General features: G+C 34.3%; 4 protein-coding genes and 1 long non-coding RNA gene across 8 annotated transcripts in view; 3 read left to right on the forward strand and 2 right to left on the reverse strand.

Annotated features, from left to right (window-relative positions):
- The window catches only part of LOC127793090 (aluminum-activated malate transporter 9-like), a 5603-nt gene extending 3044 nt beyond the window's left edge, over nucleotides 1-2559 (forward strand). For both annotated transcript variants that reach the window (XM_052323872.1, XM_052323873.1), the window contains exon 6: nucleotides 1184-2559. In XM_052323872.1, coding sequence (XP_052179832.1) covers nucleotides 1184-1858 — 675 coding nt within the window. In that variant the 3' untranslated portion in view covers nucleotides 1859-2559. The remainder of the gene's footprint in view (nucleotides 1-1183) is intronic.
- A 5826-nt stretch (nucleotides 2560-8385) lies between these two features.
- LOC127793183 (uncharacterized) lies at nucleotides 8386-10570 on the reverse strand. Its single transcript, XR_008021276.1, has 3 exons — nucleotides 10252-10570; nucleotides 9502-9565; nucleotides 8386-9182 (listed from the first exon to the last, which is right to left on the reverse strand). It is a non-coding gene; the product is annotated as an uncharacterized LOC127793183 (long non-coding RNA).
- An 805-nt stretch (nucleotides 10571-11375) lies between these two features.
- Nucleotides 11376-26618, forward strand: LOC127793248 (serine/threonine-protein phosphatase 2A 65 kDa regulatory subunit A beta isoform). 2 transcript variants are annotated; one of them, XM_052324081.1, is made up of 13 exons: nucleotides 11376-11507; nucleotides 11731-12129; nucleotides 16080-16326; nucleotides 17072-17184; nucleotides 18269-18348; nucleotides 21230-21371; nucleotides 21499-21579; nucleotides 23190-23294; nucleotides 23810-23992; nucleotides 25268-25360; nucleotides 25749-25888; nucleotides 26041-26107; nucleotides 26327-26618. In XM_052324081.1, exons 2-13 carry the CDS (start codon nucleotides 11737-11739, stop codon nucleotides 26444-26446), a joined length of 1764 nt encoding a protein of 587 aa, XP_052180041.1. In that variant the 5' UTR covers nucleotides 11376-11507; nucleotides 11731-11736; the 3' UTR covers nucleotides 26447-26618. The 2 variants fall into 2 exon arrangements, with proteins under 2 accessions (XP_052180041.1, XP_052180042.1); XM_052324082.1 differs by lacking the exon at nucleotides 11376-11507 and having other exon boundaries at nucleotides 11514-12129.
- A 486-nt stretch (nucleotides 26619-27104) lies between these two features.
- LOC127793246 (aspartyl protease APCB1) lies at nucleotides 27105-44130 on the reverse strand. Of its 2 annotated transcripts, none has more exons than XM_052324080.1 (9): nucleotides 43331-44130; nucleotides 30924-31041; nucleotides 30373-30602; nucleotides 29994-30233; nucleotides 29257-29410; nucleotides 29075-29160; nucleotides 27949-28063; nucleotides 27792-27864; nucleotides 27105-27511 (listed from the first exon to the last, which is right to left on the reverse strand). In XM_052324080.1, the coding sequence occupies exons 1-9, from the start codon at nucleotides 43924-43926 to the stop codon at nucleotides 27384-27386; spliced, it is 1740 nt and encodes a 579-aa protein (XP_052180040.1). In that variant the 5' UTR covers nucleotides 43927-44130; the 3' UTR covers nucleotides 27105-27383. The 2 variants fall into 2 exon arrangements, with proteins under 2 accessions (XP_052180040.1, XP_052180039.1); XM_052324079.1 differs by lacking the exon at nucleotides 43331-44130 and adding an exon at nucleotides 38473-39400.
- Nucleotides 44131-47098: 2968 nt separating this feature from the next.
- LOC127793051 (cytochrome P450 CYP736A12-like) lies at nucleotides 47099-49092 on the forward strand. The gene is made up of 2 exons (XM_052323818.1): nucleotides 47099-47862; nucleotides 48086-49092. Exons 1-2 carry the CDS (start codon nucleotides 47176-47178, stop codon nucleotides 48923-48925), a joined length of 1527 nt encoding a protein of 508 aa, XP_052179778.1. The 5' UTR covers nucleotides 47099-47175; the 3' UTR covers nucleotides 48926-49092.
- The last annotated feature ends 22997 nt before the right edge of the window (nucleotides 49093-72089 follow it).

Here is a 72089-nt window from a genome sequence, read left to right on the forward strand (position 1 = left end):
TAAGGATGCCTTGCATTGTTGGATAGCATTGTTACACTATGAAAAATTGTTCTATGCACATTGCCTAGGAGGTCTCTAAAGTCCCCCCTCGTTATTTGTTTTGGTGTCTTTGTTGTTTGAGAACATGAGATCAAGTTGCTACTGCTTCAGTAGAGCTTTGTTTATTTTGAAATCTGAAAGATCCTGACCTATAAGTTAACATAATTCCAGAGTAAATGCTTTGAGCGCTCAATTTTGTTCTGCTTCAGGAAACGACAAATCAGAAATAATCTCTGTGATAGTGCACTATCTGTATCTTCTCAAATCCCTGGCCTTAATTCTCCTAATATGTTTCCCGTCTTATGCAATTTGTCTCATGTTGTTGGTATTTTGCTAACAGGAGTTTTTTATATCATGAACTGTATAAAACTGATGCACTTTCACGCATCAGTGTGTGCCATGCTCCGCTCTAAGACGTTGGAGTCACATAATAAATATTTGATCTGAACCCTGTTTGTTGAATTCCCACTACCAGTCCCAGATACTATATTTTGCATACATTACGAGTTAAAATGCCTCCGTTATTGAATCAGCTTCCTAGTAACAGGGACCAGAAGCCTTTTGGTGTAAATTTATCTGTGGTCTTATAGGGTCTTGTTGATTCTAAAAAAATTGGGACTAGGTAGCATTTCCACCAGTTGGCTAAGGTGTGTCCCCTGTCCACAAGGTTTCCCTACTTTGTGAGGTAAAGGAAGTGGCATTTTTGTATGCAGTCTTACCCTTGCTTTCTTGCAAGGAGGTAGTTTCTACAATTCGAACCCATGACCTCTCAATTAGGAACAACCTTACCATTGCTGCAGTTGGCCAAGGTAATGAGGCAGATAAAACTAAGTCATCCAACATGTGCTCAAGACACCCGTGCAAAGAATTAACAGTCACATGCAGTCTCAGTGATTGTTTTCTGCCAATCCTTCTTGGTTGGTTTGTGCGTTTGGTACTTTCCCAATTTGTGATGACAAATATTCTGGTAAACATAATAAAAATTATACGTGCTCATAGTTTGTCAATTCCTCTATGCCATGACTGGATTTGATGTCATGTTAATGTGGTACTAGAAAAGATGGCATGTGTCTTCTCTTTCTCGTGATTTCAATACTAAAACCATGATAAAGGTATACAATGGTTTCAGTGCTTGTATATGTAGGCCCCAGCTGACAAAAGACTGGTCTTTAGTAGTGAACTTCGAAGAGTTGGCAATGCTGGTGCTAAAGTGTTACGTGAGCTCGGGAACAAAGTTAAAGGGATGGAGAAATTGGGTTCAATAGACATACTGTGTGAAGTGCATGAGGCAGCAGAAAAATTGCAAAACAAGGTAGATAAAAAGTCGTACCTTCTTGTTCATGCAGAGAGCTGGGAGATCGGAAGCAGGCAAAAGGTGCTGGAGGATCCCCAGGAATTTTTAAGCTTGGATGATGCCAGAGTTGAATTTAACCAATCCAAGTCTTGTAGTGAAGCCAGACATGATCTTGTATCACTTACCTTGTCAAGGAGTTGGGATCTTGGGAACCTGGGTGCTGACTATATCACACGGGAATCAGGGGCAGCAGATCTCTTGATGAAACCCAATGCAGTCCCTGAAGGAGGAGAATCAAAGACGTATGAAAATGCCAGTTCATTGTCTTTGGCAACATTTACGTCACTTTTGATTGAATTTGTCGCGAGGCTTCAAAATCTTGTTGATGCATTCGAAGAACTAAGCGAGAAAGCAAATTTTAAAGAATCTGTAGAGCACTCACAGCCAGCAGAGGAGGGCAGGGTCTGGACCAGGCTGATTGGATACATGAGGTTTAAGAAGAAAGACAAGCCCTTACTGGGATAGACATAAAAACCTTCAATAGGTGAAGTCATGAAACCTTGAAAAAGTTAACATCGACCCCAAGAACCGCACAAGCCAATGTTGATCCCAAGATGAAGCAAGTCTACTTTTGACTCGGATGACTGATCTTTTGCTGACAATTAGAGTAGTTTTGGTGGAATAGCCTGTAAAAGTTTGCATTTTGATGGCTGTCTTGTGCAAATGTCAAGCTCGCCTGGAATGGTTTATGTGGAGGCAGTAGCTCCGAAGATGGAGACCTGCCCATATTTTGTGACATGACATTCTCATTGATTGAAAAGGTGATTTAGGGGAGCAAAAGTTACTGATGAATCTACTCGATGCTAGAAATGGATGCTGAAATACTAAACTCAAACGTACATTTTCTATCATTCTGGTTGCTCACCACCTGTTTGATTAATTGAGGAACTGGGAGGACAGTAATCTTTGATCCTGCTGTTCACCTCAAGGCTTGATGCAACAGAACAGAATGGGAACAGCCCAAAGCACTGGAAAGGCGTGCTGATCATCTGTCCATTTCAAATATATGCTGTGCTTCTGTGCCAATCTTTCTTTGGCTGACATTGAAATTGGTCAAGGAGATGGTTTTGTCCATCAAATTGCACTGTTGAATCCTTTGGAGTTTGATCCAAACTCAACCATTTATGCCCATCATTTTGCAAGAAAGAGCCTTTTAGTGGTTAACACTTGCTTGGTTGTGTGCCTCCTCATTTGTACACATTTCAAGCCTCCACTTGAAAAAAAAAAAAGGTTACTTTTACAAACACGACCCAAATAAGCATATAAAAATTGTAACTTATAAAGTTACTCTATGAAGGTTCGATTTTGTTATCCAATTGAAGGAAATTTATTTTTTTTAAAAATATAGTTAATGCATTTTGTTAGAGCTAATATCGGGCAAAAAGCATTTTTTTATGATGATAAACATATTATTTTTTTTATTTTGGTTTCTCATTAATTTGTTTGAAAAAATTAAAAGTTATCCCAAAATACATAAAAATTTTACTTTTGAATCTATATATTGAGGATAAAGCTATTTTGTACAGAAGAGTGTGTATAGAAAGTTGTACAGAAAACTTTACAGAAAAATAAAATGATCAAATTATCCTTTATTTGTTTAACTCAAAATACTCTCACTCTCGCCTCTTCTCTGTCTTTCTCTCTCTCGCCCTCGTCGTTTGTCGACTGTCACAGCTTGTTGCACCTTGGTTGGGTTGGGTGGTCGCTGGTTGCTGGAGGTTATAGCAGTGAGGAGGCGAGGTGGCAAGGTGCAAAGACGAGGCGAGGTGCAGAGGTGAGGCGGCGAGAGGAGACGAGACGGTGAGGTTGTAGCTGCGATAAGAGGTGAGGCGGCGACAAGATTACAGGCAAAGGTGAGGCAGGGTAGGGAGAGAGGGGAGAGAGAGAAAATAGGGTGAACAAATAGCGATATATCGTGCTATTTTGATGTCAAAATATCGCAAAATATCGTGCATGTAAAAGGGTTATGTACGAATAGTGTGGTCCATATATCAAATATATACATAAAAACAAATATATTTTACATATTATTTGGGAAACATTTTACTTATAAAATATTTCATCTAAAAGCTATTTTATATACGAAGGAAAAATATTTTTTATTTTTATATAAAATAATTTATGAAATAGAGACCAATATGTGGAGACCAGATGATATTTTTTTTAAATTACTTAAGAAAAATATTTTTAGGGTAAATTATTTTTCACAATTCGATGTAAAAATTGTAATTTAAAAATATGTTATTCACTTTTTAGTTATTTGTATTCAAACTTTAAAAATAAATAGAATATTTGACTCAAACGTATTTTTTTTAATAAAAGAATAATTTTCAGCAACACGGCCAGACCACACAATAGATCTATTTAGCGAAATTCTATTTACAACCATCAATTTTGCTCTCCGCAACCTATTTTTAATATTCCTAAAAAATTCTCAGATAAAATCTCATATTTACCCTTAATAAATGCTATATGCTCAACCACTCAGCATTTACTCTTTCAAGCGCGCGTGTACGCAATTTCTCACCCACCATCGGTACAGCCACTTTATTCACTATATTTGAACACTTTTACTCACTCACGCTGCGCAGCCATTGTTATTCAACATACAACCAGCATTACAGAACAACTATTACTCACTCAACACGAAAGATTGCTAAGCATAGTTCTCTCGTGATAGGCAAGTTAAGCATGGAAGATTATCATAAACAAATGTTTACGAAGTTTTACAAAGAAGATGATAACTATTCATGTTCTGGCGAGAAAGAAGATGATGAAATACATGAGGTATTTGAAAATTTGTTGTATTTCTAAATTTATTTATAAGTAAGAGTTGAGAAACTCTGAAGGATATCCCAAATCCTCGAATTCGAGGGAATCAGTGTGCCCGAATCCTTCGATTCGGGGACTCCTTGAGTATCCGAACCGAAGGATTCAGGAACTCGAGGATGCCCCGAATCCTTCGGTTCGGGGGAGTCAAGTAACACGAATCTAATGATTCGGGATATTTCATTACTTTAAATTATTTATGTTTTTTATTTACATAATTTTTATTTTTTGTTCATTTCATCAGTCAACTATTGAACCGTTTACTAACAATCAGGTATCATACATTATTAATCTTTCATTTAGTTATTATGTGAACAATGTTTTTAAATTATTTATGTTTTCTATTTTACTTAATTTTTTTTTATTTGAACAGTCATTTGATGCTATTGAACCATTTACTACCAATGAGGTATCATACATTTTTATTAAACTTTTATTTCATTATTATTTGAATAATATTTGAATTCTATTTTTTTATCAGTTGTTTAGCAGTAAAGAAGAACCTATTGGATGGGTTAGACAAGTTGGAAAAGAAAATGAAATTGTTATCGTCATAAAGGGTTCTGAATGTGGAGGTCCCGGAAGGCCATTTAGAGTTCGTTTTGCTTGCGAAAGAAATGGAAAATATAGATCATCAAAAAAGATAGAAGAATCAGGGGAAGAATTAAAACATAAGTGTACGGGTTCAAAGAAATATGATTGTCCATTTCAATTAGTTGGCTTCAAAGTTTTAGACAAAAAATGGAAGTTGAAGATTACATGTGGATTTCACAATCATGCACCATCAACTCAACTTGAGGGTCATTCATATGTAGGGCGGCTTACAGAAGAAGAGAAAAAAATATTGAATACAATGTCTAATAATCTTGTGAAGCCTAGAAATATTTTGATGGCTATAAAGGCACAAGACGATAGAAACGTAACTACTATCAAAACTATATATAATGCACGTCAAAGATATAGACTTATGGAGAAATGTGATCGATCACAAATGCAACACTTGATGAAGAAATTAGGATAATGTAATTATGTGGAGTGGCATAGATGTGAAAGATCAACAGATTGTATTACAGATTTATCTTGGGCTCATCCAATGGCTATAGAGATATTAAAGGTATTCCCCCATGTTTTAATAATGGATTGTACATACAAAACTAATAGGTACTGATATCCACTGCTTCAAATTGTTGGTGTAACATCTACTGAATTGACTTTTCCTGTTGCATTTGCATTCATGGATCATGAATACGAGGATAACTACACATAGGCAATGGAAAGATTACAAAGTTTGATGGGATCTAATATATTTTCGAGAGTAGTTGTTACGGATAGAGAATTAGCATTGATAAATGCAATACATAAAGTGTTTCCAAATGCCACCACCTTATTGTGCAGGTAGCATATATCAAAAAATGTACTCGCTAATTGTAAAAAGTTCTTCGATAAAAAAGAGACATGGGAGAAGTTTATATTAGGTTAGCAGCTTGTTATGTTTGCCTCAACTGATAATGAATATGAACGTCGGCTTCATGACTTAACAGTTGAGTATCATGTATATGACAATGCCCTTGATTATGTGAGAAATGCATGGTTGAATAATTATAAGGAAAAAATTGTTGCAGCGTGGACAAATAAGATAATGCATTTTGGGAATGTTACTACTAACAGGTACTATTTATAAAACTCAAATCTTATATATATTTACTTATTATTTATATTATAATATACTCAAAAATTACGATATCTAATATATCAATATGATTTTGTTCAAGGGCTGAGAATGCGCATGCGAAGTTGAAAAGACATCTTGGATCATCTCAAGGTGATTTTGAGTCATCATGGACAATCATCAACTCTCTTATTGAGTTACAACATACTAAGATCAAAGGATCGTTTGAGAAAAGCTTAACACTGGTGCAACATAATTTCAAACCATAAATTTTCAGAGAATTACGAGGTATTATCTCTAGAAATGCAATGAATATAGTGTTAAAGGAAACACAGATAGCTCAGAAAATTGGGGTGGATAAGATTTCGTGTGGATGTGTGATAAGAAGTACACATGGTTTGCCTTGTGCACATGAAATTGCAGAGTTCATCATTCAATGACGACCAATTCCCTTATCAGTTGTGCATTCTCATTGGAGAAAGTTACATTTGATGCAGACTACTTGTGATGAAGATATCTCATATCTACTGATGATTGAGCTAGAGATAAAGACCATATATAAGAAGTTTCAGTTAGAATCAGAGGTAGGTAAATTGGTATTGAAACAAAAGTTGAGAGAATTAGTTGATCCTGCTACAACTTCATTGATGGCGGCAAGTGTTAAAGTTAAAACAAAAGGTAAGCCATCCTCAAAGAAAAAATATCATTTTGATAGTTCTACCAGGCGTGATCCATCTTATTTTGAAATAGTACAGTCTTCTCATAATAATACAACCCCAGTAATACAGAGTTCAAGTAAGATAGGGAAGGAATGTAAACTTTCAAAATCTCATGTGAATGTGAAATATAGATTGCAAGGTTATGATGATTCTTTCCCACCAAACGTACAATATTTCATACACAATATTGTGAATGTAGATTCTGATGGATATTGTGGGTTTCGTGCCATTGCGGCATTACTTGGCATGAGTGAACAAAATTGGGGAGATATCCGTCTTAACCTGATTGAAGAGTTACATGTTTTTCGTGTTGAGTATTCACAATTATATGGATCTACTGCGTGTAGATGAGTTAATGCATGCACTATCTTGCTTTGAGTCTGTTGCACCTCCCCAACACTGGATGACATTACCTGACATGAGACATTTGATCGCTTCAAAGTATAATGTGGTCTTGATCCATTTGTCTAGACTTCAATGTCTTACCTATCTTTCCGCTGAGATCAGTACCTCATCCATCACTACAACACAGAATTATTAGTATTGGTTTTGTGAATGATTGTCATTTTGTTCAGGTATTCTTATTTGTTATTATGTTGTGTATTTGGATTATTATATAGTTATTAGATTGTTATTAATAATACATGTTATTATTATTTTTCAGGTGTTTCTTAAACCAAACTCGTCAATACCTCTAGTTGCACTCAAGTGGCATACATATCGAGCTGATAGTGCATGAGAATGAGAAACACCATATATAGCTAGAATTGAAGCATTTTTGTCTATGATTGACAAAAATGTGGCAACTAAAGATATTATTGATTTAAGTGATGGATGAAAAAAATATGAATGTAATGTTATTGATTTAAGTGATGGATAAGAAAATTGTGTAGTAATTTTTTTATCAAGTTTTATTTTTATAAAATTATAATTGTATTAGTTATAGTTGTTATTGTATATTAAATATATGATGTTTTTATAAAATGTGATTTGTATGCAAGCACCATTGATATGTTTTCAGTTGCTTTAATTTAGTTTATTTAATTTTTTTGAAATTACATCGAAATTTATATTCATTTTGTTTTAATTTCTTTTCAATTGCTTTAATTTCAATATAAAATTAAATTAAAACTCTCCTGAACCTCAATATTCGGGGAGTCGATATATCCGAATCCTGTGATTCGGGAACCCCTAGCATTCCCGAACTTAAAGGTTCGGGGTCATCCTCAATCACCGAATCTAGAGATTCGGGAGTATTTGTAAATTCCGAACTCGAGGGTTCGGGAAAATTCTCAATCACTGAATTCATAAATTCGAAAATACTTGAAAATCTTGAAGTTAAGGATTCGGGGCCATCCCCAATCACCGAAGCCAGAGATTCTGGAATTTGAGTGATTCTCGAACTCTGCGCTTCGGTAACTCTCTGCCAGCATTTTTAAGTATATTAAATTTATATTTTTAAAGTTACATTATATTAAATTTATATTTTTTTACTTTTAATTTGTTTAGTTGCTTTAATTTTAGTAATTTTAAAAGTTAAATCAACATTTATATTTATAATTTTTTTGAGTTGTTTTAATTTTAGTTTTCTTAAATTTTTTTAAAAGTTACATCAAAATTCATATTTTCTTTTGTTTTTTGCCTTCAATTGCTTAAAATTTAATTTTTTTTAGTTAAATATAAAAGAGAAAGAAAAATTAAATAAAATTACATTAAATTAAAACTAACAATAAAATATTATTACAAATCACTTAAATAACTTGATCTATTTTAGAAATACAGCCAATAAAAGTACTAATAAAAATAATTAATTGATTCAATGTTCCATTCTGTTCGTGCTTGAATTAGACTTGCTCATCGTGCTTGAATTAGTCTTGCTCATCTTGATTGGGGGGTTGAGAAGTATGAGATGTGGAGGGTCCGGTAGCATCACACGGGGGCGATGGATTGAAGATTGTAGAAGATGATAGAATACGATTTACGTGGATACACGTCTCTCTCCATGCATCTGAGGATACGGGTTCTACACTTGACATGGTAAGATTGAGAGCACGTAATGCAACACAATTACACTGAAAAAAAAATATATCAATTTTTTTGATTTAAATAAACTATATTCAATAATAACTTAAACATAAACTTAAAATCTTACTGCTTCAGCAAGACTGAGTAGATCTTCGCCACCTCTATCGAACCCTGATCTACGTTTAGGATTTTGTATCAATGCATGAGTAATAGATCCATACCACGGTAAGTATTCATATGTAAAGTGCCATGGAAATTCACAAGGTCTACCGCGTCGATGTGGTGGTAATAAATGAATATCCTACCGATTTCAACTATCGTCAATAAATGCATAAATTACTCGATATGATGTCGTACCTGCACCCCGCTTAGCTTCAATAGGTGATAATGGAGGTGGATGAATAGTTTGTACATACCCAAACTGTCGTAATACCCTCTCAGGATGATATGGTTCGATAATACTTCCACATTTCAAACAACCCGAGAAAAATGTAATCTCTGGTAATGGGTGATGTGCACGAGCCCTCCAATACGGCATCCAAATTACCTACAAGTGTTTTTTTAATGTAAACATTAATTTTAGAATATATTAATTAATTTATAAGATCATAACACAAAAATAAAATACATCGTCTGGTGATAAATCATCAATCTGCTCCCTCACAGATTGTAAAGTATCATTATCACGAACAGGTAACCAACGAAGAGCCCGTGGTTGTTCCTCACTATATAACAAATTGTATTTATTTCTATTAAATTGAAAATGTTCATATACCCATGCCTGTAAATTTCATATAAATAATTATTAATATATGTTAAATATATGTATATACATAACAATAGAGTTATGAAATTAAAATAATTACCTCAAGTAACGTAAGATATCCACTGATGCTCTTCACCTCTCATCTACTCGCAATGCCAAGCTGTCTATATAAATATGTTAGGCATGCAACTCCCCATGCATAACTACCAATCATACTCAAATCATCCAACAATGTCAAATAGGCCACTGGAATTAATGTACCGCTCTTATCTACAAATAAGCTACAACCTAATAAAAATAACATATATGCTTTACTGACATATTGGATTTTTTCGTTGGAAACTGAATCTGGTACATGCATTAATGTTTTTCTCAACCAATCTAACTTTACAAATGGTTTTCTATTTTCTGCTATCTGTTGGGCTGCTATATCTATTGAAATCCCAAGTAAACTAGATAATAAATCACGAGTTTTATTACCATTCAAATGATAAGTGATAGATACAGGCCTTCCAGTGACTGGAATCTTCAAAATAGACGACACATCATATAATGTTATACTCAGCTCTCCAAATGGTAAATGAAATGTATTCGTCTCTGGCTGGCATCTTTCTGTAAATGCTGACACAACCGTAGGATTTATAAAACGATACGTGCAATCTATCAAATGTGATAAACTAGAGGCCATAACGATATCACGAACACGTTGATTATTTAATGGCCATTCGAGAATTTTTAATCCATGACTTCTACATTTTAATACACCTCTTTCCTGTTAAAATAATAAAATACTTAATTATTTCAATTATAATAATAACATTGGTGTAACAAAAAAATAAATATAACTTACCTCTCTTGACCATATTGCAAACACAACGTGATTTTTAAAGCTTTTCAGAATGGATGGATCCTTAGAGCCTCCAGGTAATGGTCCAACAGAAATATCATCGTGATCGGATGGTTACTCTTGCTGACTAGCCTCAGTAGCATCAGCAGCAATGACAACAGATGGTGAGGCATATGGCTCTGAAAGAGATGGATCTACTGCCTCTGATACATCTAGTGGCTCACTAGTACCCTCCACTCTTCTCCTTCTCCTTGATGCAATGGGACGCTGTTGAGAGGAAGAAGGAAGAGCTCGTTCTGCTTCATTTCTTTTGCCGCGTACCATATCTATACAATATAACACAAAAATTATTAATATTTTCTAAAACACAAGATTAATTAAAAATTAACATTAATTAAAAAATTAATTAGGCAGGTGTCGGGAGTTGGGGTTCCCCAAACAACGATTTTTAGGGAACCCCAGACCCCCGAACCTTGAGATTTGGGGGAACCCGCACCCTCCGAATCTCAATGTTCGGGGGAAGACCACTCCCCGAACAACGAGTTTCGGGGGAAAATTTTCCCCTCGAACGACCGAGTTCGGGGGGAAATCCAGCCCCCCAAAACTCGTTGTTCGGGGGGTGGGGCTTCCCTTGAACACTGAGATTCGGGGGTGCGGGTTCCCCCGAATCTCAAGGTTCGGGGGAACCCCATCCACCGAACACCCAAGTTCGAGCGCCTTATCGATCGAACAGTATGATGAGGCAAAATATAAGAAGAACAAGGCAAAATGTTTACCTGTTTATGCCATTTGGGGGACTCCAACAGGCTGGATGAGGCAGGCAAAGTGGGTGAGGCTAAGTCGGTGGCATTGTCACAGAAGAAGAAGAAGAGGCTAAGTCGGCGGCGCTGTCACAGAAGAAGAAGAAGAAGAAGAAGAAGGAGGAGGAGGAGGAGGAGGAGGAGAAGAATAAAGTTTGATGCGTGTGGGTGTAATTTTTGAGGGTTGAGTGTGGAGGGTATATTTGACATGTAAATGGTTGTAAAAAGGAATAAATGTGGCTGCAAATAGTAAAATTAAATATTTTACTTAGCATGATTACTAAGAGCAAATTCTATGGTTGCAAATAGAATTACCCATCTATTTATTTGAAAGAAACGTGAAAGGACATTTGTGCCCCTGCCACCTCAAAAGATCCGCCCGTTCCTTTCGCTGGGCAACAAGTCGCGGCTTCAAAATACGGAGACGGTTTCTAGGGTTCTTCGTTTCCAATCCAACAGGTTCGTTCTTGATTCAATATTATCCCATTTTCACGAGCAAAACCCATCAAATTTCACTAGAATCGGTCAATTTCGGCCTTGATCTCGCATCGAACGACTAAAAATTTAATTCGTTCTCTTCCATTTACGGTGGTTCGAAGGTTCTCTCACTTGGCTATACTTAATCGAATCGAACTGTTGTTTTATTGATTTGGGGTTTGCTGTTGGCGTGGATCTTGCGCAGTGAGCAATGGCTATGATCGACGAGCCTCTGTATCCGATCGCGGTTCTGATAGACGAGCTCAAGAACGAGGACATTCAGCTGCGGCTGAACTCGATCCGTCGTCTCTCGACCATCGCTCGCGCCCTCGGGGAGGAGAGGACTCGGAAGGAGTTGATCCCTTTTCTCAGCGAGAACAATGACGACGATGACGAAGTGCTGCTGGCAATGGCCGAGGAATTGGGGGTTTTCATTCCGTACGTGGGAGGGGTTGAGCATGCGAACGTGCTGCTTTCGCCTTTGGAGACTTTGTGCACCGTTGAGGAGACCTGCGTAAGGGACAAAGCGGTGGAGTCGTTGTGTAGGATTGGGGCTCAGATGAGGGAGCAGGACTTGGTCGAGTCGTTTATTCCCATGGTGAAGGTTAGATTGTTGATGTGCCAATAGCATTTGCATTGGGTATTTGCTTTTTTGGTTAATTGAGCTTCTGTTAATTGTGTATGTCCCATGCTGCAGCATAGTAAGAAGCTTTAACCAATGCCTTGACAATTGGACCCAGATAGAAAAGGTCTGCCGGACTTAATTATTTTGGTTAGCTACAGATAATAAAAGCAGCAAAATATTTAGAAACATAAATTGAATCATGTGTAATGATAAATAAGGCATAACGAAGTTATTCAGGGTGTCTGGTAGGCTGGACCTCAGACAAAATACAAAATTCATCAACCTAGCTATCTTTAAAGTAATTTCATCAACAAAAGAAGCAGAGGAGAAAATTAAAAAAAGGGCCTTCCCCAACCATAAAAAAGGAAAAAAAAAGAAGAAAGTTTTTCAGAAAATATAATGAATTATTTGTACTTTCTAAGGATTTTTTGTTCTTTCTTTTCACATGTACCCTATTACACAAGAAGGAATGACTTCTCAAACTAACGTTCTTAACTCTCTCCTTGGTCGCTTATTGGAGATACTCAAAAAGTAAGTTTTGAGACTTTTTTGGCAATATAGAATTAGATGATCCACTGGCTCTCTTCCCCTCTTCCTATGGGGGAAACACTAGTCAACTATAACATGTTCTCTTTTTCAAGTTTTCGATTCTAAGGATAGAGATATTTGAAGCCATCCAAGTACAAAAGCCACTTTAGAATTTTCTAACAACATACCAAACTTTAGATGGTAAATTTTTGTCTGTCTTCATATTGATGTCTTTCCTCTCCTTTCCCTTTTCTAGGACCTTCTAACTTGCATATTAAAGTTTTTTTTGGGTCTCAAATATATTCTTTTAGTTTAAAGGGTACATTAAGGTAGCACTCTAAAGATCCTCCTCATATTCTTATAGCAAACCATTATTTGTCCAAGTTTTAAGTTTTGCCAACCCCAGCTAATGGGGTTAAGGTTTATGCTTGTAAGTGAAAATATTACAACATTGCTTTTCTTGTAGTTCTTTTTCCCCTTTCTATTTCCAAGGATATGAATATATTTTTGCCATGTTGATAGAAATACAATTAAAATTTTGTTCCTTGCATAAATGTAATAGCTACGTATCAACTTTACTCGTGCTAGGTGCAGTTGGTTACATGAATTCTAGCTAGCCAATCATCTCCATCTATGGTCATTTATTTTGTAAGGCTAGTATCAAACATATAATGTTTTAAGAGTTTCCCACCAAGTTTTTCTTGGTTTTCCTCTACTTTTCTTAAAAATAAAATTCTTCCATTTCAAGTGTGTTATTATCTAAATAAAATCATTCACTTTTGAAAAACTTATTGGATTCTTAGAAAATTAGGAATTTGAGGAAGTCTTATTTTGCATATTTTTCATCTTTGATGGGTTTTAAAGGACAATATGACCTGGATTGATTTTAACTAGCAGAAAAGGAAAGTGGCTTTTTAGGTAAATCTACCAAATTGTTTTTCAAACTTAAAGAAATAACAAATCATTGTGTTAGTTTGATATCAACTTTTATGTAAAAGCTTCTCAAACTTGGAGAAATCTCAAAGTCTATAAATAGGTATTTATGAAGGTTGTTAAGGTATTGAATGATTAGATTTATTTGGAGATAGAGAGCATTCATGAATTTTTCACAAAAATGAAATTATCCATTAAACAAATTTCTAACTAAAAACTCAGACCAAACCTTTTGCGAAAAAAAAAAAAACACTATCTGCCATGTCAGCTTGCCAACTCGAGGGGAAAAAATTATAATTCAAGTAGGAAAAACCACCAACACAAGGAAAAAAAAAAGAAAGGAGAAAACCTGCATTTTGGGTACAAGCCACAGTATGGTTTGTAGAAATTGTAGCCAAAATTCCTTTATAGGCAGAAACTGGATGCCATAAACTGCACCTGTGGTTTCTAGCCAAAAGGTGGAAACTGCAAATGTGATTTCAGAGTATTGGTAGTAGAATAGCGTATGGGAATTTTTAGTTTGGAATTTTTTTTTATGAATAATTATATTTTTGGAAAAACTTGAGCATTTATAGAGAGTTTCAAAAAGAAATGGGCCCTTTTCATGTGATTGTAATAGAATTCTTGTCATTTTACGCAATGGTTTAACTGTTGCTGAACTGTTATGGTCCAATAGAAATCTCATGTAGCGCTTGTCACGTTTTCCTTAAATTGCCCTTTTCATGTGAGTGTAATAGATGAGATTCTTGTCATTTTCCCATCTCTTTTGCTAAAACCAATTCCCACACACTCCCTACCCGCTCCAAGACTTGGGTCTCTTATCTACCTATTTCAAGCTTTACAGTTCTGGTGCTTGTTATAGAAGTTACCGATGAATGCTCTTTGTGTAAAACATTGTACTCCCTTTGATAGCATATCTTTTATGGAGTTCTTATTTATTTACTGCAGAAAGTAGAAGGTATGAATTATTCTCTGTATGTGCAAACAGATGTAGATTCTCGAGTCTGTAGACATACATAATTTGGGCTATATATCCCTGGTGTCACTCCCTCAACCTTCAGATGTGGCGTATGTGTTTTTGCATGTCTAACTGAATTTCATGTATGCTCGAGTAAATTCCTAAGTCCTAACCTTCATTTCTTTGTTTCTTATTTTCTACAAGATTTCTATGTATGTAATTATGTATCACATATGAAGTTGTTCTCTTGTTCTCTCTCTCTCGCATGTACGCACACAAAAACACACATGCTTGACTTGGAGCCAGTTTTATTTCTAGCACTTCCTTATCACTTCTTCTAGAAACTAGTAAGAGATTTTGGTCAGTCCTTTGTTTTAATCATCTTGGAGCTGGAGTTCTGATTTTTTTGTTTTGCTAAATTTAACTATTCAGATCAATAGAGTTCTTATTTACTTGCTAGCAAAAACTAGGTGATCTAAATTATTCTCTGTATATACACCAAGCCACATTCATGTTTATACAAGTCCATGTATATACATAATTTCAGTCTACAGAGCCTGCAATTCGGGAGCCTTGTACACTGGGTCCACCTTTCTTTCAGATCTTGCGTATTAACTGTATATGCATTTTTATATATGTATTAACCATATTTAATATATGTTCATGAGTAAAGCCCAAACCTGAACCTCTATTTCTTTATTTCTTCAAGATTTCTATGTGTGTGACAAAGTAGTTACTCTCTGTCTCATAAACAAAATTTAGTTCTGGTACTTTTATCATGTTTCCTGTAGAGAAAACGTGGTCAGTTTTTTTTTTTTTTTTTCTTTTTTAATCATTGGAGTTGTGATTTTTTGTTACAGTTAATTTCTTAGAGAAATCAAATAGCTGTTATAGTTCTTGCGTATCTCTATGGTAGCTTGGAAGCATCAAGCATATTGTACCATGTTGCAAGCTTTATATAATGCTTAATGTACTTTAATGAGTATCTCCAGTTCTACAGTCTTAAAATGTCTTATATGAAGTCATTAACTACTGAAAGAAAATGTGTGTAACTCACTTGACAACCATTTCATTCTTATGAGTTGGATTTATCAGAGTTACGGGGATAAAAAAACTCATGAGGTTGTTTCTGCTTCCCATATAATCGGTATTTTATGTTCCAAATGACATCATTGTCACTGCTGCTGTTGCTGCTATGGTCACTAAAATCTCAGGCTTAACAAACTAGACATAATTATGCTTTAGTGACCTGCTTTTGGTCTGACCTTATAGTTTCCTGAGTTGACATATTGAACCACCCCAGAGAGCTTATGCCTCAGATAATGAAGATGAACTGGGAGAACAGATACACAAACCTTAAGTTTTGAATTGTTTGATGTCAATGTTATCTGGCATGCTATTTGTACTATTGCTTGAGGTCCTCAAAGCAAGAATGCAGTTTTGTTTATTCTTATACAAGATGCAACCGCAGTATTCCTTTTCCATCATAAATATACTTTCTCACTTTCAGAGGCTGGCTGCTGGTGAATGGTTTACTGCACGTGTTTCCTCGTGTGGGTTGTTTCATATTGCTTATCCTAGTGCCCCAGAGGCATTAAAGGCTGAACTACGAATGATATATAGTCAACTGTGTCAAGATGACATGCCCATGGTGAGAAGGGCTGCTGCAACAAACCTAGGAAAATTTGCTGCTACTGTGGAAGCTGCCCACATGAAGACAGACATCATGTCAATGTTTGAGGATCTGACACAAGATGGTAACTTAATGTCACAGTGCTTATACGTGTGTCTTCTGTGTTTGCCTGGAATGACAAATGTTGGTTGTAGGCATCAATTTCTTCTTATGCATATAAGTATGGTTGATGTAGTCTTTGACAGGATATAGTTCTGTGTTAACTTCCTAGAGGCCTTTCAAGAACTAGAATTCCTGTTTTCCTTCTTTATTTATTTATTTATCTTTTTGGTGGGGTAGAGGGAGGAGGGACGGTGCCCTAAGGCTTTGAAAGCGTAGCAGCATTCATGGTGATTCTGATTAAAGAAGGCTTCAATGAACTAGTGCAAAATTTGCCTAGCAAAAAAAAAAAAGAAAAATCAAAATCAAAATATTGGCCTCATTTTGAGAGGTTGCTCCTTTTGGAATTCATAATCAAAATCAAAATTCTTTTTTAATTCAAGAAGAATTGCTTCTTTGAACTCGTTTATCTTTGTTTAGTGTACAGCATAAATCCTGTGACTTCTCCTTTGATCTGCAAGTGCTGATATCTTATGCAATTTGTGTAGTGTTCATCTGCTTATAGGTGTTTTATATCTAATTTTACTTATCCAGAAAAAAATCTTAAAGTATTTTGTTTTTTTTTAAACAAAGAAGACAGATACTGATTACCCAAGACATTTCTGTTTTTTCATTTTTGATACTTTTTAACTTTTTGAAGAATCAGATTAGAGATGTATTATTTGGTGTAAGGCCCTAGTTGGAGCCTTATTTATTTTCTTATGCTTCAGATCAAGATTCTGTTCGATTATTGGCTGTTGAGGGTTGTGCTGCTCTGGGTAAGCTGTTGGAACCCCAAGACTGTGTGGCACATATTTTGCCCGTGATAGTTAATTTCTCTCAGGTATGTACATCAAGTTTATAAAATGCTGTAAAAGTTCTACGAGTACACCTCTTGCACATTTACTGTTTATTAATCTATTGTGATGTATCCTCACTCAAAAGTCACTATGTATTCAGGTAGCCTGACTAGATCTGCATGGTAGATTTTTTTTGTTCCTTCTATCTGAATGGAAAGAGGGGCTGGCTTAGAGTCCTTTTGGACAACCCCAGAGAGATCATGGTTCTTGGCATCCTGACCATACTCTCTCTCTCTCTCTCAATTATTTTCAACCTCTCTGTCTCTTCAGACTACCATAGTTCCTCCCTCCTTAGAGCCTGCTCAACTACATGTTTGAAGTACTATTATCCAGAACCCAGTCATCCTATGGCATGCTATATACTATCCAGTGAAGCTTAAAGATTTTGTTAAGCAGCTTGGAACATTCTAATATAAAGGCAATGTTGACTTTTACCCAGTATTGCCTCCCTTGCTTCTAATTTTAGGAACTCTGGAACCAGTATTTTCATTTCCTCATCAATATATATCTATATTTACCAGTTGATATAGGGGGTTTAATGCTTTTGCCTTTTTGTTTTTATAAATTTATTGTGATGTACTGCACTTTGGTACTTTTTAATGCACGTAGTAGTTATCAAAACTAAAAAGGAATAAAGCTTTTATGAATTTGATAGTAGCACTGTTGCTCGTACTTCTCAATGCATCAAATGTGGGAAATTAAGCTCTTAATATCTTGTTATAGTAAAATATCGGTTTATTTCTGGTCTACAAAATATAATTGGTTAACGTGTATATGCATGTATGTACAATATATATACTTGTGTTTCATTTCCTGATCTATTAAAAAATTTGATTGCATGGCTGTCTTGTTGTGTTACCATTTTGCATCAGCGTTGGTTTCCTTGCTTTTTAGGTCTTAACTGGACATTGCTTAATTTACTATAGGAATTTTATCTTGCTAGGCTCAGAAATGCCATGCAAATGAAAAATGTGCTTCAAATGCATGGAAACATCCTAGTTCTATTTGCTGCATCAACTTATGGCTTGAACTGTTATTTATGTAATTCAAAATTTTTTCCTTGTATAGGATAAATCTTGGCGTGTTCGTTATATGGTTGCAAATCAATTGTATGAGTTATGTGAAGCAGTGGGTCCAGAATCTACCAGGTACTTGTGGGCGATCAATACTCACGTCTTTGATGTCATTACTCTGAACCATTAAGTACGAGGAATTCTGTTATCCTTCTGTTTTCCCTTTGCCTATTCTCTTGTTACTTTGTTTTGAAGTTCTTTAGATTGATATTTTATATACACAAAAACAAACAAACAACAATAACAACAATCACAAGCATTGTAAGGCCATATCTATTCATGTCTTCCTGCCATCTCTATCCATTCCATGAATTCTTTAGATTAATCCCATTGGGTGAGGGCCAACTACATGAATTCTTGACCTCCCCCATCTCCACGCATGACTATATCCTTTGTAAGGCCTTTATATCCTATGTCTTGTTTTAGGGTTTTCTACAATTCCATCAACTTTCCTATGGATGTGTTTATCAGTTTTCTATTCATATGTCCAAACTATCTTAATTGCTCCCATCTTATCTTCAATAGATGCCACTCCAACTTTATTACATATAATCTCTTTTCATTTTTTCTTTTCTTGTATGGCTGCATATCCACTGTAACATACTCATCTTAGTTGCCCTCATTTTTAGCTCATGATTAAGGGGTAGAAGGAAATGGAATGGAGAAGGACATGCAAACCAAATGTGGAGGGAAATGGTTACTGTCCTGAGAAGCACGGCAAATGTAGTCCTTAGAGAGACAAATGGTAGAGCCTCAAACCTTAAGGATTCTTGGTGGTGGAATGAAGAGGTATAATTAAAAATTAAAAATAAGAAAACTTGCTATAAGGCTATATATTAGTGCAACAATGAAAAAAATCTAAAAAAATATAAAGAAGCGAAAAAGGTAGCAAAAAAGAGCTGTTAGTGAAGTAAGATTAAAAACATATGAGAATCTATATAAACGACTTGATACAAAAGATGGAGAAAGTGATATATATAAATTAGCTAAAGCAAGAGAAAGAAAAACAAGGGATCTAAACCAAGTGAAATGCATAAAAGATGAAAACCAAAATGTATTAGTGAATGATGGAGTGATTAAGGAGAGATGGAAGGAGTATTTCACAAAATTATTCAATGATGGTGAGGACACAAGAGTTAGGTTGGGACATCTTAGTAATTCCGAAGGAACATGAGTTATACATTTTATCGACGCAAAAGTTCAAATGAAATAAGACAAGCATTAAAAAAGATGAAAAATCATAAGGCAGTGGGATCGGATAATATACCAATAGAAGCATGGAAATGCATGGGAGAAGAGGGCATCTACTGGCTAATGAAATTATTTAACGCGATCCTTAAATAAAAAGAGATACCAGATGAGTGGAGGAAGAGTACTTTGGTTCCTATATACAAGAACAAAGGAGATGTTTAAAACTGTGAAAATTACAGAGGAATTAAGTTAATGAGCCATATCATGAAACTTTGGGAGAGAGTAATAGAGCAAAGGCTCAAAAAAGAAACAGATGTCTCGAAAAATCAGTTTGATTTCACGCTTGGTAGGTCAGCAATGGAAGCTATATGCCTACTGAGGCACTTAATGGAAAAGTATCGGGATTATCAGAAGGATCTGCATATGGTGTTTATAGATTTAGAAAAGGCCTATGATAGGGTCCCTAGAAAAGTATTATGGAGGGTTTTAGAGAAGAAAGGAGTCTGAATAGCCTATATACAAACTCTTAAGGACATGTATCACGGTGTCGAGACAAGGGTCAAAACATGCGGAGGGGATACTGAATCGTTCAAAATTACAATGGGATTGCATCAAGGTTCTGCACTAAGTCCATACTTATTTGCTTTAATAATGGATGAACTTACTAAACACATTCAGACAGAGGTGCCATGGTATATGCTATTTGCAAATGACATAGTGTTGGTGGATGAAATAAAAGAGGAAGTGAACACTAAGCTTGAGTTGTGGAGAAACAACTTAGAATCTAAGGGATTTAAATTAAGTAAAAGGAATACATAATATATGGAATGTAAATTTAGTAAGAATGCAAGAGTAGATGATGTTATAATAAAATTGGAAGACCAAATCTTACAAAGAAAAGACTAGTTTCGATATTTGGGATTAGTGATTCAAAAAGATGGAGAAATTCACGAGGATGTCAAGCGTAGAATTAAGGCAGGTTGGCTAAAATGGAGAAATACATTGGGGGTGTTATGTGATGGTAAAATTCCATTAAAATTGAAAGGAAAATTTTATAGGACAGCTATAAGACCAGTTTTGTTGTATGGCTCAGAATATGTGGTAGTCAAATACCAACATGAACAAAAGACAAGTGTAGCGGAGATGGGGATGCTAAGATGGATGCGCAGTCATACAAGAAAAGATAAAATTAGAAATGAGATTATTCGTAATAAGGTAGGAGTGGTGTCAATCGAGGAGAAAATGAGAGAGACTAGACTAAGATGGTTTGGTCATGTGAGAAGGAGACCAAGAGACGCTCCTGTGAGGAGAGTTGATGAAATGGAACAACTAGTCAAAAAGAGAGGTAGAGGCAGACCCAAGAAGATTTTGGGAGAGACATTAAAGTTTGATATGAAGTGTATGGGTCTAAATAAAAATATGACAAAAGACAGAAATACATGGAAGTCTAGAATTCATATAGTCGACTCTACATAGTGGGATAAAGTCTGGATATGTGTGTGTGTGATTGGTACTTTACTGCCCAACATTTTAAGTCATACAAAAAAGATTGTCTTACATTTATAAGAAAACTTTCCTTCTAGCTTTGAAGGGATTTTATGCTCATATGAGATGCTGCATTCTCATATTCTTTAAATACTTATGTAACAATCCGTATTTTAAACATTTATATGGCCATTCGTAATGTCATTGTTCTGACTTATGTGTTATCAACATGTTATACATTTGAATGATAATTGCTGTGATATTTGTGATACTTTCTCAGAGCTGACTTGGTTCCTGCATATGTTCGACTTCTTCGGGACAATGAGGCTGAAGTACGTATAGCTGCTGCAGGAAAAGTAACCAAGTTTTGTCGAATTTTGAACCCAGAGCTTGCCATTCAGCATATTCTTCCTTGTGTGAAGGTTTGCATGATTTAGTTTCTTCTGAAATATTATTTCTGGTTTATGTCAATAAAATCTACTTATCTGGTAATTATTTTTGTTGTATGCCTCAATGTTGGTTAATAAAATAATGCCTCCGCTTCCATAGGAACTATCATCGGATTCATCCCAGCATGTACGTTCTGCTTTGGCATCGGTTATTATGGGAATGGCACCAGTACTAGGAAAGGTGAGACTCTTAAATGTTTAGGTATGACATGGCACGTCACTTCCAGTTCAAGAATAAACACACCTGGATAAGCACTAATATATCACACACAATTGGGATTATGGGTGGTCTGTGAATTTTGAGGCTTAATTATGGCCTTTGAATTTGCAATGATAGCTTTTGAATGTCTGATATTATAACATTTGTTATCACTCAAGTATTCAGTTCCTTATTCTGAAGTGTAAAGCTTGCTTTATTTACCTGCCTAATGAACTTGAGCTCCACTTTACCTGAGTGCTATTTTGACAAATGATTCAGTAGGAAAAGCTTGAATTTGCTTAAATTTACAATTTAACACAAGACTATGAGTTAAAAAAAAGGTTGGGGTGGGCTTTTCATCAGAAGCCTTTTCATATTCATTTCTTTCACTTGGTTCTTCAGAGTACCTATCTATTTGAATTTAAGTAACACATTGAATACAACTGCTAATTATCTGTCCATGTTCAGTAAAACAAAACACAGCCAAATTTTGACAGTAATGCTTCGGAGTACAAGCCTTCCTGATTGAAATGCATACAACTTGTCTTACAAATGCTTTGTCATGCCAAACACCAGACAATGTTTTTAATGGCGAATTAACTTGTCAAAAAATCAGACCATCCCTATGGAGGAGCTAAGATGATGTGCTTGTTTCCTATGTGGGAATGCCTTTAGGATCTTTGTTTAAATTCTATTGTGGTTTCAGAAAATGTTGGTTGAGAAGTGTGGAAAGTGACTATTTTTGTGGAAGATAGTATTTTTCAGCAGCAGCAGTAGTAGCATTGATTATAAGTGGGGGTGTTCATAGTTTGGGTTGGTCAAGGTGACCTGTGATTTAGAAGACTAAAACCAAAACAACCTAAGTTGGTTCCCAGGTTTTGAATCGAGAACCAAATTGGTGAATATGATTGGAACTTAAAACCAACTTGAGCGAGTCTTTGAATGACATATACATGACAGTAATTAGTTGGTTTTTGTTTCTGTTTGTATCGGGTTTTCCCCTATAAGTTGGGTTTTTGGTTTAATATATTAACTAATCTATAAAAAGAAAGAGATGCTTATGCCTTATAGTACTTATGCTGTTCTGCTGAATTATATGGGGTATGGAATCAGTTATATATTATGTTTGGATCCTTGTAAAAAGGTCTTTAGTTGATGAAAATTGTACTTTAGAAAAAAACTGTTAGAAATTATATGGTGAAACATTGTCCCAACTTTTCAGGCCTCCAATCTAGTGATGGATATCATTTTTAAGATGGTAGGTTTTAGTCCATGAATTACCATATTTATGATAACTATAACTGTGTTAGGGCTGCTTACCTAAATGCCTACCTTCTGAATTTTGTCAACTCCATTCCTTGCTGGCCAAGTTTGATTAAGAAATTGGCCAGTGTGTGATCTTCTGAAAATTTTATGATAAAATAGAATGAAGTACATCAATGAATCGGGCACTTGTAGTTTCTCCTTTTGACATTTTAGAGACTTTCTGAAGTTTATAACAGATAATGAATTTTTTTGGCAGCTTAAGGGAAAAAAAAAAACTGTCTTTGATTCTCTTCATTTCTGATATTTCTTTCTGTTGGTGATTGCAGGATGCAACAATAGAGCAACTTTTGCCAATCTTCCTCTCTCTTCTCAAAGATGAGTTCCCTGATGTCCGACTGAATATTATCAGCAAGCTTGATCAAGTGAATCAGGTCAGTCAAAGATCTTTACATTCTAGCAGTAGGTCTTAATGTGTTCAAGTTGATTTTTTATGCACGGCTGGTTTTTTCAACCTGTAATATAGTTGCCAGACAATGGCAGTATGATGAATGTTGCCCAATGAGGTATCATATATATGATTCAGGACATTGAAATTTCTCATGTCACGTGCTAAGGGCAGTTTTTCCTCTGAAGTGTTGCAAACTTTACTCTTATTAAAATTTATCATCCTTAATTGAAGTGTTTTTGAGCTTCAGATTTTATGGTGCCCAAAATTGTAAAACATAGAACAGTATTTTATTTAAATTTGCTATATCAACAATTGCAATGCTGTGCCTCTTAAAATGCTGCTATTTGCAAATGGCGCTTGTGGCTGGTCATTTATGGCATTCTCTGATTGGTTCATACTTTCAACTGTTGCATTAATTATGAACTGGTTTTTGATCAGTTTGGCCCTAAATTCTTTTTAATATTTTTTTGGTCCTATTTATATGACGTTTCCATGTAGGTCATTGGAATTGATCTGCTATCCCAGTCCCTGCTGCCAGCAATTGTTGAACTTGCAGAGGATAGACACTGGAGAGTTCGGCTTGCAATAATAGAATACATACCATTATTAGCAAGTCAGCTGGGTGTAGGATTTTTTGATGATAAGCTAGGTGCACTCTGCATGCAGTGGTTAAAAGATAAGGTTGGTGAAAATAATGCAATAAAGAAGATAATTGTGGATTCAATTGCTTCTAAGTTTTTTATTTTTATTGTTATGATTGAATTTGGTTTCCTTCATGTAATTGTTACAAGTTGAGATTTTAAACCTTTACATTAGTGGGCAATAATCAAATGAACACGCAAGTGACAAATCTTTTCCTTAATTTCCCAATAAAGCCTGTATGCTTGTGTATTTTTAGGCTGGTCCCGTGCTTCTGTCACACTCTTTTTCTCTCTGCAGTGCTTTGCTTTGTTATTCCTCAAATCCTGTTTTGGTTGGTTAGCAGCTCATGTATTGTATTTTTCAGTTTAAATGTGCAGCAGCAGCCCATTCTGGTTCTTCTTTTGATGGATGGCAAACCCTTGATACAGAAACTTTCATGAACTCAATTCCACAATCTTGAACGTTAGGTTTAAGTTATGTGGATCACACAAATCAGGAGTTGCAAACCTCCATCACCACTTTAAAATGTTACGGAGAACCTTAATTCCCTGGAGCCACACCAGCTATCAAGCAAAAGTCAAACCTTGACAGATTACCTACCTCAAACAAAAAGATTCTGGGGTCTCGGGGTCTCTTCCAAAATGCATGTGCATATGAGATCTAATATTGATGGTCCAATGATAGGACGTTATTTAGATTATTTTATTTTATTTAGATTTTATATTTTTGTGACTTCTATTTATTTTGTTAGGAGAATCATCTTCTAGTTTGGGATTGTGACGTAATCAGAGAGCAGCTTTGATGGTACTGAATACACTTTTGATGACTTCCTATGCCTGAAATTTCTCTCTCTGGGGTCATCATTGCCTTCCTTTCTTCATTTCTTCCCTAATTCTTCTCCTCTTCAATCTTTCACAAATTCTGGTTGCTCCTCATCATCCAGCCTCCTCAAAGACAACCATATTTGCTTAATAATCCTCCTCCACGTACTGTTCTTCTAGGAAGCAAGCCTGTACAACCATATTCCTAAAAGTACCTTATTGAACACTTCCAATCTTCTAATCCCCAAGCCACCTAAAGTATCTGGCCAACTAAGTGCTACTTAGATTCATCCTCAATGACAGCCCCACAAGAAGTCCCTCCTGCTTTTATATCAGGTTAGCCACGGGGTTATAGTAGTGAAAATAGATGTGCATACCCAAGACATGGAATATGTAGTAAGACATGACAGTAATCTTAATAAGAGTTAAGCCTACGCTTGGTTATGCAACTTTTAAATGGTCTGCATCTTGAGTTTGTAAGAATGTTTTGTAGGTATACTCCATCCGAGATGCAGCTGCTAATAATGTTAAGCGCCTGGCAGAAGAATTTGGTCCTGAATGGGCAATGCAGCACATAATTCCTCAGGTATTAATTCTGTTATCTATGAAGGAAACACTTGATGTGTATTTTGTAGCTTGTCACTTTGACGGGATGAGGAAACTGACACTAGTATTGATACCATGTATGGGTACATCATATCAGATGGCAGCGGAGTTTGATAGAAGTTCCCTTCTATGTTTATTAATGGATTTTTGACTAATAGATGATTCAGTTTGGGTCTATAACCAATATATTACACTTAATTCATGGAGTCCTGACATTTTGCTGGGGCATTTGAGTTGCATAATTTGTTTATACAAGGTGATGGTAGTGCTTTTGTTAAAATGTAAATACCCCTTCAGCTCCTATGCGGAGTTGCTCCTGAATTAACGGACGACTTTTCATCAATTTAAACTTGTCAATGTAATGACAGGTTCTTGACATGATTAACAACCCACATTATCTATATCGGATGACCATACTACACGCAATCTCTCTCCTTGCTCCTGTGATGGGCCCAGAAATTACATGCTCCAAACTTCTACCTGTGGTCATCAATGCATCAAAAGACAGGTAACTTAGCCAATTGCTAGGGCTTAAAATTATCCTCGTAGGTTGAACTTCTGGCTTGTTTTCCATCAAGAAAAGAAACAAAAAAACAAGCTGGCTTATTTATGTTCGAAGAAGAGAAAAAGGACTTCTGGCCTGAAAGTATCTCATTACAGGGTACCTAATATCAAGTTCAATGTGGCCAAGGTCTTGCAGTCACTGATTCCTATTGTCGACCAATCTGTAAGTAATGAATGCAGTTTCGCTTCTCCCCTGTATTCTTTGATATTTGTGGGTACATGGTACTTCGGTTTGCATGGCATAAAGAATTTAGTCTAGGCTATAGGTAATCTTATTTGTAGTGTTGACGACCTGCTCTGTTTCACTGTGAAATAGAAAATATTTGGGTTTCCAGTACACATCAGCGAAGAATTTTTCCTGATAAGTTGTCTTAAAATGCAGGTGGTGGAGAAGACAATCCGGCCCTGCTTGGTTGAGCTCAGTGAAGACCCAGATGTCGATGTCAGATTTTTTGCCGGCCAAGCACTACAGGCAACTGATCAGGTCATGATGACCAGCTAGATTGATCTTGTTAGTAGGGTTTTAGTTTTCCCTGAGATTGGAAGTTGACTCGAGCATGTAATCTCGTATATGTTGTTGCCCTAGTGTTTTTTTTTTTTTTTTTGGAATCAGAATTACCGGCCTCAAGATGACATTAAGTCCCTATTGTTTTTAACATATTATTTTGCTTTTCCACTTCTCATAACAGAAATATCGATTGATGACAACGTTAATGAAACACAAGTTACTGGCCACTATCCTGCAAAAAGCATTATCATAGACCCAACTTTTTTCCATGGCTTGTCACTGGAACGCCTTGTTTCCCATAAATGCAGATGAACTGTCTGTAGCATGATGAACAGCGTGTTCTGAGAGTGGATGAGAAATTTGTACATGTAAGGCAAGAAGGTAGAAACATACCACCTTCTTGTTTTATTGGTGACATCCCTACTGAAGGTCTTGGGTTTGAGTTTTTTAATCTGACTCGTGGGATCTCCTCGAGGTCAATAGATTCAAGGATCGAGAAGTTGATAGCACTGTCTCTTAAAAGGTTTTTTAAATATTCTGAATGTCTAATATATCAACTCTTGTTGAGTTAGAAGTCAGTGCAATATGTCCATTGTCATTTTGGTTTCCCTTGAACACTAAAAAGGCGAAAGAAGGTAGAAACAAGCTCAAGTTTACAAGTGTGGATATCATTGTCCCAGGTGCTCTAATGGATAGAGACAACTGTAATTGTTGATGTACGGGCAAAATGGTCAAGAGGACTTCAGTCTGGACCTGGGTTTTATGACCCAGTTGCTCTTTATGTTCTCTTTCAAGTATGATTCCATATATATGCACACAAAAACTCAGCAGGGACCGAGTTATTCAGACATTATGCAATAGATGAACAGCGGGATATGAACTGGAGGGTATATTTACAAGTTTTAAGTGTCCATCAGAACACAGGAGAACTCTAGAGATCCATCCCTACAAAAGGTGGAAGATCCTTCAATTTCAATGGACGGATGCAATCTGACCGTGCCCATCCAATTTTCTGCCTCACATTGTCATAGACAACCAACTGTCCACGCAATGAGACATCTGCAAAATGGTAGGGGATGCACCAAAAGACAGAAAATAAGTAGAGGCCGCAATGAGCATGAAGTTCCACAGTTAGAACCCATATTAGGCAGGTGAAGAGAAATCATAGGTTCTATCTCAATTATACGAAATGTAAAGTTGGCAACATTCTCAAGCCTGAAAAATTCTGACAGTTGACAAAGTATCAGGGACTTCACTAGATTGAAGAAACCCTAAAGCTTGTGATGAACCATAGATTATCAAAAGAAACAACGAGAAAGCCAAGAATGTAAAAGAGTACCTCCGAGGATAAAAGCTGCTCCATCATGTTCTTTGCTTCCATCCAAGATGCCCAAGCACACATTCCCGTTCTTCTGCAGTCAAGTGAGCCTTATCATATTGTGCTTCACCAACTTGAGACATGCAAGGGTAAACAAATAGAAAAGCTATGTCCTTACACTGATGACAAGATAACCTTCGGGCTGAATGTGAAACCTTCTAGAGGCGAACCACCATTTGCCTCCAAGTTGAAGAGTCAAAGGTTTGAAATATTGCTTCACTTCTGAAACAGATCTGCAATCATATAGATGTGCCATTTTGGATTATTGTGGTTAATTCAGATGCTAGTATCTGATGTGAGGCAGATTTTGTTAAATTATACATCTCTGGCAACACTACAACTTATACTGCAAAAAAAAGAAAAAGAAGAAGAATGTGGTCAACTTATGCTAGTATCTAACGTCTAAACCACCCAATAACTATCCCAGATTCTTTTAACAATATCCGAGGATAATAGTTCAAGCTCTCAATTGAATAGAGACCAAATTACCTTTCCATGATTTAAGGCAACATTTAACTGACATCCTCTTTAACTTGTTGACTGTCTTTGAATCATATCCTCATTTATGAAGTTAGACACCACTTTGATTTGTTTTGGAAGTTGTTATCCCTAGAATAATTTTTGTTGGACGGGATATCTGATTCCTTATATAGATGTCTATTAGTGATTCATTAAATTATTAACCAGGATAAACATATTTCTTTATCATTTCAAGATTTACTATTGATCCACTTTTAAATAATCAGTTTAGATCTTCAAGTCTGAGTAACTAAAAATACTCGAGCCTGCCAGCAATTTATATATATTTACAGATGTGTGTGTTTGCCATAACACATGATGATAATATTTTCTTGTCTCATGAAGAGATGTATATCCTTCTCTTTCACTGAATTTCTCGTTTGCAGCACAGCCATAGCCATGAGGATTCAGGCTATGAAGAACAATATATTACAGGCTCTCAAAAGTTACTTTTAAGCAAAAACTGTATAGGTACACAAGTAACTTGGGAAATAACCCTAATTAGTCTTAAAATCATTCTTAGGTTCCTAGGCTAAATATATTACACGGTCACCTTATAAGAGAAGACTCGTAATCTGATGAAGTTAATTCCTTAATAGAATATGATCACCTCCTAAAGATAGACAACTTTCAATGATTGTAATATACTTTTGATGAACATATTCGTCCTTGAAACTAATTATAGATGAGCCAAGAAAAATATATTTCAGTGCTTTGCAGGTTACCTTACTGGGAATTTGGCTTGCCAACAAATTGGCAATGTGGGGTCAGATACATCCTGGATATGCCCTTCATTAGAAATGTCTTTAAGCTGCAATCAGTAGATACCAGAAATTCAGAACTGGTGAAAATACCATACAAGAAGATATTCATTAACCACTCACTTAAAAATGTTAAATACACTTACAGAGGCAATCAAATCAGAATATGCCTTTTTTGTGAAGTATGTATAAGAACTGCCGCTATCAAAAACTACCCATCTTGGTCCATCATCCTTGCCACCTAAACTTAGCTTTTTATTTCCATAATTCATTTTGACAATCTCTGAATGATACAAGTTCCTGAACCGAAAAAAGATATTTAAACAACAAATGCTTAGGAGAAGCAGCCTAAAAATGCTTCAGAAATGAAATTGCAGACGTGAACAACAGCAAAATAAGTACTGGAATCCAAAGAGTCCAATGCTAGGGTTGGCAGAAGGGTGAATGGAGGGAGGGAAGTTGCGAAGAAATACGGAGGAATGGTTGTAAGAGTTTCCATTGCTTCCCAGGAAGGAAAAAGGCAGGGGTAACGTTGCCATCAGGGAAAACCATTTCCATTCCACTTCAATAGTGACAAATAGGAGAAAGGGAACTTTTGTTTGCACTTTTTCCTTCAAGATAGCACCTTTACTCAAGGAAAACACTCCTTGTTTCCTCCATTAAGCAATAGAGGAAATACTAGGGCAACCTATTTCATCACACTAAATTTCCCTTCTAATTTTCCATCTCGCCTAGTAGAGGAAAAAAGGATATAACAATGCAATATTACAGCCAGATGAGGGGGCAAAAAGCAAATACCATATTTTGCCACATAAAGATGACTTAAAAAAGATGAGGAAAAAACAGAGGAAAATAATACAACTTCAGGTATATATATACTCACGTGGAAAGGCTGTTGAGCATTGGGACCCATGACATTTTCCAGTAAGGGACTAACTCGTCACCTAAGAACATATACCCACCAAGTCCTGCATCGGTGGTGAGACAATGGCCTACGACATTGTTAATGATTCCCTGACTTGCCAATTGAGAAGGTAAGCTGACTTTAGCCCTGCTAAGCCCCACAATTCCATCTGTCATTCCCAATGAATTTAGGAGTAAGCCTTGTTGATCGTATGCACACCTGAAAATATAAATATAAATAGTAAAATCTTAAGCCACCTGATTATAAATAAGTGGTGCAACATATCAGTGAATTAATGTGCTAATTTAATAAGTAACAAAATAAACAAAGAGAGGAACAGAGAGACAGAGAGAGTTACCCAAAAACAAAATTTGACTTCATAAATGATCCATTAGCAAACATTAGGCGGAACTCATCCCTTGCAAGAACCCCCATGGAGGAACTTTGATCTGCATATTCTATTTCATAATCACACTGGAGACATGTTTCACAATATCCAGTCTTCTGATTTCTCTGGACTTCGGCGCACAATGAATCCTTGGAAGGTATGATTTTGGATTTTGTGGGCTTGTATAAAGGGTGTGCTCCCTGCATAAAACATCTGAGTTAATCTTATCATATAATTCTTCACTTATTCTCCATCGGGATGCATTTTCTGTAATCACTGGCCCCCCTTCCAACTCAGACCTTTTGACCTTAGTTAAGTCATGGGGCTCCACTTTGTTATTACATAAACACGATTTGCCCAAGAGAACTAAGCACAGTGGGCAAAGGAGGAGAAGGAGGAGGGTGGGGGGGGGGGGGGGGGAAGATGCAATCTCTGTAAAAGATAATGTCTCATAGAGTTATATAACACTTGAAATAAGTAAAACATTGATAAGCTTGGAGCAATCTTGCCTACCACATTACCTTAGCACAGCTAGTGCATGGAGCATCACACTGGACCCATGTTAAGTCACTTCCAGTATCCATGTCAAGAAAATAAGGTTTTGGAGGACTTCCCACAAGCACATATGTGAAATACAACCTGTATAAAATCATATGAAATATGATGTATTTCAAAGTGATAGATGACATATCAAAGAACTAGTTTGTGTTCTAGCAAAAATGACCATCAATTTGTAAGGCATGTCATAATTCTGAATGCATACATAATTTGCAAGGCATGGATCATAATCTAAAAATAAGCCAAAACATAACTCTTTTCATAATAAAGTTACAGACACTTCAATTTATCAATGATTTCTGGTCCTCGAGTTACTAATACAGCCATCATGGCCAATATTTGTACCAACAAGGCCATTACAGCACTCTGTCATCTGAGCTGGCATTAGAGAATTGGATCTCATTTTATCCCATCTATTCATTCTCTTCTTCCCACTACGATATTGTTTCCCTTCTGTCTGCCGTGGAGAACTATGCATATGGTTTACTTGGACCACCTGCCTTACAGAAGCTTAACGCAAGCTACAATTGCACTAGCATGTCATAGATATGTGAAATATGACTTTAAACTATTTCAACTATATATGGGCAAGCAAATGATGATAACACGATTGGGAGTAACCACTACCCTCCATGAACAAGGATTGGTAATAACATGTTACTACATTATCACATATTAACTGCATGTATTACAGCCTTATTTTTCCTTCCATGGAATTATTTATTCTAGTTATCCAAAATTCTTGGCCTTGAAACCAATATCGAAAATCATCATCACTTAAAAGTGATAATAGGTGCCACGATGTTGATTAAAATCATCACATTTAAATTGAAATAGGTACAGTCGGACATACTTATCTATGAATTTTTGTAGCTCTACAAGTGCTTGGAAACAATTCACAAGTTTTTTATTTTTATTTTTTATTCTTGTTAAACATTAAAGAATAAACTTGCAATCATTACATTATTTGATTGGAACATGTTGACTGCTATAATTTGGGATGATTTATTGATAGATGATTATTAGGTGCTGATTACTTGATTTAGGGAGATTGATAGGAGCTGATTATTAGGCAGGACAGAATATTCTAGTTCTACAGTTTTATTATCTTTCGTCCAATTATTATAAATAGAGCAGTAGGACAAAAGGAAAAATATGTTTCAACCTACTCTCTCTCTCTCTCTCTCTCTATATATATATATATATATTCCCTATTTTTTTCCATTGAACAGAACCAAGGCCATGAGTTAGGGCATTTAACTCTCACTATTTTGATCCACAGCGGGGCCCGGAGACCAGATTACTGGCACTCCAGTAAAGTACATATCAACTCTGATTTAGCCATAGAAACTTTTTGATGGTGACTGAAGTATGCTAGGCATATATTGTCTAAAAGAAAAACATTTATACACTACATTTGCACAAACATGTGCTTATGTATTAGTTGTGATAGGAATCAAGAATAAGAATTTTGGACCTATTTTAAGAGGAAAACAGGATTATGAGCCATAAACCCAATCAATTTAAGATTGGTATTTATTTTATATCTTCAAAATTATTTTGGTTGATTGGTAGTTTTAGCTAGTTCTTCATTTTCTAATAGGATTATAAACAGGCATGTATGTAATCAGAGATTTACTAGCCCTTTTTGGATTGAGATTACAAAAATTTTGGATTCCCTGTCACTTGGTATTCTCCTCCTCTGATTTCTTCTTTTCCTTTCCGGTCTTTCATCAAGTTTTAGCATGGTTAGTCACTAATTCGTGATCAATTTGTTGTTATAGCAATGGGTTGGACTTTCCATCTTCTAGTAATTATTTATTGGGCTTGTTTTGTTGTTTGCACTAGTTACCAACACAATTCTTGATGCAAGACACTGAACTAAACAACACAAACACACCAACACAATAATTTTTCAAAATCTTAAAAACGGCACACCAAGAATACATCAAATAATAAATTATATATTTACATATATACATTAAATCAACTCATATTAGAATGTATAAAAAAAATTAATATATATTTTACAAAAAACTCTATTCATGAAAAGTTTTGGAATTCAAAATTCTTAAAAATTGAACATTTTGAAGCCATGAAGTTTAATAAATAAAAGTCTATATTGCTTTTACTCTATAGTAGATTTTCAACTTAATTTCTTAAAAACTCATAATATTGTTCTAGCTTGTTTAAATGACAAAGATGCAAGATCTCATAATGAATATTGGTGCCTCCTCAGTGTTTGCAAAGTTTTTGGTAGTAAGAAATTATAACACTAATGGAACACATTTGGGTTGATGTAGGGCATACAGTTGGGAGTGTAATAACTATTGGTGTTTGATACAGTGGTCAACATGATACAACACCTTCATAGACTTGTTTGTGTTTGTAGCTCTAACTTCTCTATGAAGACCAAAGAGAGGTTGTCTCTTAGGTGCCTTTGATCCCCCCAAATATGGAGGCTTTCCGCCTCTTAGAGTCAGATTGACTTGCAGTGATAAGTTTAAGCTTTTCATTTTTGGGTATAATAGCTAGTGAATCTAAACCCTGACCCATTTTTGGGGGGTCAAATTGGAGATTATATACTCCACCTTTGATGATTTCAAAGGGAAGACTCAGGCAGTTAACAAAATGACTAAACAACAACATATCAAGCCTTAAGGTGGGATCTGATACATGGTTTCTAACTACTAATCATCTTTATGTGTAGTCGTATCTTTTGTAAGGCCATTATGTCACGACCCAAGGATATAGAAGTAATTGTTTCATTCATGTATTTTTTCCTTTGTTGTACTTTAGGCTACGGTAGTATTGTACCTTCAATTTGTTACTAACTGAAAGGATATAACAGCTTACAAATAGGCTAAAGTAGGGGAGAATAGGCAGTTGATGAATGAATTGAATTCTATTTCCCTCTCAAATTCTCTCTCCCTCTCTTTTTCCTCTGAATTCTCCCTCCTTTCTTTTGATTTCTCCCTCCCTTTCTACTCTCTCATTCCCGATTTCTTCCATAATTCCATTCTAAACCCTAGAAGTGAGACATTTGGTATCAGAGACGGTGGTCCTCAGCCATTGGACTGAGATTGAGGCGAGTAAAAAGGCGCCACTTTGAAGCAGATCTGAGTGATCATGGATCCACAGAGATCGCAATCAGATCTGGAGGGTTGCTGATCCACAGAGATCAGTTGCAGTGATTCCCAGAAATTGGATTGGATTGCAGATTGTTGATTCACGGCGGTTGTCGGTTCTGATCAGCAATCAGTTGCAGATCAGAGGTAATAAATTAGTTGCAGATTGGAATTGGCAATTCTTGTTCGACTTTTGAAGACGAAGCAGGCCAGGCGAGTTCTGACTGTGATTACAGTGAATTTTCGTAGCTGCAACAGAGTGGATCGAATTATCAGCAGGCGGCCTCTGTAGATCTGGACGACTCCTACTCAGGTTGCCAAATCAAGTACCGGAAGCTGTCCTTGGAAGCTTACAGTAGGTGATTCTCAGGAAGTTGCGACAAGAGTCGATCAATTCTCAGAAAGCTCAATAGAGCCGATTGAGTCATGGGAAATTGTGGATACAGAGGCAATTCTAATCCAGGCGATACTCATAGGCTGTTTCTCAGCTGATTAATCGAAGCAGAGCAAAGTGACTTCTGGTGAGCTAGCCAAAACAGAAACGATCGATTCAGGAGGCTGATTCTGATCTTAGGTGTTTTCTGAATGAGACAAGCAGTGGAGATGGATTGGATGAAACAAGCGGAAAGCAGGATGGACAATCTGGAAAAAGGCTTAGGGCAGAGTCAAGTGGAGGCGAGTTGCTATCGAGCAGAATGCGCTGCAACAAGAAAAGCAATCGCGGAAGAATGTGCTCCAACAAGAAAAGCAATCACGGAAGAATGCACCACAACAAGAAAAGGAATCAAGGAAGAACGCAATCAAATCATTAACACCCACAAGCTGGATGACCTACTAATTTTGATGTCAAAGAAATTCCAGATCAGCCTACCAGAGGAACCTCTTCCAAAATCCACTGCTGAACAGATTCTAGCGGAAGCTGGAATCCTACCTGTTACCTCAGGTTTGCAGCAAGAATTGGATCAGGCAATTCCGGATGCTGAGGCAGTTACTGGAAAAATCAACGTGACACCATTGGAGGAGGTAACTGTTGAAGATGAACCTAAGATGTATGCCAGCAATCCAGAAGCCAAAGATGTTGGAACGGAAACGATCACAGCAGCCTTAAATTTTGAAGATCCTAAATCTGTTTTCTCTTGAAGGAATAGACAATCCATCTTCAGGACCGGAAGACATTGCTGAATTTCCTACACTGGATCAGGTAACTCAAACTGAAAAATCGGTCAATTGTGAGGAAACCTGTGCCTTAATCGCAGTGAATAACCAATGGAGAATTCAAGTTTGGTTAGAGGTTAACAGAGGATGCTCGCGTTTGGAAAAATTTGATCACATTGAAATTCTCCAGCAGTACATTCATGATCTGGAACAGAGGAGGATGCAGAAGGAAAAATTGAAACAAGATGAACAGAGGATGGGGGAAGAGTTTTTTGCTGTCGGGAACAAGACGACTCCTGTTTTTATTGTTCATATTTCCATTGGTGAGCTGCGGCATCAAATCTGGTCTTGGCTTGATAATATGGTTGAAGAAAAAGAGAAGGAAAAGCAAAGGAAAGGGTAAGTAAGAGAAAAGAACAAGAAAAGGCGAAGTATAAACCAGATAATGAAAACGGGAACTAGATAAAGAAACAACGGCTCAGTGGTAATAAGTTTTTTGGGAACAAGAAACCTCTCAGGAGGGGGGCACTGTCAAGACCCAAGGATATAGAAGTAATTGTTTCATACATGTATTTTTCCTTTGTCGTACTTTAAGCTGCGGTAGTATTGTACCTTCAATTTGTTACTAACTGAAAGGATATGACAGCCTATAAATAGGCTAAAGTAAGGGAGAATAGGCAGTAGATGAATGAATTGAATTCTGTTTCCCTTTCAAATTCTCTCTCCCTCTTTGTTTCCTCTGAATTCTCCCTCCTTTCTTCTAAATTCTCCCTTTCTCATTCCCGATTTCTTCCATAATTCCATTCTAAACCTTAGGTAAACCTAGGAGCGTGACACATTATAATGCATGACATACTTAAATGTTTTTCACCAAGTGTTTCTTGGGCTTCCTCTATCTCTTTTGTTAAAACATTTCAACCATTCCATCTATTCTCCTCACATGAGCATCTATCAATCTTTTTTACTTCCATGTGAAGAACCAGAGAGAGAGAGATGTTTGGAAGGGAATATGTTACAACCCAATCCCACATGGATAGTCTACTAGAAATGTCTTGGGTATATGTATGTATATTACTTGGTCTCATAAGTCACCTTTAACTAGCACTTTGGGGTGAGGATCCATGCTCTGTTACAAGTGGTATTAGAACAATCCAGAACCATTACCACAGGGGTGTGGGCCAGGGAAGTGTTCTGAGTCTAACTTTGGTTATTGAGATATATGATTTTTTGGCCTAGCAAGGACACAAGGTATTAAAGGAGGGGACTCAATAGTCTACTAGGGAGGTGATAAGTCTCGGGTTTGAGACTTATGCAATTCTGGAATGAATTGTAGTCGTGGGAAATTTGAATTGAGAGAGAGAATTTGAAAGGAGGAGGGAGAATTGAGAGAGAGAAATAGAGGGAAAGAAAATTTGGAGGGAAAAAATTATGTATTATCACTTTTCATAATTCCCATCCTCATACATCAGCCTTCCTTTTATAGGCAGTCTTTCGGTTATAACTGAGAGAGTACAAGTGGGTACAGCACTAACTACTTAAGTACAACTGCCCTTTTGGCTAGCTTTAGGCTAATTACAAGCATACCCCCATCACCCCATTGGGGTAATGACAGGAGGTCTTGGGTATATGTACATTACTTGATCTCATCAACCCATAAGTCACCTTCAACTAGCACTTTTGGTGAGGGTCATGGTGTTACAGAGTATTCAACAATTTTTTGATTCAAAATCAACAATCTAATTTTGATTAAGCTTAAGTTTAACTAAAAGATGAATATTATAGTTACAATTATCCCAAAAACTAACTAAAAGGTAAAAGTTAAAAGCTGAAATCTAAGTTTCAAATATCAAATAAAACCTGAATCCTAATATCATAAATTAAAATTTAATAATTTCAAGATCTCATCAATTGGTTCTCTTTTAATAAACCTACAAGCAACCTTTTCCCCTTTTGTACCCCTGGATGGTGACCTTCTACCTTTTTCTGTCTTTTGTTCTACTTATTGTGATTTGGCAAAAGATTTCAATCAAATATGAGCTTTTAACTCGTGAATAAGAAGATGCATAATTTAGCCAGCTAAGTATGAACTAAAATTGTTTTGGTAAAAAAAAAAAAAAGATTGTTGTTAAGATTCTAGGCTCTTCATGCTGGCAATTCACATGCCTCCTAAGATAATAATGGAAGAAATGTTTCCAGAGCTGATCTCGGTGCTTTTCACAGATTAAAATTCATCAAAAACCACAGAAGCTGCTCTAGTGACGGCCCAATATACAACTTGATTCAACTCAATAAGAAAAATTCCCACTTCATGGGAAGAACGCAATTTTAGCCCCTTCAATGGCCCAACTGATTTTGACAACAATTTGGTATGACATATGGAGGTATAAAAGTTACGGTACTTATGTCTTAAATCCAATTAATGATTAAGGTCAAGAGGTTACAAAATTTAGATCTATTATTAACTCATTTTGTTACCATAAGAGTTGCCTTCCACATTCACCTGTACAATCTATGTCATTTGAAACATGAAGAAGGTACAAATATTTCCCCCAATAAACTAGTCATATTACCATAATGAACTTTCCTTGCCTTTATGTATATAACCCAACGCTTATCTGGCCCTAGTCTGCCCCATTATCTCCTTGTAATGCGGACAGGAAGCTGGCATGTTTAGTTAATGAATGATGAAAACCAATTAAATGTTATTCCAATAATACCACTTCCAAGAAAAGACTTATTTTCAAGGCCTATCAATTGGTTAAGATCATGGGACCACCAAGTAAATGCCATCATATACTTATTGTAGTATCAACTACATCTTATCCTAACCAAGCTAGGGTCAATGGAAAAACGTTCATAATGTCAATTAACTTCTAAAAAGTCACATTCACAATATAAATCCATGCAAAAGAACAATGTAGCAAATTTTACATCCGACGCCTTCCTAACACAACCCTCTAACAAAGGAATGATGAGATAAAGTTCTAATACCATCTTCAAGTGAAAAGGTTTTATGGGATTGCAATGAATGAAAATAATTGATATAGCCATATTCCATGAAATAGTTGAGTGAAACAGTAATCTGACAATTTGACTAATCTGATAAAACAATTTAAAATGCAATTTTCATAAAAAAATTTGAGTTGAACAGCATCAGATCCTACACAGTAACAATGCATCATTAGAAATTCTGGCTGAAATTGAACAGCACAACAAAGAATTCACATACCCATCTGGATAAACATTACCCCTCAGAGGTAAAATGGCAGTCGAATCGAAATTCGATGCAGTTGAAACCAATTTGGAGTTCTTGCTGTATTTCAGTCCATCATTAAACCACACCAAAAGATTCTGTGAATCTTTCCTCAAAACCCTCCCAAATTTAAGCATAATATCTCGCTGTGACATCTTGCGAACACCTAATTTCAGAAACAGAGGGAAGAAGAAGGAACTGGGGCTGCGATCACTTTCATCATTGGGACTGTGTAATTTGAAAAGGGCATTTGATGACGGAAATGCCAACAAGATCAGGGCAACAAGAGTGAGACCCAGAAGCCCAAAAAGAACTCCCCGATTATCAAAGAGAAAGGGAGCTCTTCTTAGTAAGTGAGGTTCTGGGTTCAGTGCAGAGTGATAGGGAAGTGGTGGGTCTGGCAGTGGGTGGTGGTGCTCAGGCAGTTCTGCTGGCAGCAGCGCCGGTAGAGGCAAATCAGAAAGAGTGAAAGTAGTTATGGTTTTGGCTTGAGAAGGGTCCGACAGTGGGTCGATGCACTCGGGTAGTTCCGCTGGCGGCGGCGGCGGAGGCAAATCAGAGAGAGTGAAAGCAGTTATGATTTTGGCTTGAGAAGGGTCTGGCAGTGGGTGGTAGCGCTTGGGTTGTTCTGCCAGCAGCGGTAGAAGTGGAGGCAAATCAGAGAGAGTGAAAGCAGTAATGGTTTTGGCTTGAGAAGGGTTGTCAGCCGGAGGAAGTGTGATTATGACCACTCCTACCGGTTGAGGAGAGTCAGGAGAGTTTCCAGATTCCATCTCTCTCACAGTTTGAATCACTTGGAGAAGTCTTGGTTAGAGAAAGAGAAGTGAAAAGATGAAGAGGAAACACAAAATTACTCTGTATCACCCTCTAATCTTCTTTTCTGTAGAAGCCCAAAACTGCTTCCAAATCTCTCTCACTCTCTCTCTCCCTCCCTCTGACACTGTATATAGCCAATTACAATATGAATAGCCCTGTATTTCCCCTTTTTTCTTGTGTACACACTTTTCAAGGGAACAGTACAAGGAAATGGAATCAAAGATCAAGAGAACGCAAAGATCCTTCCAAGAGCATGGAAAATTACCAACTAATCCTTTTGTACAAGGCAGTGTGGCTCAGCAATATCTTGAAGATGGCCCTTTTCTCAGCAAGGAGATAAAAGTTATATGTTTGTTAAATTATTTAATTAATTTTAAGAGCATTTTATTTTGTTTATCTTTAACTAATTAGTGCTCAAATTTATAGAAAGTTTCCATCTTCATTTCATCACCCACAATAACTAATTTTTTTGTCAAAATAAAGATATCTATATAAAAATTTTTAATACATTAGTCAGATCAAACTAATTTTCAGATAGTAAATTGTCCCCAAACCCCCTGTGGTTTGGGTCATTGCACAGAGACCCCTTCTGATTTATTTTTGTTCCTTAAAGTTCATATGGTTTACCGTTATTACTTGGACACTTCCTTCTTTAGTTTTTTAGCACAGATGATGTTAATTAAAATTAAATTATGTTAAATTTTAACCAATTTTCTTCTACTTTTTCTATAATTTACAAAAATAAAAAATAAAATGAAGGAGTTGTGGTTGCCAGCAAAATCTATCACTGGGTTCCACAACTGGAACCCGGCAGTGGAAAAAATTACCTAATAAACACTGAATGTTTAAAACAGAGGGGGTGTATATATAAAATTTAATATTGAAGTTCTGATTTCATGGTTTTTTCTATCATTGTTTCTCTAGTATTGTACTCCATTGGTGACTGCTAATTTCATTGTCTATTACATTTTGGTTGCCATGCAAATGGCTCAACATTCACTTGACAACAATGAAATCTTGAAAAACATGAACCATTTGAGACCGATTTTCAATGGGTTCTGGGAAGCCAATTCTGTTATGTATCATATTCTGCAACATTGAAAACAGAGTCACAATTTTCCCATTGATGACTGCTCCCAAGTAATGAATCATAAAGATTAGGATAAAGTTAGTTAAATTTAACTTAATTTGATTTTAATTAACATCATCTGTGCCAAAAACTAAAGGAGGGGTGTCTAAGCAGTAAAGGTAAATCACAGGGACAAAAATAAACTACAAGGAATCTCGAAACAAAAAAACTAAAGCACGAGAGATCTGGGGCAATTTACCCAATTTCCAAATTACTAGTCCATGTGCCACATCAACAACAATATGACACCATCTGCTGTGTCAGCAGAATAACACAATACCATTCAATGTTTCCTTAAAATGCTAAATGAATGAACATTTTTATCAGGGTAAATTCCACTAGGCACCCCTAAGATTTGGCAAAAGGTGCCGACCACCACCCTTGAGCTTTAGGAAATAACACAAACCTCCGTGCATTAAAAAATTTAGACAAAAAGACCATCTTACCCCTACCTAACTTTCTCTTTCTCTCTCATCTCTCCTCTCTTTCTCTCGGCTCTCTCCTTTATCTCACCAGCCAAACCCAGTCATGGGAATTTAAATTATGACAGAAAGTGACCTCACATCCACCATAACATCTTCATCTCAATTACACTCATATTTTACACATGTTGGAGCTTTATCATGCCTGAACATTCCATACCACACGAGTAAGAAGGGCTTAAAACTATGACAGAAAATGACAAATTACATCCTATGGTGTTTTTGCCAGACAAAATTCAGAGAATGATGTCACAAATTACGTTGTTAGAGAAGATAGCATACAAACAAATTATAGAACGTTGTTGTCAATGAAAAGAAGCTTGATAGGTGGATGCCATAATGTTGATTATATGACAGTATGGGGTCCCATGATTTCCTTCATGGACACCAATGTTTCAAGGAGCAATGTTGTGAAAACTCAAATTGAGAGTAACAATTGTGTAAGATCAATTAAAACTTCGGTGCCAATGGGATCATTATTGCAAATGTACTTCAAACATGCAGGCAATGTTTATCTTTTATCTTTTTCCCTGCCCTAAAGATGTATAGAGGAAGGGGAGAGAGATTTCAGGTATGGAATATGCAGCAATTTTTTAATTGAAAATCAACAACCTAATTTCTGATCACATCCTAAAGCGCCTATCTATAGGCTGAAGTTTAACTAAAAGATGAATATTATAGTTACAATTATCCAAATAAATAACTAAAAGCTAAAAGCTGAAATCTAAGTTTCAAATTTCAAATAAAACATGAATCCTAATATCAAAAATTAAATTTAATAATTCCAAGTTCTCATCAGCTGGTTCTCCTTGAATAAACCTATGAGTAACCTTTTGTGCCCCTAGACGTTGACCATCTACCTTTTTCTCTGTTTTTTGGGTTCTATTTTATTGTGATTAGGCAAAAGATTTCAATCAAACTCCCCAATAAGAAGAGCATAATTTAGAAGTATGAACTAGAATTGCATTTTTTTAATTTGTTATCAAGATTCTAGTCGCTTCATGCTGTCAATTCCCATGGCTCCCAAGGATAATAACGGAAGAAATGTTTCCAGACCTGATCTTGGTACTTTTCACAGATTAAAATTAACTCAAACACCACAGAAGCTGCTCTAGTGATGGCTCTATATACAACTTGGTTCAATTCAAGAAGAAAACTCCCACTACATGGAGGAAGGCAATTTTAACCCCTTCAATGGACTGACTGGTTTTGACAAACAATTTGGTATGACAGAGATAGGGGTATAAAGGTTACAGTACTTGTGTCTTAAATCCAATTAATGATCGAGGTTAAGAGGTTACAAAAATTAGATCAATTATTAACCCATTTTGGTACCATAAAATTCACCTTCCGCATTCACCAGTATAATCTATGTCATCTGGAACATCAGGAAGGACAGAACATCTCTTAACAAAAGCCATATTGCCATAATGAACTTTCCTTGCCTTTATGTTTATAACCCAATGCATATCTGGCCATAGACTCCCCCATTATCTCCTTGTGACATTTACAGGAAACTGGCATGTTTCATTAATGAAAGATGAAACTCCAATTAAATATTATTCCAATAATACCATTTCTTGTCCAAAAAATAAACACTTTTTTTTCAAGGCCTAAATTTGGATAAAAGATCACGGGACCACCAAGTAAATGTCTTCAAATACTCCTGCAGTATTGATTATTTGGATGGAAATTTACCCCTATTCCCTCCATTTAGTATGTTTGCAATGCAGAAATCACAAAGAAAAGAAGAAAAAGGAGTTAAAGTTACCTTTATTGTGCATCCAAGTATGTCAAAGAGTAGAATAAGCTGGCGCCAAAACAAGAGCACAACTAATTATGCACTAAGGAATCATAAATTAAAACTATGCACACAACAACGATAATCCATCCTCCAATTTGCTTAAACTATCTCTCTGTATGGAATAAGTATAAAATTTCATTCATTCATCAACATCAACTGCACATTATCCCAAGTCCTAACCAAGCTAGGGTAGGTGGCATGGCATTTATAATGTTAATTGGCTTCTAAAAGTCACATTGACAATACAAACCCATGCAAACAAATAATGTGGCAAAATTTTACACCGGATAGCCTTCCTAATGCCATCCTATAGCGAGGGAATGATAATTGATAATTTTACACCGGATGGCCTTCCTAACGCCATCCTATAGGGAGGGAATGATAATTTATAATTTTACACCATCTTCATATCAAAAAGTTTCATGAAATGGCAGAAAATGAAGATAATTGATATAGTCATATTCCATCGCATGGGAAAGTTAAACAGTAATCAGAAAAAACAATTTAATATGCATTTTTCATCAGGAAATTTGAGGTAAACAGCATCTAATCTATAGAAAGTCTATAAATGAAATTTAACAGAACAATAGAGATTTCGCATACCCATCTGGATAAATATTACCCCTCACAGGTAAAATGGCATTCGAATCTAAATTCGACGCGGTTGAAACCGTTTTGGAGTTCTTGCTGTATTTCAGTCCGTCATCAACCCATGCACCGAGATTCTGTGAATCTCTCCTCACAATCCTGCCCAATTTAAGCTCAATCTCTCGCTGTGACATCTCACGAACACCCGATTTGGGAAACAGAGGGAAGACGAAGGAACTTGGCTTGCGATCATTTTCATCTTTGGAGCTGCGTAATTCGAAAAGGGGATTTGAAGATGGGGATGCCCACAAGATCAAAGCAATAAGGGACATACCCAGAAGCCCAAAAAGAACTCTCGGGCTACCGAAGAGAAAGAGAGCTCTTCTCAGTAAGAACGGGGGTTCGATGTTCGGTGGGAAGTGATCGGGGACTGGTGGGTCGGGCGGTGGGTGCTGGCGCTGGGGTTGTTGAGGCGGCGGTGGAGGTGAAGGTGAATCGGAGAGAGTGAAAGCGGTTATGGTTTTGCCTAGAGAAGGGTCGTCGGCTGGAGGGAGTGTGATTATGACCACTCCTACCAGCTGAGGAGAGTCAGGAGACTGTCCAGGTTCCATCTCTCTCCCTCTCTCTGAGAGTTTGACTCAGTTGGAGAAGTTTTGATCGGAGAAAGAGGAGCAAGGAGCAAAGACGAAGAGGAAACACAGAAATCTTCCGTATTAGCCTCTAATCTTCTTCCCTGTAGAACGCCATAGTTGCTTCCAAGTCCTCTCTCTCTCTCTCTCTCTCTCTCTCTCCCCCTCTAATTGACCTCTAATTGACTGACTCAATGTATAAAGTCGATTACAATATGAGTAAACGAAAATGCTACTGAAGTTTTACATTTATAATTATTTTGTACTAATATTTTATATTATATTAATATAAATATACAAAATATCAATATTTATATTGTATAGAAACAAAATTAAAAACGAATATACTTAAAAAATGACATTTTTTTGAAAAAATAATGGGAAAATACATAAATAAAAAATATGAGATTTTTTGTTAATATAATTTTTAATATAAAATTTGTAAAAAATAATTATTTAATATAAAAATAAACATAAATTTTATAATACATTCAAACAAATTTAAAAAAATATTCATGAACAAAAAATATTTTCAAATAAAAAATGTGTTTTTAATATTTTTTTTAATATTATATAACGACTCTAAAATTTTTTAAAATTATAAAAATAACTGAAAAATATTTTTTTTTATATTTTTAAAATGACACCTTCAAAATATTTTCATATCAATACATAATATTAGTTAAATTGTGAACCCTGAGTGTTTAAATATTATTTTTAATAAATAAAATAATTCATTCATTTAATTATTTGAATTCATAATTTAATCTTTTTAGGTTTGTACTTTCCAAGAAAACAATTTCAAGTAAGAATGGTTAAAAATAAACACAGAAGGGGGTTGATTGAGGTGTCTTAAGTCAAGGGAAGTGGAAAATGACTGACTTTATTTTTCCTAATTTGTGTATTGTTTTAAATTATATATTTTTTTAAAACTTTTCTATTTTACTATTCCCAAACACTAGCACACAAACGGAGACTCGGAGATGTGAGAAATTACAAGTTTAAATATTATTTATAATTCAGTCGTAAGAAATATCTTTTCAATTTTTTTAACTTTAATTTATATATAAACATAGTCTAATATTTTATATTTTAAAAATCAATAGCATTCATTTAAAAAAAAAAAAAACTCTACACATAAGAACACGCTGAAAATTGGATATGAAATATATTGTTAGTCATAATTTTAAGAAAAAAATAATAAATTACAACTAAAAGTTTCTATTTACAATTGAAAATTAGCTTACTTTATCTAGTGATTAAAAATAAATGACAATTAATTTTATTTTTGCCTGTACATTTAAATATATACTTGAGTTGTTTGTTTGGGGAAAGTGTTATTTTAAGAAAAGATAATTTGTAAATAAAAATAAAATTTTTAAAATATATTTTTTGTTATTTGGTTATGATTTAAAATTTTGGATATTTATTGTAACATTAAGAAAAGAGAAAGGTCGAATAAAGAGAACCCTAGAGAACAAGAGAATTAATGACATAACTAGATGGTAATTCAAATGACGATGACAAACAAAAAAAAAAATAGCAGAACAAATAACGACAAAGATGAATGACGCAAATAATCACAAAAAAAAAAAAAAATAGATCAAAAGAAGTGGAGAAAGAGGCATTTAATAAGGAAAAATGACTCCCTTCCCAGCAAATGGGAAGTTATTTTCATTAACTTGTGTACTGTTTTAAATTTAATTTTTTATTAACCTTTGTATTTTAGTTCTCCCAAGAAATTATAAGTTTAAATATTATTTACATAATCAAAATTTTAATTCACAAAATAAAATATTCAAATAATATTTTAAAAAATTACTTTGGTAATAAAATTTTATGAAATCTAGTTATTGTGTCGGCTTATATAATAGAATAGATAATTATTATTAATTTTATTTAAAGAATAGATAATGCTTTTTGTTGCTTTAGTTGGTCTTCTCCATTCTTCTTGCTTCTTCAAATTTTCTTCTTGACTCTTGCATTTCCTTGGAAAGTTATTGGATGGTCTCACCTCACCCTCAATAAATTCAAGCTCAAAATTTTTGACTATAGGCACCATAGATACTGAGACACCCTCATCTAGAAGTATTGACTAAATGGATGCTCACCTTTATTTTTCCAAATTTCATGCTGACCTTTTCTCTCTTTGTATCATTATTTTTATTATAATTTAATATAAAATGTTACGTGTGGGACACTCAATTTTAATGGGTGGGTTCACATTTGTAAATTGATATATTATATTATATATCATATTAATATAAATATATAACACATATTAATAGATTGTATCATCTTAAAAATTAAAAATTAAACGTTCAACTAATATTTTTTTATTTAATAATGGTAAATTTTGATCTCATTTTTATATGATTTAAGTCAATTCTAGAGACAATTAATATATATAATTTATCTTAGTATTTAATTAAAAAACAATCTGTGTGGATTCTTATGCCATTAACTAAATAAATGGATTGTTTGAAAAAATCATAAATTATAGAGACAAAAATACTAAAATTATAAGATTACAAGAGTCTCAGTTGACAACAAAGTTACTTAGCTAACTCGCTGCTCCAACTATGAGAGATTACATATAATATGATTAGTAACATTTTATATATATATATATATAGGGTTAAGTGACACTTAATCTCATTTATAACTTGAGAATGCTCCATTGGCTAAATTCATATTTGCTGCCATGTAATTTTACGTTTTTTTTTTTTTGTATCGTTGTTCAAATTTTTTGTTACTTTAATTACAGATTTAAATCTAATTTTTTGAATTAATTTAATTCTTTTTTTTGTGATAAATTATTTTTTTTGTTATTTTAATTACACTCTTAGAGTTATATTTTTGAATCAATTTAACCCATATATTTTAAGTGAGAGATGATAAAATATATATCACACTTTAATTTAAATAATAAAAAATTTAAATTAACATACAAAGAAAATTAAAAATATAAAAATTAAAAAGAAAAATATAGATTTAGCCGATAGATTAGATTTATATTGTGATTGACTAGTATCGATCATTAGTCTTTTTTTTATACATAAGAAATTACGAAAAAGAAGCAGACAGATTATAATGTACGACTAAAATTTAATAGAATAAAAGGATATATGGAGACACATTAATTGTAGTTGATCTATACCTCTCTCTCTCTCTCTATGTATATGCACCAGCTTATCTACGGAAGAAGGTGGCATCTCAGTCCACCTAATTATGTCTGCTGCCACATTCACTTTGCTCTTTGTCCTCCTCGGAGCCATCTGGTATTTTCTCCATCGCCGGGCCATTTCCCGACGGAAAAATGACCGGAAACTGCCACCCGGTCCGGCAGGGCTGCCGGTCATCGGTAACCTCCACAAGCTGGGCAAGCTGCCCCACCGCAGCCTCCGAGATTTGGCAGAGAAATACGGCCCGATCATGTCAATCAAACTGGGCTCCGTGCCAGCCATAGTGGTCTCGTCGCCGCAAGCCGCGGAGCTGTTCCTGAAAAAGCACGACGCAGCGTTTTCTAGCCGGCCCAAAATCCAGGCCTCCGAGTACTTGTTCTACGGCGCCAAGGCCATGGCCTTCACGGAGCAGGGCGAGTACTGGCGCAGCGTCAGGAAGCTGTGCTCCACGGAGCTGCTTAGCGGCGCGAAAATTGATTCTTATGGCGGCATGAGGAGACAGGAGGTGACGGCGGTGGTGAAGTCGCTTAAGGCGGCGGCGGCGGGGGGAGACGTGGTGGATTTGAGCGAGACGGTGGAGGTGCTGGCCGAGAACTTGACTTGCCGGATGGTTTTCGGCCGGAGCAGCGACGATAGATTCGACCTGAAAGGCCTTGTTCATGAGGTTTTGGAGCTGGCCGGAGTTTTCAACATCGCCGACTACCTTCCATTCTTGGGGCCGCTTGATCTCCAGGTTTGTTCGCTCATTAATCCACTGACCAACAATTAATCTATTCGTCTTAAGAGTTGAGGTTTCGAGAAAAATCTTGAATTCAAGTTTAGCTTGATTGATTATTCTGTGGGTGAATATTTATATATTTGTAAAAATTGAATCTTGGAATCCAACCAACGATGATTAACTAGGTCATGTGCTTTAGGTTTTTAGTTTACTTATTAATATCGTCTTCGAAATTCAGGGGTTTACTAGACGCATGAAGGAAACTGGCAAGGCCATTGACAAAACCTTGGAAATGATCATCGACGAGCATGAACGAGATGCTAGTAGGAACCAAAGCCAACAGAAAGATTTTATCGATGCATTGTTAGCACTGACCCATGAGGTGTCGACCAGTCTTAGCAAGTTCTCCTTCCCTATTGATCGGACGAACATGAAAGCAATCGCGGTGGACATGATCGCTGGATCGATCGACACTTCTGCAGTTGAGATCGTGTGGACCATGTCGGAGCTCTTGAGGAATCCGAGAGTGATGAAGAAGCTCCAAGAAGAGATAAAGATGGCTGTAGGGGAAGACCGAACGGTGGAGGAGACTGATCTGGTGAAGCTGCCGTACTTAGAAATGGTAATCAAGGAAAGCTTGAGACTCCATCCGGTTGCTCCCTTGTTGGTTCCTCACGAATCAATGGAGGACGTCGACGTTGTCTTGGGCAAGGATTGTTATTTCGTTCCGAAGAAATCGAGGATCATGGTGAACTGCTGGGCACTAGGGCGGGATCCGAAGGTGTGGTCAGAAAACGCAGAAGAGTTCTTTCCAGAAAGGTTCGTCGGCTGCGATGTAGATCTCCAGGGACACCATTTTCAGCTTATTCCGTTTGGTTCGGGTCGGCGAATCTGCCCTGGGATTCAGCTAGGGTTAACAACCATTCGGCTGGTGGTGGCTCAGCTGGTGCACTGCTTTGATTGGGCACTTCCCGGCGGAATCTCGCCGGAGGAGTTGGATATGAGAGAGAAGTTTGGCTTGTCGTTGCCACGAGCCCAGCATTTGGTTGCAATTCCATCATATCGCCTGAGTACTTGATCAGAACGTTATTATAAATAAATAATCCATTAAATACATGGGTAAGCCCGTATAGCCTACCCGACCCGACCCGACCCGACCCGAATTAATACTAGTAGAATAATTTGGTGTAAAATGTATGAACCTATGTATACATGCTAGTAGAATAATTTGATGTAGATTTTTTTGATTGAGTGAGTTTTCTTAATAGGCTATTTACTTTTATAACTGTTCATTTTCTTTATAGTTATCCTACTTACAGATTAATTATTTAATATTTTAATATCTCTTTTAGTTATTTTACTAATCTATAGCATAACAATAAAATACTAATCATACGTTTATTATTTACTTTTAACATTAACTAGTTTTTGACCCGTGCGATACACGGGATACAATATTCAACAAAAATATGTATAAATTAATAATTTAAAATATGAAATGTACATCACAATAAATTTAATATACTATAAACAACAATTTTATTTCATTGTGATTAAAGTAAATTTTGGAAGACTTTTTTGTATTCAACATTTGTGGTCAAAGTTATTTATTCACCCTCTTTATCACATATTAGAATCTTCAACCCACTGTATCTTGTGACTCTTCATATTGTAATGTACAATTGCCTATTTATCTACTTAAAGAATTAACGTTTAAACCAATATTAACCATATTTATCCATTGTTTAATGTGTTTAAGATATATTTTTTTATTTTTTAATTCCTAAATATTTATCTATTGTATTCAATAAATTGAATAATTTATTTTTTGATGCATTAGAATTGTTGTATTCAATAAATTGAATAATTCATTTTTTGATGCATTGGAACTAGCTGTATTCAATAAATTGAATAAATTATTATTGAATAATTCATTTTTTGGTGCATTGGAACTTGTTGTATTCAATAAATTGAATGTAGGCACATTCGGTAATATTTATTTGCTTGAAGAATTAACGTTGAAACCATCATTAATCATATTTATATGTTATTTAATGTGTCTAAGATATATATTTTTTATTTTTTAATTCCTAAATATTTATCTGTTGTATTCAATAAATTAAATAATTTATTTTTTGATGCATTGAAACTATTGTATTCAATAAATTGAATAATTCATTTTTTAATGCATTGGAATCTGCTGTATTCAATAAATTGAATAAATTATTATTAAATAATTCATTTTTGAGTGCATTGGAACTTGTTGTGTTCAATAAATTGAATGTAAACACATTCGATAATATTTATCTACTTGAAGAATTAACGTTTAATTCATCATTAACCATATTTATCTGCTGTTTAATGTGTCTAAGATATATATATTTTTATTTTTTAATTCCTAAATATTTATCTGCTGTATTCAATAAATTGAATAATTCAATTTTTGCTGCATTGGAACTTATTATATCCAATAAATTGAATATAGGCACATTCGGTAATATTTATCTACTTGAAGAATTAACATTGAAACCATCATTAACCATATTTATCTATTGTTTAATGTGTTTAAAATATATTTTATTATTTTTTAATTCCTAAATATTTATCTGTTGTTGTAGGTACCCCTAGCCAAGGACCCACAATAAGATGACATAAATGCCAAAACCCATTAAAACATTACACATCCTCATTGATATTGACAATGGAAGCCACACTCATATATTTTTACTCATAGACAAATACATTCGGGACCACATATCCATAACGTAACTTAATATTACACACCTTATTAGGGTTCACAACCCACCATATCCCCTCAAGGGTACAACATAAAACATAAACAAGCATAACTTAATATTACACACCGCAAAACACCCCCCAAGGACCTTTGATTGAGACGGCTTTGTACACACTACTACCCCATGGATCCTGCCTCGCTTGGCTTTCCCTTTACTTTAACCTTACTTTTACCTGGAATGATGCAAGCAAACATGAGCCACAAGACCTAGTAAGTATAATTGGAAGAAAGCAAGCATAAGAGTCATGGGTATCAAGAAGCAAAAGAGACATGAATGCCATTTAGGGTACTTTCACATGATAAAATGATCAAACATGGATCCATGCTCATTTGCAGTACTTTTTAGAACTATAAACATGGGACCAAAGTCCATAACATACACTTGGGACCGAAGTCCAACTTTGAGCTCAACATTTTTTTTGCGGATATATCCTGCGGACTTGTCCGCTGCACGCATCATGAGACCTTTACACATTTATTTAAAAACCATTTTCATGCACATGTTTCATGCATCCTCATAACATGCATATTTGTAACGCCCCGCTTTCCCGGGCGCGTTATAAATTGGGACAATAATTTTTTTTTTCTTTCAAACACTAAAGCTAAACCACATCATTCCTCGAATCTGTCTCAGAATTCCCATACATTAATCTCGAAAGAGAATCATTATACACATCAAATGCGAAAGCAATGATCGAAACCTGATATCTTAACATTAATCATAAATAAATTCTTACATCTTCAACATTTCTCAAAACGTTCAGAATTTAAATACATGGGCTACATATATTTCATTCTTCATGCACCCTGCTAAGTGCCATTTCATGTCTCATTTATCCTCGAATCTACTACAATCTCCACTTAGAACGTTTGAATATTCCAGGGGCAAAACCCAAATTAGATGATGAACCATCTAAGTAAGGGTACAGAAAACATATTTCGTGCATGAATGCAATGTCTTTCATCGTAGGTGTCAACTACACCCCTCATGCTACCTACCATTTTTGCAGCCCCCTCTTTCGAAGCCGAGGTGTATGGGTGCACCCTTGGTAAAGCAGCGGTGTCAGTTCGTACTCCCTATGGCCTCAAATGAGAGTGATCAATGATATCAACGTGTATTTATGTATTTCATAGTCATGTCATGTATGCAATCTACGTGATGGATTCATATCAGGGCATGTCAATATGATGAAAATATTTTTGAGGAATATAAACCACTTACTAACCAAGCATTTTCCATAAAACTAACTTTAATTAGGGAGTATCACTTACCTTCTAGAGCTTATCGGGCTATCTCGATATTCGTGTATTGTCTCGTGCATCGCCTCGATTTACGTGCAAATCTCAAAATTTGATAAGTCACTTCAACTTATTCCTCAAGGCATCTTAATCACCATAATTATTTAAATAAACATTAAATCCTATTTTCTATCATTTTTGGCATTTTCTATAATTTTTTTTCTCTATTTCTTCCTATTTTTCCTCAATAAATCCATACTAAATATTCCTAAAATATTTTCTCAAATATTTCACTACGACAATTCATAAAATAATATTCTTCAATTTATGAAATTTTCTAAGAAATTTTACTCACCTTAACTTAGTATTTTTTTGCTTTCTCGATATGCGTGTCATATTCTCGAAATGCTTGCACTAACTATTTTCTAGACCAAAATCTCTAAAATATTATCGAAACATAATTTCCTATTTTTCATAATTTTTCTAAGATTTTTCTCTATTTTTTTTCTATTTTTCTCCATTTTTTTTATTTTCTTCCTTTTTTCTTTTCTTTCTTCTTTTCTTCCACTATTCATTATCTTCTTCCCTCTTCCACGAACCAGCTTCTTCTTCCTCTCTTTTTTTTTTTCTTTTTCTTTCTTCTTTTTTTCCTTTTCTTTTCTTTCTTCTTCTTCTTCTTCTTCTTCTTCCGTACCCTACGCACAGCCACTGCGCGCCCTCATCGCGGCCATTCGTCGCCTGCCTCCGCCCCTGCCAGCCACGTTGCCCCTCGCCGCGATCGGTCTTCTTTGCGTCGCTTGCTGCTGCATCCTCTGCCTGCTCGAGCTGCCATGGCCGCCCATGGGAGCTTCCTGTGCGGCTAACCCGGCCGCCTTCAGCTGCCACCCAACTCCCTCTCAATATCTCTCTCTCTCTCTCCCTTGCTTACTGCTCTCAATCGGCCAAATGCATCCCAATTTATAGACCTCTCTGCCTTGGCCGCTACTCCATTCGGTTACACATTAATTGCTCAAAATCTACTCCATACCTTTTACAGAATTTACCCTATCACAATCTTCCCATTTTGCACAAATCTCGGCCATGAATTTTTGCAAGGAGTCCATCACTCTTAACATTTGAATAATCCCACTTGAGCAACATAAAGCATTATGGAAGCTGCCATTCACGTCCACACGCGCACGGATGCTCATATATATATATATATATTATATATCACTTAAATATTATATATCACTTAAATCAAATCAAGCTCACCTTACTTGTCCCATACATGTTGCGTGAAATCACACCATTTAATCCATGAAACTTGCAGAGGAATGGGATGCAATTGGAGACTTATGGCTTCTCACGTGTCATTCTGCTACGCTCAGACTATATTATATATCACTTAAATCAAATCAAGCTCACCTTACTTGTCCCATACATGTTGCGTGAAATCACACCATTTAATCCATGAAACTTGCAGAGGAATGGGATGCAATTGGAGACTTATGGCTTCTCACGTGTCATTCTGCTACGCTCAGACTATATATATATATATATATTACACTATATTAATAGATAAATTATACTTTTAAGCCTCACATTTCATCTTAAATTCATTAGAATAATTGCTTAATTGCAATTACATCCTCCAACACTAAATTAGATTGCATTGAGATACTGAAAATCTAAAATTAATAATTTAAAGCTAAGTTAAAAATGACGATTTCGCCCCAGTGTCTTCACTGGGATATCGTTTCATCCTGAAACCATTGAAGGGTTGTTCATTACATAAAACTGGAGCCCCCCTAGGGTTCTGTTAATTTTTGGGGAGTCTCCTACAACGATTCGGTTTTGCAGCCTAAATGACAGCTGTATTTTAGCTGTACCAAAAATTATTCCGAATTCGATTTCTTTTGATACCATAAATCCTATCTCGATACGCTCGTCGAGACCATATAATTTTTCTTAGATAATTTCACTTCGAGGCATTTCCTACAGTCGATTCGGTACATATAACTACTATTAAACCAATTTTTTGGTATTCTAAACTTATTAAAATTACGTGGCAACTTTATCTAAACATGGGGTATTACAATATTTGTAATAACTTCTCATATATAATTGGCATGCAATTAACGAAACAATATGCACAATGGGGCAACATTCATGCAAGACAACATCAAACTCTTGCATGTCCACAATAAAACATCATTCCCAAGGAAAGATAGGGTGAAACAAACACTATTTAAGATTCAATAGGTGTAAATGTAAATCATGGAATAATTTACTGGCAAGGGGGAAATAATGTGCAAAATAAGAAAATAACATGGAATTTAGAAATTAAGTGGTAGGATCTTGCAATGACAAGAGTTATAAAATAGAACTTGTAATTTAAAACATAACTTGAGAAAATATGAACTGAACTTGTAAAATAGGAGAAGAACTTGCAATTTAAAAGATCAGGAACTAAGAGCTTGCATATTAATAAGAAAACTGAGATCTTGCCTCTTAAATGGAACAAAGAAGAAGAAGAACTTGCCTTAATAGGAATAAGAACTTGTAATTTAAAAACATGAACTTAAGAAGAGAGAGAAACTGAACTTGCAAGATAGGAATACGAACTTGCCTTAAATATCTTCTTAATCCTTGCAACATACCGGGATTGCTTAGGTCAAGCCCAAACTCGAACGACAAAATTTCTTATAATTTCTCCAAAATTTTTCCTAATTTTTCCCAAAACTTCGCCCCCAAAATCCCCTATTTCACTCAATGAAATGGCCTATTTATAGGCCAAAGGGGAAGGGAAGGTGTAAAGCATCGCGGGGGCACAAAAATTTGAGTTTGGACAGCAAGGGGGTGGTTGGACACGTGGCTGCAGGAGGCAGCCACGTGGGTGCGCAGTAGGGTCGCGCAGGCCATGCGTGGCGCACTTGGCCGCGCCTAGCCGCGCGCATGCAGCCCGCGTGGCCGCGCGTGCCTGGCCGCGCGCATGCGGCCAGCGTGGCAGGCGCGCGCCTTGGCCTCACGCCAGCAGCTGCTCTATTTTTTTTTTTTAAACACCATAAAATAATTATAACCTCAAATAATTATTTTTAATCCCAAAACATACCAAATTTAATATTTTCCATTAATCTCCATAAAACCTCACATAACTCGATAAATTACCCTAAAACCCATAAATTAATTATTTTACTTAAATTCTCAAATCACTTCAAATGTTGAAATTAAAAATTGCCAATTATCTCAAATTTTGAGATGTTACAGTTGAATTCAATAATTAAATAATTTATTTTTTGATACATTAGAACCCGTTGTATTCAATAAATGGAATAAATCATTATTGAATAATTTATTTTTTGGTGCATTGAAACTTGTTGTATTCAATAAATTGAATGTTGACACATTCGGTAATATTTATCTACTTGAAAATTAACGTTTAAACCATCATTAACCATATTTATCTACTGTTTAATGTGTCTAATGTTGTAGCATATGTTTTGGTATATGAGAAAATTTGTTTGATGAAAAATCATATGAAAATCTCATATTTCGAAATAAGTCTTTCATATTTAGAAACATGCATGATTAGTGTTTTGGCACTAAAGGTCAAATGTTTTAAAAAAATCCAATTTTTAAGTATCATGTTTCGAAACTATGTTTCAATGTTTCGAAACATAGTTCTGTTATGTTTCTATATATATTTGAAATACTCTTTGATATATTTGAATAAATTCAATTTATATGCATCATATTTCAAAACAAAGTTTCCATATTTCGAAACATCAGTCTGTTATGTCTCTAAACATCAGTCTGTTATCAATATATATTTCGAAATGTATATTGATAAAGTTTAAAGTTTTGCTAAATCTATATGCTGTATTTCGAAACTTATTTGAAAACTAAGCTTATGTTTCTAAACCTATATAGTATGTTTCGAAACTTCTGTTAGCAGTGTTTTTAAATTTCTTGTTCAACATGTTTCTGAAGTATGTTTCAAAATCTTCTTTTTATGTTTCGAAACATCTGACTCTGTCAGAAGAATATCTGAAGATCTGTTATGCTTTTGCTCTTTATTTCAAAAGCTATTTTTTTTAAAAGCTTATTTTTTAAATATCTCCTATACCCTGATGTTCAAAATTCAGATATGTTTTAAGTGGAGAATAAAACTAAATTATTTTGTTTTTAAAAAGATGTCTTTTACTCATTTTGTCTCTTGGTGCATATCTAGCTGTAAAGGCTGTATGTTTCGAAACATGTTATATATATTTCGAAACCTTTGTGCAAAAATGTGTTGTTTTGAAACCTAATAAGTATATTTCGAAACCTACTTTTTTATCTTGTCTCTAACGATTATAATTAGCCAAAAGTCTATCATTTTGTTATATATATAAGCTCTTTGAAGACAAGCAGGCTCTGACTCTAACATACACAATTTTATACATCTACAAGAGATTTTTGCCACAAGCACAAGTGAACAAAGCTCTTTTAATGAACTCTCAAAGAAGTTTCTTTCAATCATTCCTTGGTGTGCATTGTGGTACAAACAGGAGAAGCAAGCCAAAATCAAAGCTCTCATTCATTCAAGCTCTCCTTACTTTATACTAATAGGTTTGTTATAACTATTTGGTAAGGTGTTTTAATTACATTCAAATTGTTGGGTTGTAAAAAATAAGTGTTATTTATCTTGTTGTAAGGTTTGAGTTGAGCCCGTAAAAACTCAATGTGTAAGGCTTTAGGGTGAACCGTGGTAAAACCCTTGGTGTTATTGATTGCTAGTAAAAGTGATTGTGGTTTGCAAATCCTTCAAATGAGTAAGCTTGAAGGTAGTGGAGTAGGCAAGTGTCGAACCACTATAAATCTTGTGTGTACTTGATTTCTAATTCTTACTTGTTATCATTGTTCATGCTTTTAAAAGGATCGTTTTTGAAAATCTAAAGGAGTTTCATTATTTGCAAATCAGTGAGTAAGGTTTCGAAACATACATGACAGTAAGTTTGATTTCGAAACATATTTATCTATATTTCGAAACATATTTAACAGAAATATTAGTTTCGAAACATATTTCCTCAAGTTTCGAAACATAGTATCCTGCAAACCAAAATTTTTTAAGTTATCAAAAATTTACGCAAATCCCAATTCACCCCCTATTGGATATTCTTGCCATTATGTAGAACAAACATTTAAGATATTTTTTTTATTTTTTTAATTCTTAAATATTTATCTGTTGTATTCAATAAATTGAATAATTTATTTTTTGATGCATTGGAACCTGCTATATTCAATAAATTGAATTAATCATTATTGAATAATTCATTTTTTGCTGCATTGGACCTTATTATATATTCAATAAATTGAATGTAGGCACATTCGGTAATATTTATTTGGTTGAAGAATTGACGTTGAAACTATCATTAATCATATTTATCATCTGTTTAATGTGTCTAATTTTTTTTATTTTTTAATTCCTAAATATTTATTTGTTGTATTCAATAAATTGAATAATTTATTTTTTGATGCATTGGAACTGTTGTATACAATAAATTGAATAATTCATTTTTTTGTGCATTAGAACCTACTGTATTCAATAAATTGAAGAAATCATTATTAAAGAATTTATTTTTTGGTGCATTGGAACCTGCTGTATTTAATAAATTGAATAAATCATTATTGAATAATTTATTTTTTTGTGCATTGAAACTTAATGTACTCAATAAATTGAATGTAGACATATTCAATAATATTTATTTGAAGAATTAAGATTTAAACTATCATTAACTATATTTATCTAATGTTTAATGTGTCTAAGATATATTTTTTTTATTTTTTAATTCCTAAATATTTGTTTGTTGTATTCAATAAATTGAATGTAGGCACATTCCATAATATTTATCTACTTGAAAAATTAATGTTGAAACCATCATTAACGATATTTATCTGCTGTTTAATATGTCTAAGATATATTTTTTTATTTTTTAATTCCTAAATATTTATCTGTTGTATTCAATAAATTGAATAATTCATTTTTTGATGCATTGGAACCTACTGTATTCAATAAATTGAACAATTCATTTTTTGCTGCATTGGAACTTGTTATATTCAATAAATTGAATGTAGGCACATTCACTAATATTTATCTGCTTGAAGAATTAACGTTGAAACCATCATTAACCATATTTATCTGTTGTTTAAGGTGTCTAAGATATATTTTTAGTTTTTAATTCTAAAATATTTATCTGTTATATTTAATAAACTAAATAATTTATTTTTTGATGCATTGAAACTCTTGTATTCAATAAATTTAATAATTCATTTTTTGATGCATTGGAACATGTTATATTCAATAAATTGAATAAATCATTATTAAATAATTCATTTTTTGGTACATTGGAACTTGCTGTATTCAATAAATTGAATTTAGACACATTCGGTAATATTTATCTACTTGAAGAATTAACATTTAAACCATTATCAATCATATATATCTGTTGTTTAATGTGTCTAAGATATATTTTTTTTAGTTTTTAATTCCTAAATATTTATCTGCTTTATTCAATAAATTGAATAATTTATTTTTTATTGCATTGAAATTGTTGTATTCAATAAATTGAATAATTCATTTTTTGATGCATTGGAACCTGTTGTATTTAATAAATTGAATAAATTATTATTGAATAATTCATTTTTTGCTGCATTGGAACCTGTTATATTCAATAAATTGAATGTAGGCACATTCAGTAATATTTATCTACTTGAAGAATTAACGTTGAAACCATCATTAACCATATTTATCTGTTGTTTAATGTGTCTAAGATATATTTTTTATTTTTTAATTCCTAAATATTTATCTGTTGTATTCAATAAATTAAATAATTTATTTTTTTATGCATTGAAACTGTTGTAGTTAATATATTGAATAATTCATTTTTTTATGCATTGAAACCTGTTGTATTCAATAAATTGAATAAATCATTATTGAATAATTCATTTTTGGTGCATTGAAACTTATTGTATTCAATAAACTGAATGTAGACACATTCGGTAATAAATATCATTAACCATATTTCTCTACTGTTTAATGTGTCTAAGATATATTTTCTTATTTTTTAATTCTTAAATATTTATCTGCTGTATTCAATAAATTGAATAATTTATTTTTTATTGCATTGGAACTGTTGTATTCAATAAATTGATTAATTCATTTTTTGATGCATTGGACCCTGCTGTATTCAATAAATTGAATAATTTATTTTTTGATGCATTGGAACTGTTGTATACAATAAATTGACGAATTTATTTTTTGTGTGTATTAGAACCTGTTGTATTCAATAAATTGAACAAATCATTATTGAATAATTCATTTTTTTGGTGCATTGGAACATGCTGTATTCAATAAATTGAATAAATCATTATTGAATAATTCATTTTTTAGTGCATTGAAACTTAATGTATTCAATAAATTGAATGTAGACACATTCAGTAATATTTATCTGCTTGAAGAATTAACATTTAAACCATCATTAACCATATTTATCTACTGTTTAATGTGTCTAAGATACATTTTTTTATTTTTTAATTCCTAAATATTTGTCTGTTGTATTCAATAAATTGAATAATTTATTTTTTGATGCACTGAAACTGTTGTATTTAATAAATTAAATAATTTATTTTTTGGTGCATTAGAACTTGCTTATTCAATAAATTGAATAAATCATTATTGAATAATTCATTTTTTGGTACATTAGAACTTACTGTATTCAATAAATTAAATATAGGCTGGGTAATAGTTTGGGGAAAAAAAATAAATTAGCAAACTCAACTTATTAAGTCTCCGCCTTCCTAGTTTTAATTGATAGTTGTAAATTCGGTAATATTTATCTGCTTGAAGAATTAACGTTAAAACCATCATTAACCATATTTATTTGTTGTTTAATGTGTCTAAGATATACATATTTTTTTATTTTTTAATTCCTAAATATTTATATGCTATATTCAATAAATTGAATAATTTATTTTTTGATGTATTGGAACTGTTGTATTCAATAAATTGAATAATTCATTTTTTTGGTGCATTGGAACATGGTGTATTCAATAAAGTGAATAAATCATTATTGAATAATTCATTTTTTAGTGCATTGGAACCTGCTATATTCAATAAATTGAATGATGAGCTTTGGAAAAAATAAATAAATTAGCACAATCAACTTATTTAAGTCTCCGCCTTCCTAGTTTTAATTGATAATTATATATCCGGTAATATTTATCTGCTTGAAGAATTAATGTTGAAACCATCATTAACCATATTTACCAAACTGAATAAATTTCAAAAGCTTTTCATCACTGTTTAATGTGTCTAAGATATAATTTTTTTATTTTTTAAATCCTAAATATTTATCTGCTGTATTAACTAAATTGAATAATTCATTTTTTAGTGCATTGGAACCTGCTGTATTCAATAAATTGAATATAGATAGAGTAATAGCTCGACAAAAAAAATAAATTAACACAGTTTAAGCAAGAAACTGTATTAACAATGACTATCTTACGTTATATATATAAATATATTATATATTATTATATAATGATAAGATAATTTTTTGTGACTTAATACTTTAAATGTCTATTCATATTCCTCATAAATAGTATTTATTTTTGATTGATTGGCGGATTAATTAAATATTTAATATTTACATAATAATGTATCGAAAAATCCATGATTAGCATTGAAAATGTAACATCCCGCTCGAGCGATAGGAAGAACCGGAACAACTTATCCTGATGGACCTACACGAACTTCCCAGGAGGGTCACCCATCCCTGGATTACCCTAGGTCAAACACGCTTAACTTGGGAGTTCTTTGCCAACATTCAGCCCAAAAGGTATCCAGCTAGTGTTGTTTCCTTTCTTACACTATCTTCGATATATCCTAACTTCTCTGGGCTCTCGGGGTATTACATTTTCCCCCCCTTGAGCACATGACGTCCTCGTCATGCGACCTTACAACTGGTCCCAGACCTTCTCCCCTTGGGGGCTGCCATCCTAGAAGCCTGCCAGAAGCCGCTCCTTGTACAGGCCCTCGAGCCTCGGCGCCACTCTCCGCCCTCATCGGACCGCTTTCGCCAAGGGTCGGCTCTGATACCACCTGTAACATCCCGCTCGAGCGATAGGAAGAACCGGAACAACTTACCCTGATGGACCTACACGAACTTCCCAGGGGGGTCACCCATCCCTGGATTACCCCAGGTCAAGCACGCTTAACTTGGGAGTTCTTTGCCAACATTCAGCCCAAAAGGTATCCAGCTAGTGTTGTTTCCTTTCTTACACTATCTTCGATATATCCTAACTTCTCTGGGCTCTCGGGGTATTGCATTAAAACTCATGTATTTAAAATTAATTATTAATTTTATAGTAATTAATACTTATTATTTCAAAACAATTTAAAATTTTAAATTATTAATGCAAATTACTAAATGCAATAAGTACTAAATGCAAATTATTAATGCAAGTTTTGGGAGGAATTTTTTTTTTTCAGACTATGCTACTTTTATATATATAAAGATATTATATATTATTATATTATATAAGATAAGATAATTTTCTATGACTTAATTAATACTTTAAGTGTCTATTCATATTCCTCATAAATAGTATTTATTTTTGATTGATTGATGGATTAATTAAATATTTAACATTCACATAGTGATGTATTGAAAAACCCATGATTAGCATTGAAAAACTCATGTATTTAAAATTAATTATTAATTTTATAGTAGTTAGTACTTATTATTTCAAAATAATTTTAAATTTTAAATTATTAATGCAAATTACTAAATGTAATAAATAATAAATGTAAATTATTAATACAAGTTTTGAGGGAAATTTTTTTTCAGACTATCATACTTTTATATATATAAAGATATTATATATTATTATATTATATAAAGATAAGATAATTTTTTGTGACTTAATTAATACTTTAAGTGTCTATTCATATTCCTCATAAATAGTATTTATTTTTGATTGATTGACAGATTAATTAAATATTTAATATTCACATAATAATGTATTGAAAAACCCATGATTAGCATTGAAAAACTCATGTATTTAAAATTAATTATTAATTTTACAATAATTAGTATTTATTATTTCAAAACAATTAAAAATTTTAAATTATTAATGCAATAAATACTAAATGCAAATTTTTAATGCAAGTTTTGGGAGGAATTTTTTTTTTTTCAAACTATCATACTTTTATATATATAAAGATAAGCATGACACAATATTCAGTTACCAAATATTAGTGGCTTAATACATATTTTAGTCCCTGAACTAATCAAAAAAATGACTTTAAGGATATCAACTAAACGTCGGTTAAGTTAGGGACTAAAAGTGTATAAAATTATTTTGTTCAGGGATGAATAGTGAGTACAATTTAGTTAATATCCTTAAAGCCATTTTTTTATTAGTCCAGGGACTAAAAAATGCATTAAACTGTAGTGACGTGACAGTGCTGAGGAGTAATGTGTTGGTGACGTGGCAGTGTGACGAGACAAAGTTAACGTCTCAGTTAACGTCAATTAAGTCAGGGACTAAAAGTGTATAAATTATTTTGTCTAGGGATGAATAGTGAACACAATTTAGTTGATATTCTTAAAGTCATTTTTTTGATTAGTTCAGGAATTAAAATATGCATTAAGCTAACATTAGTTTATCAACATTATTTTAATAATACAATATAATAAAACACAACACTACCAAACAAGACCTTAAGCATGGGAGTGGGATGAGTTTAAGGGTTGTGTAAAGAGTTGATTTTATTATCGAATCGATTAAAATTTAATAATAAAAAAAATTAAACTATTGTAAAAAAATCAAACTGACCCAACCAAAAAATTAAACTAATCAAAAATTGAAAATAAAAAAAATAAACAAAACTTGTAAAAATTGAACTGATCGAATAAACCAAATAAACTCCAAAAAAAATAAAAAATTGAACAAACCAAAATCAAAAGAATCTAATGGCAAGATTTCAATAAATCTAAGTTTTATTATCTAGAATACCTACCTAATTTGTGTGTGCACGCACCAAATAACTAAGAAGGTTGTCTATAATCCTAATAAATGAATTGAAGCTCATATGGCGTAACTAAATCATTGAATGAAATAGAGATGACGTTTGAGGTGATGTGGTTGTCGAGGTGGCGTAGATGGGCGAGTATAGTGGTGCGAATTGTGTGATGAAGCCAATAACTTTTGTTGGAAAGAAATAGTCGAAGGGAAAAAAACGTCAAATACGAAAGGGAAGGTGGAAGGATTGGTTCAATTTTTTTATTGTTCTTCTTTTCTTTTTTTATTATGGGCCAAAAATGTTGTATTGTAACTTTGGTCAGTACAAGTGATTTTACTTATTTCTAACAAAAAAACTTAGTCGAAACCAAAATTTTAAAAAAAATAATCTAACTGAACTAAATTTTATCAAAAATTGAACTGAAGTGTAAATTTGAATTGATTCAATTTAATTATTTCCGTTAACTAAAATTTTGCATACCCTAGATAAGTTTGTGATTGTTTTTGAAAAAAAAAAGTAAAAACAAAACAAAAAATTATTATTTTTTAAAAGAAAGTAAGCCATGAGGGTGGAGAGTTGGCGCTCAACATTGTGTTATAGTTGTGTATATGTCTATACTAAATAAGCATTTTGGTGTTATGGAGTGACCTTAACAAGGTAAATTTTAAAATCTTTTTTATATTTTTATTTAAAAAATTTAAATAAAACTTAATTATCAAGATTTAATCTTCTGACTTTATAAGTATAAAATATTTAATATTACCACTTTATCAACTTTAACTTTTACCTAAACTTTACCTTAAATTGACATAAAAACTAGACTATACAACTATCAATTGTCACATAATAAATTTTTGTTTAAAATATTTTTTTTATTTACACATAAATCACGCACACCATAACTCTAGTACGTGTACAAAAAAAATCACTTGCATGTACCTGGTCTTGAGTAATTGACATCAAATTTATGTGTAAATTTTTTTAATCCTAATTGATGAGATGAGTCCATGAATTCAACTATCAAATTATCTTTATATATTTATAATTAATAAATATAATTATTTTTTCATTTAATATAGTTAAATATTATTCAATTAATAATATAGTTAAATTATTTAATTTTTCTTGTGACATAATTGAATATAAATAAGATTTTATTAATTTTAGTTTTGAAAAACTTCTTTCTACCAAAACTCCAGTAATAGAAATGGTTAATAATATTCTATAAGTGATTCATTCATTTGGAAAAGAATTTACTTTTTTATAAAATTTAGTATCGCAAGTAGAGTTTTAATTTCTATAGTTATAATTTCTTTTAAATTCTTAATTCTAAAAATAAATCTAAACCATCAATATCAGATAACATATCATGTTTTAGAAAATTTTCAAGATTTAAATAATTTATCTTCAAATTATCATCATCAAAAAATTTTAACTTTTCTACATTATAAAGAAAACCATAATTATCTTCATAAATTTTAAATTATTCAAATCTATTTTGAAAAGAAGAAATAACATGATTAACTAAATATGTAAAATAATTAATTCTAAAAAAATCTTCACTAGATAATTTCATCTCCTTATTTTCATTCTTGTCAAATTGTTTCTTTCTTTTTATTGTACGTTTTTCATGAAACTTTGATTCTATATTCATTTACTCTGTAATCTCTTTAGCAAAAATCATAAAAGATTTAAAATCAATTTCTCTATAGTTTTTTAAAAAAGAAATAAGATCTTTCAAGTGATCTATTGCAATAGCAATGTCCATATCTTTATTTTGTAAATATTTACTAACTATATTAACAACAAACAACATATCATACCAAATAATCATGTCTAACAAAAATTCAAAATTCTAAATATCATATGTTGCTAAACAAATAGTTTCATTTTTTGTTTTAGGATCTTCATTAGTTTTTCTATTAATTGATATAAAGTATCTCTTATTTGTGGAGTTTGAAATTTTATTGCTTTAACACTTTCAATACGATATCCACAACGTGTTTGTGATAATGGTTCAAGCGTCAAATGTAAAACATGATCTTGCAAAATTTTTCATCTTTTTATAAAAGAAGAAAATAATGTGTATATGTGTTGTGTGACTCCAAAAAATGTAATAGCATCAACACGTGAATTAGTCATATCACAAATAACTAAATCAAGACTGTTACAACCACATGATGTATAAAATACTTTAAATTTATATCTAATAATATTTTTTGCACACCTTGCTGTTTATCTTTCATATTAGATCCATTATCATATTTTGGTCCTCTCACATTATTTATATCAAGTTCAAGATTTTTTATTTTACTTGTGAATACATTAAAAATACATTGACCAGAGGTATCATTCACTTTTAAAAAATCTATAAAATACTCTTCTATTTTTATTGAACTTGTTGAAATATCTATACATCTTAATATAAAATATATTTGTTCTTGATGATTTGCATCTGGATACAATCAAGTAAAATTGAAAAATATTTTATTTTTTAATTTTTTTAAATAATGATATTTCTTATTTCTAATGTTAAAATATTTATCAACTCATTTTGTATATTATGAACAATGTAATGACTATGAATTTCTCCATTTTATATGCTTCTAAGGTATTCTTGCATTATTGGATCAAATTCAGCAATCATTTATATTAAATTTTAAAGATTTCTATTATTATCTTGATAAATCTTCTCATTTTTACTATAAAATGTCAAATTATTTTTTGAAAGATTTTTTACAATAGTAATAATTCTTATTAGTACATTCTTCCAATGCTCTTTCTCTTTATTTATTTTATCTTGTAAATGTTGATAAATTATTTTATTTTTAACTAATCTCATTTCAACATCAACTCAAGTGTTCATATTTATAACATGTTCATTACTTGTTTCGTGACTTTTAAGTTTAATACTAAGATTTTTTCAACCTCTACACTCTTCATTTGAGTCACAATTAACAAATATTGTACTTGACTAATTTTTTATTTTTAATAAAGTAAAACTTAAACATTTAAGGGATTAATCAATTATATACTTGTCTTACTCAAATATATGATAGAATGGCATTAATTGAATGACTAAATAATTAATTGACTAAGTGGTACATTAGTTGAGTAATTATAACATTTAATTAAAGTATCGAGTAATAAATATGGATTAAAATGACAACTCTATACTTGTATCATTAAATTATAAAAAATTACTACTTAGTAACTACATAACTCACTCGGGTAATACTTAGTTTACTCTACTAACGTTATATTAAATTTTAAATAATTAACCGTTATAGACAGTATTAAATGCATATTCTAAGTATTTTATTTATTTCTAATAACTAATTCACTATTATTTAAAATTAATAATACTTAAAATATGTATTTAATACTAATAATTCTAAATTAATAATACTAATACTAATAATACTCCTGTAATATTTCGAAATTTGAAAATAAATAATAATTATTCAAACCGGTGTTTGAGGATATTATTGAATATTTGGGTATTTGGAGAATTAAGAAAAATGATTAATTATGTAATTTTGAGGAAATAGGAAATTTAGGTTTAATTAATTTAATTGGTGTTAATAGTAATTATTAGTAATTTGGAAGTATTTATGGAAATAAGAAAATAAATTAATTTAGTGAATTTTCTGGAAATTATGGGGTGTAAGTGAAATAAGAAAAAAATAAAAGTTGGGGTGTATGAGTAATTAAGGGAAGTTGTGGGTTTAAGTATAAATTTCTGGAATTATCTGAGAGTAACTTTAAAATTAATTTAGAGCGCAAATAGGATGAAGATGGGGTTGGATCAAGCGGTTGCGCGCGCAAGGGAGGTAGGCGAGGTCTTGGGTCCGAGGCCGGCCGTGCACGCGTGCAGTAGAGATTTTGCTGGAATTTTTCCAGCCCAAGGACGCCAAAACGGCGTCGTTTCAGCAAGGCGGTGGGCAGCTCCTTGCGCGGCCACGTGGCGCGCGCTGGTGCGCCCCCGCTGCAGCCTCCGCGTGCCTTCGGTTTTGCCAATTTTAAGGCCAAATTGGCCATGCATTTTTAGCCGATTTCTGCTGCTATTAAGGCTTCAATTGAAGCTTAATTGAGGATATAATCAAAGAAGAGGAAGAAGAAGAAGTAATCTCCAGGCAAGCTTTCCTCCTTTTAATTCCTTTGATTTCCAAGCTTCTTGGTTCTTTTTCGCAGCCTGTTGCCTCTCTCTCGCTGTTATACATTCTATACAGCAGTGTTAAATATATATATATATTTATAAATAACGATGTAAGCAGCAGTGGTCTTGGCTGATTATATAGATATACATATATGGTTTCTGTTGACTCTGTTATCGCACGAATGGCCGCCATGGAAGGGGAGCTTGTTGTGGGGGTTTATATATGTGTTCGAGGATGCCTATATATAAATACATATTGATACACATGCAAGTGCAGGTGTGTGCAGTGAGCAGGGAGGGTGTGCGTGTGATAATCATAGTGTGTGTGTCTATTTCAATGTGTGAGTGTAAACTCTAGTTAGTGAAATTAGAAATGGCCTTCGGCTGCGCCTGAGAGGAAATAAATTCATAAAGATATTATTATTATTATTATTATTATTATTATTATTATCACTGTATGTGCATGTGTGTGTTCACTGGGGAAGCTTAAGATAATTAATGCGTGTGTTCATTAGGTGTGTTCATGAGGGGAGAAATTGAAGTGATATATTTATATATATGTATATATAATGTTGAAAGATGAAATTGGAGGCAGCAGCATGTCCATGTGCTCTTGGAAGTGCTTAAATATATTTATATATATGTATATATTTATGTAAATGTTGCTTAAAGATTATAAGTATAATTTGAGTTATCTAAATAAGTAATAATAGTAATAGGAATGATTTAATTTAAAATAAATATAAGGTTTATTGAGATTTTATTTACGGTGTGCCTACGTGGGATTTTAGACGGTTAGATTTAATTAATGCGAGCTACGGGTTTTATTAATCGCTATTGAACGTTTTACTTCGCAGCGGGAGTGCAAGAAAGAGAAGAAACAACCGTGTAAAGGCAAGCTCCTAATCCTCTCCTCGTGTTCTTCAATTCCTGTGTAAGACCTATTGATTTCCTGTACTTTATCTTCTCCCTCACTCTAATTTGGCACCTAGACATATTTGTTGAGTTATTGTTCATTTGTTTTAATTCGAATTAAATTCGAGACTTCTAGAGATTTATTTGTTGAGTGCCTACGGGGGTTTGTACCGCCCCCATCCCTTTCGGAATGACGCCGGACCCAGCTTGGGAACTAGGTTCCTAGACGTGCGGGTTTATTTACGATTTTATTAGGCTTATTTACAGTTTTTCCTAGATTTATTTATGGTTCGGTTAGAGCTATCAAGTAGTAGGGTAGGGGTCGATTGTTGGTGACGTTGGGGTAGACTATTGTACGGCCCTGAAGTGGACCGTCGGGTGGACACTCCTTGTCACTGACCGTTGACCGGTGCCGGGCACTGCTGACTAGCTCTGCCAGTATGTAATTTACTGCACGTTTAAATTTATTATATTGCTGTTCATGATTTGATATGCACATGGGTACGGGTTGCATATTGGGATATTCATTTACTGAGTATGCTTGGACACGGACATGCTAGCTTGGTTAGGTTGCATCCAGCACGGGCATACGCATCGCGTGTGATTTACTATGTGGGCGGAGCATGGCCTGATGCCTGAATGTATGGGCGCTTTGTATCACGTTAATGCTCACTACGCCATTGCATTTTATGTGCATTGCATGGCTACTGGTAGTATTTAGTTCTCGGACGGGAGTACCGTTCCAAGGGAGCCTATGGCTCGGCTGTCGGGAGTACCGATAGGGATACGGGTGGCGGGAGTACCGACCCGGGATGGCGCGCACAGGATGCTGGAGGTATTTGTTACCGTCCAGGACAGCGACAGGTTGGTAGGGGACTTGGGTGCCAAGTGTCTTATGTGGGCCCCAAGGACCGGTATGTGCTTTTGTTATGTTATGCTATTGTGTTGTAGCGTCTCATGGCTTGTGTGTACTTGGGGGTTTATTCTGGGGAGAGATTTCTGGTTTTGTGTAGCCTTCAGCCTTTCATTTCTTTATGAGTCTCTCGACTCACCTTGCCTTTCATTATTCTAGGTAGTGGCAGCGTGGGCCATGGCAAGGGGGTCAGCTCTAGTGGCAGAGTCGGTGCGGTGTACAGGCAGTCCCGTCAATCCCTATCCACTTTGATGGTTGAGTAGGATTTACTCTATTATTTTTTTTACTGTGCCAGGTCATTTCTCGAGTTCGTGTATGTCGGCACAGGAGTCTATATTCATTTATTTATCTTGTGACCGCTGTGTCAGCGGGGTGCCCGTAGTGTATGCATGTGTTTAGCTTTGTTTCCGTTGTTCTTATTTTCGTGTATGCATGCTAGGGTAGTTTTGTCTCGTGTTCCATTCTTTCTCCATCCCGTAGGCGCTCTCGTTCGGGTAGTGCGGGTGATTAGGGATATCCGGACGGGGGTGCTTACAACTCCAACTGAGCCTGATAATGTTAATCGAGCTCAAGCTCGATTCCAAGTTCCAAGTTTGACCTGAGCTCGAGTTTAAGCTCAAACTCGAGCCAATGTTGAAATTTGTCGAGCCTAGCTCAATTTGATTATAACTCTACTTGGTGGTGCCCACCTCCTCCTCATTATCGTTTCTCTTCATTCATTCCTTTTAAAAAGTAGTACTATTCATAGCTAACAAAAATAAATTAATAATTTATATAAAAATATTTAATTAATATTATATATTTATTTAAAAAATATAAAAAATAAAATCTATTAAATATCCATTCATCCTACCCTCACAACGACGACAAAATCCGCGGGCCAACAAAATATCTACTGCCTCCTACCTCCCGACTCCCCCACAACGACTAACAAAATATCTACTGCCTCCCTCCTCTACTCGGTTTCGTCCGCGCTCCTCATTCATTTAGCCAGAGATTAAGTACGGACACGAGCTGCATGGGTCATGGATATAAAAACACTCGGTTTCTATTTTTATTTTTTTTTATATTTATACCATATTATATCTCACACTTGTCTCTTACTTTTATATGTATATATATTTTTAATAAGGTACCTTATGAAAGTGAATGGAGGACCCATCACCCAGCCAACTCCAAAAAGAGATATTTATGACGAGCAAGGAATAGTAAAAAATTTGATTTATTTAAATTAATTAAATTTATCAATTCAATTTAATTTTTTTTACACCGATTCAATTCAATTAATTATTTTTAAAATTTTAATTTTTAATTTTTAATTCAATTTTATTTATCATTTCAATTTAATTAATTAATAAATTTTAATTGATTTCACAACCAAATCAACCGCTAACACAGTCCTATATGAGATGTGATAGCGTCCATGTAATATCCTAAAAAATAATAATAATAATAATAAAAATAATAAAAGTGTAAACTAAATTTACTGAAATTAAATTTAGTTAATTAATTTAAATTAATTAATTTGTTAAAATTTTGTGGCTGTGCGCGTGTGCGTAGGGGTTAAGCAAAGTGGCCACTTTTCTGTCAAATGAAAACAGAGAAGAACAGAGAGAGAGAGAGAGAGATCAGTGGGCCGCTCGGCCAAGTGAGAAAGCAGCAGCGGAGGGGGAGGACGCGCGAGCAGCAACGGGCCAGCAGGCGCGCACGGTGGCGCGCGGTGACGCGCGATGGCGCACAAAGGGAGCAGCGGAGGTCGGCAGGGGCTGGCGCTAGTGCGCGCCATGGAGGAGAAGGAGAAGGCAGCAGCTGTGGGAAGAAGAAATGAAGAGTAAGAAAGGAAGAAGAAGGAGAAGAAGAAAGGAAGAAGAGGAAGAAAAGAAGAAGAAAAAGGAAAGGAAGGGAGAAGAAGAAGTTGGGTGCCCGAGAGCAGGGATGCAAAAGAGAAGAAGAAGAAGAAGAAGAAAAGGGAGGGAAGAAAGAAAAGAAAAGAGAAGAGAAGAAAGAAAAGAAAATAACGAAAAGTAAAATGATTTTGGAATTTTTCTGTGGGAAGTAATCAGGTATGTGAGTAAAAATTAATAGGAGCATGTTATGTTTAAATTATAAATTTTACGCGATTAAAATTAATTAGTTTGAGTCCCGGTTGTGTTATTTGCTAGGAAATGATTTAATTTTCTTCGGGAGCTCGAGAAAGGTCGGAATCAGCTAGTTTCAGGCAAGTTCCTAATGCTTTCCTCGTACTCTTTAATTCCCATGAGAAACCCTGTGATTTCTCGTATTTTATACCCTCCATTCGTCTGTTTCGATTCGTTTATTAATTATGGAAATTTAAGTCGTTTGATTTAAATTTAATTTATTAAACTGGTTTCGAGGATTTTATTAGCGTGATTTAATTTAAAATAAATATGAGACTCGTTGAGATATTAATTATGGTGCGCTTACGTAGGATTTTAGACGGCTAAATTAGTTATATTACACGGTAGATTTATTTAATTAAAGCTGCGATTTTATCTATTGCGAGCAAACGTTTTACTTCGCAACGGGTGCGCAAGAAAAGCAAGGAACGGCCGTGTAAAGGCAAGCTCTTAACCCTCTCTTCCTGATCTTTAATTCCCGTGGAAGACCCCATGATTTCCTGTATTTTATCACCTCCCTTACTTTAATTTGGTACTTAGCCCTATTTGTTGAATTATTATTCATCTGATTTAATTTAAATTAAATCCGAGACTTCTAGAATTTTATCCGTTGTGAGCCTATGGGGGTTTGTACCGCCCCCATTCCTTTCGGAATGATGCTGAACCCAGTTGGGACTAGGTTCCTAGACGGGCGGGTTTATTTATGATTTTATTGGGTTTATTTACAGTTTTCTTGGATTTATTTATGGTTCGGTTAGAGCTATCGAGCAGTAGGGCAGGGGTCGGTTGTTGGTAACGTTGGAGTAGACTATTGTACGGCCCTGATGTGGACCATCGGGTGGACACTCCTAGTCACTGGCCGTTGACCGGTGCCACGCACTGCTAACAAGCTCTGCCGGTATGGGATTTACTGCATGGTTAGATACATTGTATTACTGTTCATGATTTGATATGCACATGGGTACGGGATGCATATTGGGATATCCATTTATTGAGTATGCTTGAACACGGACATTCTAGTTTGGTTAGGT

This window comes from Diospyros lotus, unplaced genomic scaffold (genome assembly GCF_014633365.1).
Source record: "Diospyros lotus cultivar Yz01 unplaced genomic scaffold, ASM1463336v1 superscaf1, whole genome shotgun sequence".
NCBI lineage: Eukaryota > Viridiplantae > Streptophyta > Magnoliopsida > Ericales > Ebenaceae > Diospyros > Diospyros lotus.

Excerpts from the sequence above, each read along its gene's own strand:
- LOC127793248 (XM_052324081.1), top strand. The coding sequence starts at position 11,737 with ATGGCTATGATCGACGAGCCTCTGTATCCGATCGCGGTTCTGATAGAC. Across the intron at positions 23,993-25,267 it reads TGCAGTGGTTAAAAGATAAG|GTATACTCCATCCGAGATGC; the intron begins GTTGGTGAAAAT and ends AATGTTTTGTAG. Across the intron at positions 26,108-26,326 it reads TTCCTATTGTCGACCAATCT|GTGGTGGAGAAGACAATCCG; the intron begins GTAAGTAATGAA and ends CTTAAAATGCAG.
- LOC127793246 (XM_052324079.1), bottom strand. The coding sequence starts at position 39,269 with ATGGAATCTGGAAACTCTCCTGACTCTCCTCAACCGGTAGGAGTGGTC. Across the intron at positions 30,603-30,923 it reads CATGCACTAGCTGTGCTAAG|GGAGCACACCCTTTATACAA; the intron begins GTAATGTGGTAG and ends TGTTTTATGCAG. Across the intron at positions 27,512-27,791 it reads AGCAGCTTTTATCCTCGGAG|ATGTCTCATTGCGTGGACAG; the intron begins GTACTCTTTTAC and ends ACCATTTTGCAG.
- LOC127793051 (XM_052323818.1), top strand. The coding sequence starts at position 47,176 with ATGTCTGCTGCCACATTCACTTTGCTCTTTGTCCTCCTCGGAGCCATC. Across the intron at positions 47,863-48,085 it reads TGGGGCCGCTTGATCTCCAG|GGGTTTACTAGACGCATGAA; the intron begins GTTTGTTCGCTC and ends TTCGAAATTCAG.